Source organism: Camellia sinensis, chromosome 7 (genome assembly GCF_055761805.1).
Source record: "Camellia sinensis isolate YWXY chromosome 7, ASM5576180v1, whole genome shotgun sequence".
NCBI classification, from domain to species: Eukaryota; Viridiplantae; Streptophyta; class Magnoliopsida; order Ericales; family Theaceae; genus Camellia; species Camellia sinensis.
This window is the reverse complement of record NC_138967.1, coordinates 143,701,552-143,773,640: the sequence shown is the minus strand read 5'-3', so window position 1 is coordinate 143,773,640 and position 72,089 is coordinate 143,701,552. Positions and strand designations below refer to the sequence as shown.

General features: G+C 37.7%; 2 protein-coding genes and 1 long non-coding RNA gene across 3 annotated transcripts; 2 read left to right on the top strand and 1 right to left on the bottom strand.

Annotated features, from left to right (window-relative positions):
* Nucleotides 1-900: 900 nt before the first annotated feature.
* Nucleotides 901-2,642, top strand: LOC114298223 (exopolygalacturonase-like). The gene is made up of 4 exons (XM_028242761.2): nucleotides 901-1,029; nucleotides 1,333-1,641; nucleotides 1,769-2,287; nucleotides 2,397-2,642. The coding sequence occupies exons 1-4, from the start codon at nucleotides 901-903 to the stop codon at nucleotides 2,640-2,642; spliced, it is 1,203 nt and encodes a 400-aa protein (XP_028098562.1).
* Nucleotides 2,643-37,457: 34,815 nt separating this feature from the next.
* Nucleotides 37,458-44,261, top strand: LOC114311510 (uncharacterized). The gene is made up of 5 exons (XM_082881173.1): nucleotides 37,458-37,952; nucleotides 38,004-38,131; nucleotides 38,212-38,350; nucleotides 43,709-44,176; nucleotides 44,250-44,261. Exons 1-5 carry the CDS (start codon nucleotides 37,458-37,460, stop codon nucleotides 44,259-44,261), a joined length of 1,242 nt encoding a protein of 413 aa, XP_082737299.1.
* Nucleotides 44,262-67,705: 23,444 nt separating this feature from the next.
* Nucleotides 67,706-71,274, bottom strand: LOC145795361 (uncharacterized). Its single transcript, XR_014336149.1, has 5 exons — nucleotides 71,162-71,274; nucleotides 70,542-70,639; nucleotides 69,944-70,056; nucleotides 68,427-69,756; nucleotides 67,706-68,125 (listed from the first exon to the last, which is right to left on the bottom strand). It is a non-coding gene; the product is annotated as an uncharacterized LOC145795361 (long non-coding RNA).
* Nucleotides 71,275-72,089: the final 815 nt, after the last annotated feature.

Below are 72,089 nucleotides of genomic sequence, written 5' to 3'. Positions count from 1 at the left end.
CAAGAAATGTGTACAAAAAATCATAATTTGAAGGATTCATATACAAATAAATAAATACCAAAAAAAATTCATGTGATCTAGATTCTTGTATAGTGCGGGTTCCGTTAAACAATAGTTGAATAGGAACATATTGCTTTTCTTTGTGTTAGTTCTTGATCCCTAAAACCACTGGTGACTTGAATTCATTTTTATTGGGATATTCTAGTTTCTCCCTTGATACTTTTTATTTGACAAAATAGACATCATTACATTTTGCATTCCTTTACCACTTGCATAGGAAATTAATCTTCATAATCATAAGATTGGGTTTGAATATTAGATGTGTCAGAAGATTTATGGAGATTTGTGAAAGAAAATTACGTTCTATTTCATTCACAAATTGTTTTTCCTTTTCCCTCTCTTCATAAATTGTTACATAAATTTAAAATCCAAATACAATTTCAATTTAAATTTATTTTCAGTTTTCCTATCTAAGGAATAAATAATAACCTCTATAGCACCCTGACTACAAAAATAAGGGGTTGAGATTGAAAATTTGTTGCCCACAAAACTTCTTTTGGTAAATTGAAGGGAGATGCATCTTTAGTGAACTACATGAGTTCTGACCATTAAATTTTGCTCCCAATACTATCCGATGACACTTGGTAGTTGATTATCGCTCTAGTTGTTATTAATATATGAGGGAACATTATATTACTAGACATCATTGGTGTGAAAATGCATTCTTATAATAGAAAGTTGAATTGAAACATTACAACCTCAAAAATAATGTAAAATTGGTTTAGAAGTTTTGTGGTCTCAAGTTCTCCCTTATGTTTGTGTGTGTATATATAAAGCTTCAAACAAAGATCAAATTGCACAGTTCTTTCAAAACAAAGAAAGATCAAAGAAAAGGAAAAGATGGTTATGAAATTGAGTATGTCAGCAATTTCTGTGTTGTTGTTGTTGTTAGCTCAAGCTATAGAAACCCAAGCTGCCATTTTTGATGTGACAAAATATGGAGCCAACCCCGGCCGCGACATCTCCCAGGTATGAACATGTTTGGTTTCTTTGTGTTTTCAAAAACAATAGCAATGAAATGCTTGAAAACACTCATAATTTTCATATCCGTTTCATTTTTGGGAAAAAATAAAAATACAATTTTAAAAAATTAGAAAGCATTTTTTGGTGTTTCCTATAAAATAAATTGATTTAAAATTTTTTTTTTTCCCTAGAAAAATAGCTCATCAAACAAGTTTGCATTTTCCGAAAAATAAAAACAAAAAACAAGAAACAAAAACAGTTTGCTGAAACAGTTCTTGCTTTTTCTTTTTCTTTGAATTTTTTTTTAAGGCTCTATTGAGTGCTTGGAAAGAAGCATGTGCAGCAACAAGTGCTGGTAAAGTTCTAATTCCAAAAGGGACATTTCCATTAAATGAAGTGAAAATCGAAGGCCCTTGCAAGGCTCCTGTGGAGATTCAACTCGACGGGACATTGAATGCCCCTGCTCAACTGGGCATAATCAAGGGCGATTCTTGGCTTACCATCGAACACATTGATCATCTTACAATATCCGGTTCTGGAACTTTCGACGGCCAAGGCGCTGCCGCTTGGGCCCAAAATGATTGTGGCAAGAACCCCAATTGCAAGGCCATACCCATGGTAATAACCAAATATATCTGCTACTTCTTCGTTCCATTATGTTGTTCTTATATTGATGTCGATTGAAGAAAAATGCAATACAAACTAACAAAATAAGTTTCTTGATGTGTTTGTGAATTGAAAATAGAACCTGAGGTTCAACTTTATCACCAATTCGATTGTGCGGGACGTGACTTCCAAGGACAGCAAGAACTTCCATGTTAATGTATTGGGGTGTAAGAACTTCACCTTCCAGCACTTCACCATCTCCGCGCCTGGAACTAGCATTAACACGGATGGAATCCACATTGGAGATTCAATCGGGATCAATATATTAGATACAAGCATACAGACCGGAGATGATTGTGTCTCGATTGGAGATGGAAGCCAACAGGTAACTGTCGAGAGAGTGACTTGTGGACCTGGCCATGGCATCAGCATTGGAAGCCTTGGAAAGTACCCAAATGAAGATCCTGTTGTTGGCATCAATGTTAAGAATTGCACCTTATCCAACACGATGAATGGCGTGAGAGTGAAAACATGGCCATCATCCCCTGCTCCTGGCATTGCCTCCGATATGCATTTTGAGGACATTACAATGAATAATGTTGGTAATCCTATCATTATCGATCAAGAGTACTGCCCTTATAACCAATGCCAATTAAAGGTACAAATTACCAAATAAACAACACGGTTCACATAGTTATTTTCTACCTACAAATTAATATCAAGAAATACTATGTTTGACTGAATTGTTAATCTTTTCTTGTATTCAGGTTCCATCAAAAGTTAAGATTAGCAATGTTAGCTTCAAGAACATTAGGGGTAGTTCTTCGACTCAGCTTGCAGTGAAGCTTGTCTGCAGCAAGAGCACACCATGCGAGAATGTGGAGATTAGTAATATTGACCTGACATACACTGGAAAAGAAGGCCCTGCTACGAGCCTATGTACAAACATCCAACCAAAACTTACCGGCACACATAATCCTCCCATATGTGCCAACTCCGCTCAAGCTTCTTAATTATGCTTTTTGGACTCCAAGAAAGAGCTAAATGCTTTGCTTAGATATAAAACATATATTCTTTTCTTTCCAATCATAGAATACAAATTAGTATCATACATAGTTCTGCACCCCATCATCCATGCTTAAATGCATGCTTGATTAGTAGAGATGATTGCAGTTGTAAATTGTATAAGGAACATAGTGTAGTGCATACAAATAAATGAATCTGAATATGAATATTAATAAATAATATATGTTTGAGACAATTTGTCAGTAACAAATGTATTCCTCATGAGTTCCATATTATTGTGTATTGTATATATATTGTAAAATATATTTAACTGAAGATACATACTGATGATACATATTGATTTATCTCTAAAAAATATCAAATTTTAAGATGCGTATTGTGAATCGTAACACACAACAACATATTTGATATAACAACTCCACCATTTTTTGAATCAAAAAAACACTGGGAAAAAAATGCCACAGCATAAATCCATTTCAAAAGGTCAAATCTCATCTAAATTCCACAAGGTAAACAAATAGGCAAATTGGCTATATCATCTAAATTCAATCGATGAAGAAGGTCATCTATAGAACTCACATGGCCATTGATTATGACAAGCTGTTACCAATTCTTCTGTAACTAGGATCCTACTAACCGCTAAACATGTAGCCTAGTTGTCAATGGGTATGCTCCCCACATGCCCAACTCATATTCGACTCTTGATCAACGGGTTTACGCTCTTGGGTGGGCCTAAAAGACACTACTCGGTTATTAAAAAAAACTAGGATCCTACTACTCTTCTCAAATATACAGAGAAAAACGAGGGGAATTATGGACAGTAAATGAATTCATCAAAAGAAAGCAGCATGATATATGCAAAGAGAGGAGGTTGGGTTGACTTTTTATGAAAAAAAAATACAAAATGTAGAGAGAAAATAAAATCTTTAACTTTTTTGTATAACTTGTTGACTTCTTATTTTTTTTAATAATTTTGTAACTTTTAAACTAAAACATCAACTCCCCAAACAAGGCCCAAAGTATTTAGTAAATAGAAAAAGATGTCAAAATGAGATTTAGAACAAGTCAATGAGAGGAAGAGTATTTTGTGAAACACCTTATACTAAAAATAATTTTTTTTGTAAAAATTAAAAAATCGTTAAAAAAGCTAATTTCCAAACACTCCATTAGTATATAACTAACAAAAGCAAGTAACGGCTTGGTTCAATTTTTTCAATTCTTTTAAGTTTTAATTCATAAATTAAACCGTAATTTATGATTCTTAAATTTTTTGAATTAGAACCAAGCCGTTTCCTCAAAAAACGCATAACCAAACTATATGATTTGAACCAGTTCGGATCGGGTTTATAGTTTAACCAAAAAAAATTTTAACACCCCTAAAACAGTGTTCCTGTCAAATTGTCAATTAGCATGCATATTCCCCTTTGTTTCCTATCCATAAACATATTTTTGAACTCCAAAGTTTACTATTCTACTTTTCAGGTCCTTCCAACTATATCAGGAGGAAAAACTTCAAATCCCAAAACTTTTGTAAGCCATGTCCACAACCCAAAATCACGATCGAGGTCTCAACAATTCTTGTTCAAGATGGCCATTGCAAGAAACTTCACCATATTTTAAACAAATATCAACAGACTATGGCAACTAAAATAAGCAATTGCAGCAAGCCAAGCTTTCTTAGCTTGTTCAGAATACCTCCTGCACAGCTATAACAAAACCAATAAATCCAGGGTCAAAGTAATTTTTTTGCTTAAGGTAACATCGTACAGAACTAGAACCAAAGAACGTATTCATTGTGTTCTAATGAGCATCAGATGAAATCTACTTGCAAATCAAACAACAATAAAACAATTGTAACCTACAAAAGAAAAGTACTTGACAAAAAACCAATGCTGTAAGTTTGGTCTGCTTCACTTTTCAAGGTGCTCCAACACAACCATACCCAAAGCCAAAAAGGCGACTTCTACTTCAGAGAAACATTTAGGAGATTTGTTTATTTGTCTTCCCTCCCAAAAAAGGCCCATTCCATTTCCCACAGCTCAGTCTCAAAAAAGTCAGCCAATAAGAAAAGTTAGTTTAGATTTTAGTCGTAATTCACGATATGACAAAAATCAAATAAGTTCATTTGAGAAAAATCGAGTAAGTCAACATATTCTATGAAAGACAACGTATTACATTAACATTGACCAAGTATACAATCAAATCAGTGGGCATGAAACAGAAAAGATTATTTAGTAGTCAATAGTTAATAATTAATCTCATGAACTTGCATTTCATATTCTCAAAAAAGCACCCCCATATAATACCTTTCATAAAAGAATAAAGGTTGTCAGTGGGTGTAAATTCATATTCATGATCCTGTGAGTGGTTCCCTATGGTCTGTGAGGATGTTTTCAGCCTAACTTCAGGCTTTACGCAAAGTTCTTTTATACCATCCATCGGAGTCCGCATTTTGCAACCCTCAAAAGTTCAAACATCTCAAATACCACATGGTAGAAGTCCTATGGCATTTTTTTCCTGATCTCATTACGTATTTTTTTATCAATATAGTTACATTTCTGGTTGCATAATATTAGCTTGATAAGGAATTTTGAAGTGGATATTGCACTTAAGAAGATAAAATCGAATAAAGCTTTAGGACCTGATGACATTCCTATTGAATCTTTTGAAACACTTAGGTAAGAAGGGGGTTGCTGTAACACTCGCATCCTTTAATCCATTAGAGAGTGTATTTAATTCCCTTATTTTCATTTTGGGAGTCTTTAGAGTTGTTGTATTTTGGTTTTGGAAGAGTACAATTCAATTTAATCTTGTTAGGATTGTTCCTTCACGCTTGTTTACGTTGAAAAGTTGTTTGGGAACATGGAAATCTTGTTCTGGGATCGACACTAGTCTTGGTGATGTCGACACTAGTTTTTTTTGTTGGCCTCAAGGGTCGACACCAGTCTGGAAAGGGTCGACACCTTACCTATTACACACATTGCTTTTCTTCCTGAAGGGTCGACACCTCTGCCCGAAGGGTCAACACCTGTGTGTAATTTTCAGACTTTTAGGCTGGTTTGGGCCCTACTTTTTGGAAATTTTTGACTTATTCTTTTCATTGACCTTAGGGCTATTTTCTACTACTATAAATAGACCCAAACCACTTCTCTCTCATTATTTTTCCTCTCCTTTTTCCCCTCAAATCGTGAGTTCTCTTCTCTCTCTCTAAACTCAAACTTTTTCACCTAAGATCTTTAGATCTACTCACCTAGAGTGATCTTTTTACCTTGGTCCTTTGAGAAAGATTGTAGATCTCGTCAAGGGCTTCCTTTTGGTCCGAATAGTTCGTGGTTTCGTCACCAGTGAATTTTGGGTCGTCATCTCTTCACTTCAAGAGGTAAAGGTTTCTAGTTCTCCTTCAATACCCTCATTCATAGATGGATTTGCGGTATTTTCTTTATATAAATACAAAGTTCATATTTTTATGCATATTGTGATTAATCATGAGATTGGAGGTTAGGGTTTAAAGAGTTGGGGTTTACTTGTTGGGTTATGATTTGGATCATGAGTTTGGATGTAATAGCAATAGAAGGGTTAAAATAAAATGTGTTTTGTGAAAAGCTTTAATTTCTCTTAAAAACCTTAGTTTGGTCCATGTAGATAGATGATGGTTTTGCTTAAATTGATAGTAGAATCACAAAATTGAGGTGTTAAATTACACGTCCTAATTTAATTGAAATTTTAAAGAGTTTAAAAATTTATGTAAAAGTTATGATTGAACTCTTAATGTCAATATTTTAAATTATGTTATCATATGAAACCAAACTTGGGAGAAGAAAATTACTAATGGTATGGATGATATGAGCTTTGTGATAAAATGATGATGTGGAGGTTTAAGAGTTGTATTGAATTATGCCGAATTGCATTGGATAGTGTTGAAATGGTTGTGTTGAATTTTGTTGTGAGTTATGTTGAATTGTATTGAGTTATGTTAAATTATATTGAGTTGAGTTGGATTATGATGTGTTGTATTGAGTTGAGTTGAGTTGTATTGAGCTTGGTTGAGTTGTGTTGGGTTGAGTTGAGTTGTGTTGGGTCGTGGTTGGTTGAGTTGAGTTGTGTTGAAATGGTCTTGGTTGAGTTATCGCTAGACGAATGTGAAAAAAATATTTTTGGGTGTCCACACAATCCCGCCATATAATAGTCAACAAAAGTGGAAAAATGATTTTTGGATGTCCACACAGTCCTGCCGTATAATAGTCAGCAAAAGTGAAAAAACGGATGGTTTTGAAAATGGTTTTGGGTGCCCACTTCCTGCCGTATAATAGCCAACAAATGTGGAGATGGTTTTAAAATTGAAAATGTTTTTGGGAGTCCACGTCCTGCCGTATGACAGCCGATAAATGTAGAAAAACATAGTTTTTGGAAAAATATGGTTTTTGAAAAAAAGGGTTTTTGAGAGTTCACTTCCCACCGTATAATAGCCAGCAAAAGGTGGAATGTGCCATGAATTGAATGCTCGCTATCCCGTCGTATCAAGTTGTCAAAAGGTGGAATGTGTTGAGAAATGTGTTGAGTTGGTGATAATATGTGTGACTTGTGATGAACTGATGAAATTACAATTTGACGTGTACCTTGGTATGGAAGAGAAATGTATATAGAAATTATTTGAAAAGAATAGATAATGAAATAGTAACTAAATAAGGGATTGGTGATGATGAATTCACTGGATTGTTTGCAACTATAAGGAAAGATTAAGAGTTTTGTTTTGTAATTAAAGAAGAAGTTGAATTAAAAGGGTTTATTGTCCTTGTGATATTTTGAATTATAACTGATAATGCAAGTGTGGATGTGATGTAGTTGTTAGACAAGTAGAAGTCGAGTGTAGGACAGCAAATATGAATAGACTAGTGGGAATAGAGTGTATGAGGGTTGTTTTGGAGTATTAAGGGAATTTGAGCTCGAGATCATGATGTTATAATAAATGTAATTAGTAAAAAGGGAAAATGGAAATAAAAAGTGCAACGTTAAGATGGAAATTAAATGGGGAATATTTTGAAATGGGTTAATAAATTTAAAATGATATTGTTCCTTAAACAAATTTGCTTTCAAAAAGGATTCGGATTTATGGTCTCCTGATGATAAGGGAAAGTTTTTATGGCTGAAGGTTTTCCTTAATTATTCAAATAAATTTTGAGAAAAAGATACTTTACGTATAATATTTTAAACTTACAAAATGTCACCTTACTATATGGTATCATCTTGCGTGCATGATCATTTCTATCTATTTGATGGCTATTATTTTAAAACTACGAGATCCCTACTGGGCAATTGTGCTCATCCCTTGTTGTTTCCTTTTTTTTACAGGAAGAGAATATGGATTCATTGATTGGAGAGTTAAGAAATTCATGAGTTTCTTTGTGTAATTCCGTTGTGGATGTGAAGGAAATAAATATTGTATATTGATATATTCTAATTATTTAATTGAACCCCGCAGTGGAAGTTGGCATGTATTATTGTTATTGTTGTATTCATTGCAAGAGAGAACATGCGTTGTGATGTTTCTATTACTCAAGGGTAATAAATATTTGTAAAAAAAAAAAAAAAAGACCTAAATTAAAAGCTTTTGATAATGTTTCTGAGTAATTAAAATTTAGGACATGACAGTTGCTTGGTTAACTAGCCTATTTAGCAAGATTTTATTGATTAGGAAAATGCTAGACAAGTGGAAGAAGAGTATTTTAGTGTCAATCTATAAGAATAAAGGAAATGTCCAAAAATTGCAACTATAGAGGAATCAAACTAATGTGTCATATAATGAAAGTGTAGGAAAGAGTGATGGAATGTCAATTGCAAGATATAACAGAAGTATCAGAGAATCAATTTGATTTATGCCCCATAGAAGCGATCTATCTTTTGAGGAGAATAATAGAAACGTATAGAGAAAAGAAAAGAGATATTCATATAGATTTTATCGACTTGAGAAAGCATACGATAAAGTGCCTCGGGATATAAGTTGACAAGAAATATTCAATATGATATGCCATGGTGTATGCTTTTGGCAAATAATATCGTGTTAGTAGATGAGACTAGAGAAGGAGTTAACAATAAGTTGGAGACTTTGAGAGAGGCACTTGAATCTAAAGAATTTAAGCTAAGCTAAGTAGAATTAAGACCAAATACATGGAGCGTAATTTTAGTAACAGTAGAAATAAAAATAGAGAAGTAAAGATTGAGAACCAAGAACTACCTAAGAGTAAACATTTTCGTTATTTAGGCTCGATTATCACAACAGTTGGGGAGATTGAAGTAGACGTGGTCTATAGAATTAAAGCAGATTGGCTTAAGTGAAGGAGTGCATCTGAGGTACTGTGTGATAAACGAATACCCACTAGACTAAAAGAAAAGTTCTATAGAACAACTATTAGACTAACAATGTTGTATGAGACAAAATGTTGGGTAACTAAGAAACAACATATAGATAAGATGAGTGTTGCTGAGATAGGGACGCTAAGATGAATGCGTGACAAGACTAGAAAATATAGAGTTAAGAATGAGTATATTCGTGAATGGGTACAAGTAGTACCGATAGAAGGTAAGTTGAAAGAAAATAGATTAAGATGGTTTGGTCATATACAGTAGATGAAAATGCTAGGAGAAGGGGCAGATCTAGATTAGCATGGGATAGTATAGTAAATAGAGATATAAGCCTCCTTAATTTAACTAACAAGTAAGAGCCAACCATAGAGAAAAGATTCATATAACCGACCCCATTTGATGGACTTAAGGCCTGGTTTGATTTGGTTTGGTTTATGTCTGAATTTTGAACTTAAGTTTACAAGACCATTATTTTTAATATTAAACATACTTCATGTTTTTTCTTATCAAATTGGAAGTTATCCACAAGTATAATTAGTAAAGCAAAGAAAATTAAATAAATCCAACAGTAGGAAAATTCTCCATAGTGACTCATATATAACTAATATAAAAATTAGTATCCATATTTACAACTAACAAAAATACTAAAAATCATTTTGAATCACACTAAATGGGATTTTGAAATAAAAACATGCGTATCAGTATGTTTTCCTAAAGTTATGTAAAGAATTAAAAAATTCATGGTTCCAGTTGCCACCACCATTACGCTACGGCCGTTACACCCCACAACCATGTTGTCAATGCTACCACTACCATTACGGTAACCGCCACCGTTATTTAAAACCTTGATTCCACCGATGACTCATTTGCCCCACTATTTGCATGCCTCATCCAAATCAAGATTTCTATATTTGGCAAGAATACCTTGTTTGTTACAAGAAATGCACAGAAGAAAAGCAAGCAAGAATCATAAAAATTACAAAGATCCCTTTTTCTTTTTTTTCTTTTTCTTTTTTATCCTAATGCAATTTCTCAATTATTATATGTGAATCATCTACTAAATAGCATATCAAACTCGGGGAATGAGAGATGCAACACTAACTCCACAAAATCGAAAATAATGAAAGATGCAAGTAATTCATTTTTTTTTCTCAAACATTCAAATATAATGAAATGGGAAAGCTGCATCACACATGATAAGGTGAGAGAGCACCTCATTCACCAGTGCAACCCCTTGGCCTCAATGTTTTCATAGTTTCAAATATGCAGGTGGAGATAGTACTAAACCAGATAGATAAGATGAACCAAATCTTTCAATTGAAAACAAGAATAAACTATATATTACCACACTAAGCATATACAAAACTTAACGTAGTACATAATTTAAACTAAGAATAACACAATTGATTTGAAGACATAGGTACCTTCAAGTTTTCTCCTTTTGCAATACCTCTCAATGAAACTAAGCTTGGAACATGACCAATCCCAGGGAACGCTAATCCACTTCTAATTCCAGAAATTTGGACAACAAAAAAACAAATGCCTCATCATCAACTATCATCAAGACTTGTCCACTCTGCAAAACCATTATTGGCTAGTAATAGTTTGGGTATTTCCCATTATGGATCATATCTTTCACCGAAAAGTCTTTACTCCAAGACTCCTTAACCCCATAATCCTTCATTACCCATAATGCAACCTCATTTTTTACAGTAGAAACATCAGAGAGGCAACCTCATAGCGCTCTGACATGTACATAATGTGAGAATTCTTTATCAAGACAATCAAATTCAAAAGTTTGTGAATACCCTGAAATTGTTCACTCCCGAAGTCAAAACAACAAATAAAGTTTAAAAAAGAACAACGAAAAGGAAGCCAATGAAGAGCACCATTGAGAAACGCATCAAAGGAGTCATTGACAATACAACAAAAGGAAGCCAATGACAAGCACCATTGAGGACCGCATTAAAGGAGTCATTGACAATGATGTAAGGGGTTTTTCCAATGCTTCTCCATGACCCTTCTCCAAGTGTGTACATCTCTGCCTCGTCGTAGTCTCCCTTAACTTGCAATCCGGTCATAGGGTCCAGAACCTTTGGGTGCACCGACCGTACCACTTTGCACTGGTTAGTTATCGGACTAAAACCAAAAGCAACAAACGAAGAAGTATAGTCTATGGGAATTGAGCTATTGGGCGATTTTGGAAGGGTAATGTACTCACCCAAAATGGGATTGCATACATAAATGGGATCGTTGGAGAGAATGACAGAGAGAGAGGCAATGAAGAGCGACAAACAACACCGAAGAGAGAACGGCGGAAGAAAAGTGAAGCAGACAAAGATGAAGTCACGAGCATTGTCGTCTCATCCGATTCTCAAGCTGCACCGCCGCCATACAACCTCCTCACAGCACTCGCACCTCCAACGACTACGATTCGCGATCTCTAGTGATCTCCTCAGTGTCCGACGATTCACCATCGACGATCTACAAAGATAGAGAGTGAACTGCAACCTATCTTGTTACAGGTTTCAAATCTTTCCATTGTTATTGTTCCTCATTTTCCCCAATCTGTTTGCTGAAAATGGGTAAGAAATTAAGAAACAAGAAAAGTAGCTCATCCAAGATCTCACTTAAAGAATTCCAATCTAGCTTGGTGAAAAAAAAAAAAATTGGGCCCTAATAGTTCAAATCAAGCCAATGATAAAAACCAAAATAATAGACTATATGCAAAGGCAATTAGAACTTGAGTTTAAACATGATGACTTTGACATTGAAGAGTCTTATTGTGATTTCCCTGAAGCTTACAATGCCATGGTAGGTTCTAATACTTACCATGGCTCTTCCTTAGAACAATACCTGGGCAAAACAACCATACTTGAACCAACTGGGGATATTGAGACAACAACAAAGGGAAGTACCGCAACCACAAATGTGCAAGGTATCAATGAGACAAAAGGGGATGATCAGGTTCAGATGTCATGTGTAGAGGGATTGGTGGGTGCTATGGACTCATCCGATCAAATTGAAGCAGAAATGGTCCAAAGCCATAGTTCCAATGGGTTGGGTAAGTCTTCTTCCCATAATGTTAGTGTTATCTCTATGCCCTGGAGTGGTTTATTTAAATCTGAGATTGCTAAGAAGAAAGTAATTAAAAGCCTCAAGAGATACTCGGTGGGTTATGAGAACGATCAACTTCAAATCCCATTGGAAATCTCTAAAATTTGGTTTAAGCAATGGGAACATTCTCTTATGGGTTATTTTATTGATAGAAAATTGTCTTTCTTCAAAGTGAAGACTTGGACTTACAAGTTATGGAAGGAAAATCTTGAAGAGGTTGTAACCTTAGATAATGGCTACATTGTATTCAAGATGAAAAATGAAGAAACTTTAAAGTCCATTCTTGATGAGGGGCCTTATTATATTGGGAGCAAATTGATTGTTATTAAGAAATGGCACCCCGGTATGACTCTTACTAAAAATGTCTTCTCAAGGGTACCGATATGGGTAAAAATTTTCAATGTGCTACTTGAACTTTGGACTGAGGAGGAATGAGTTACATAGCAAGTTTTATCAATAATCCATTGTACCTTGATGAATTTACTCAAAACCATAGCCGGTTAACATTTGCTAGAATTTGTATTGAGATAAAAGCTACTAAAGAGATTCCACCCTCCTTTGTTATAAACTTAGGATATGGAGAACCATTTGAAATCAAAGTAGAAATTCCTTGGAAACCCCAAGTGTGTGGAGAATGCAAAATATTTGGTATGCTACAAGTTTGTGTCCAAGTAAACCGATAACTCAAGCTCCTAGTAAACTCAAACAAGAGTGGAAGGCCAAAGAAGTGGTGGAGACGAAGGAAGAAGGCAAGCCAGGTGAATGGGTTGAAGTGAAAAAGAAAAATGGCAAGGACGTCGTTAATGATCCTATGGATAACTTTGTTCCTACACCTCCTTCATCTTCGTCGAATGCATTTGATATTCTCAATACTTGTGTAGCCAATGAGGAGGTTTCTTTTTGTGTGGATCTTAAGAGCGTGCTTAATGCGAATTAATCCTATTTGAAAGTGAGTAACCCCTCAAAAGATATTCCGAATGAAGAGGCTTCAAAGGAAGAGAAAGAAATTGCCAGGGATGTAGGTAATATAAATGTGTTAGCCCCTAGACGATCTTCACTTTCCAAAGGAGCTCCTCAATCCCTTTCAAATTTAACATTCGTTGTTCCATGGACAAACCCATCTTCAAAAGTGGAAAACAAGAAAAAGCTCCTTGAAAGAATTGCTGATCTTAAACTTGCTCAAGAGGTTAGCCTCTCTATCAAGTCTAAGAAATCAAGTCGTAAGACCGCCCATAGTCGGGGTGGGAGAGGGTTCCTAAATATCTGAATGCACAAAAGCAAACGGGGCAGTAGAAATAGAATTACTTTTATTAAAAGGTAATGTAGGCTGTTTAGTAATTTGACAAGGTAAACAATCAACATTTTCAAAACTAACACGACCTAACCAGCCACTAGATACCAAAGTTTTTAAACGACTAAAAAAGACATGTCCTAAATGACAATGCCAAAGGTGAAAAGAAGACATAAAAATAGAAGCAGCGGAAGAGGCAACAGAAGCAGCAGTGGATGATATAGATAGAATGCGAAGATCAAGAAGCTCGAATAGACGTCCATGCCTATGGTCTATCCCAAGGTTCTGTTTCGTCTAAGGGTCTTGCACCAAACAACCATTAGCAGAAAAAGTGACAGTGAGACCAAGTTCACACAATTGACCAATAAAAATAAGGTTTAATTTAAAAGCAGGAATGTAATAAGCATTAGAAAGAGATACAGTGGAAGTAGAAATTTGACCAATGTGACTAACAGACATATGAGAACCATCAGCAGTATGTATAGAGGGAACAAAAGAGGATGATGAGATAGAAGAAAATATAGTAGAATCAAAGGTCATATGATTACAGCAGGCGGAATCAAAATACCATAAAGGATAACCTTATGTGACTGAAAGAGCAGGAGAAGGAAGAGTATCGAATTTGGCAAGCACCTGCTAGATAATGGACTCAACATCATCCATAGAAAATGATGGAGCAATAGGATCAGTAGAGCGGTGAGTGCAAGAACTCTGATGCAGTAACAGTAGCAGCAGTATAAGCAATAGGAGTAGATTTGGACTGATGCCCAGAACATGAAGACCCTTTCCTAGATAAAGAAACAGGGAGAGCTCGAGGACAATCGCTTTAGAAATGACCTAGAGTAGTCTTGTGGCAAGTCAAGCATTCACAAACTTGGCACTGAAGTAAAGAATGATTGGCAGTTAGGCCACGATTGCGACAATAAATGCATGAACTAGAAGGCTGTGAAGATAAAGAACCCCGTGATGATGGTGTAGCAAGAATAGAATCCAAGTTTTGAGTTTTGAAAATCCCAAAACAAGTTTCTTCTAACAAGAGTTCGATAATGGCTTGCTCCAAAGTTGGTAAGGGAAAACGATGGAACAAAGAAGCACGCATTGGTTCAAAGGTGCTATGAAGAGCCATAAGAAACTGCAATAGCCGCTGATGATTCCCATGAACAATAAATAACTGTGCATCCTCAAAATGTGCCCAAGTAGGTTTAGAAAGAGCCAACTGGTCCCAGATAGATGACATCTGGGATAAAAAATCATTGATGGACTAACCAGGCTCTTAGCGCATGTGATGAAGAGTTTGTAGGAGTTGATATTGGTGAGCATGTTCAGTAGTCTGATAGCGGTCCTTCAAGAAATCCCAAATTTCCTTGGCAAGAGAGACAATGGAATCATCATCCTGAAAGCGTCCAAACTGAAGGTTAATGGAAGGAACAGAAGTAGCCAAAAACCATGTGATAATCTAGTAGTTCTTCCCTTCCCATTCATCAAGACGCTCATCAAAAGCAGATACAATCTCTTTTTCTTCCTGGATGGGTTTAGAAAGAGCACCAGTGATAATACGCCAAAGCCACTTCCCTTTGATGAATCTAGAGAGAGCTTGGGCCCAAAGAACATAGTTGGACCCATCAAGTGTAACCGAGACGGAATGGATGTTGTCAGAACGATCCATGGTACTCAAACAAGGCCAAAAAAAAAAAAGTGCTTTATAGAGGCTAATTTTGCCAAAACAAAACACACTAGCAGATTCAAGAGGCCGAAAACAGTTGGGATATGGTCTGAACATGCCAAAAACACGACCAGAAAGGCAGTGAATCGGCTGGTCAAAATGGTTTGACCAATTTGGTTAACTAGGGCTGATGTCACAGCAAGATGGATGACGTCAGCAAGCGCAGCGCACATTAGCAGAGATGCGCGTGGCGCACGGTAACAAGTGGAGCAGCAGCGACGCATGAAACCAAGGCTACCATAAAAAACACGCGGCTCACATTAGCAGATGAGGCCGCGGTGCACAATAGCGCAAGACAATAGCAAAGGCACGTAGGGCGAGTAAGAAAACGGCACAACGCGTGGCCCTTTCCCTCTCTCTTTCTCCTTCGACGTTGGGGCTTCGATCTGGCTCTGATCCATCCCCCTCCGTCCTCTCACTCTACCACTTTCTTTCTCCTCATTTTTCTCTCCCTCTCTACATATATATACATGTATATATGTAAGCGAATTCATGTTTCTGAAAGTGAAAATTTTACAATACAAAAACTCTTCAAGTTTGATTTTTTATTTAATTTTTCTTGATTATTCTAATGAATGAATCACAAAACTAAAATTTTTAATTTTTGATTAATTTTTCTTGAGGATTCTGATAAGTGAATCACAAAACTGAATATATTCATGGCTATTTCAATTCAAACCTTAGGATTACAAGAGACCCAAAATCATAGTCAACGAGAGAATCTGGACAAAACTCAAAAATCTTGCTTTTGTAGAGAGAATCAGAGGAGATATGGAGTTGTTTGTGTGGTGTTGAGAGGGAGAGAAAGTTGTTGGGGTTGTGGAAACAGCTAGGGTGGGTTTGATAGTTTTTAGAGGAGGAACAGAGAGAAGAGAGAGAGAAGGAAAAAAGAGCAGATCTGCCACCTCGCTATTGCCGCCAGTGTTGCCATGCCGTCTCCGTCGCCGTCACCTAACCACGGTCGCCCTCCTCCTTTGTTCTTGCTCTTGGACTCGTCAGGTAGGTTAGAGTTCTACCATTGAGAGAGAAGAAAAGAGGGAAACAAAAACAAAAAAAGATCAAAACGATGTCATTTGGCACCATGGCAAGAAATATCGCAGGATAGAATGGCAGAGGATCCAAACTCCTTATTCGCGCCTGCGAAATAAATTGTCGCGCCCGCAATTTGCAACTTCCAAAAATCAAACTCTCAGTATCTTTCTCTGCATCCCGCCAACGTGCCAACTCACATTTCAATGCACAAAATTAGGATTAAAAATCCTAACACTATCTAATTAAAAATGCTAAAAACAATCCTTATGACTCTGAAAATATATTAAAATATTTTAAAATATATATGTATATCATAATTATAAATATTTTAACTTCATGTATTTATTATTTCATTTGGAAATTAACAAATTAACTTAGAGTTCCCTCCCCCCCTCCATATTTGCGGTTTTTTTTCTGTGCCACAGTTGAGTGATTTCCCTTTTTTGAAATGGTAATAATGAAAGTAAACAAGAAATTATCAATGACATTATCCGCTGATCATTTAAATACATTAACATGTTGGGTTATTTTTGGTAATTGGTCAAAATAGTCACACACAAAAAAAAAAAAAAATCAACAAAAATAACAAATTCCCAAAATAGGAAGCAAATGCGCATGTAAGACCAATGTCTCTGTTTTTACTCTTTAGTTTCTTCCAGTTAGGGCAAGAGGAAAAACTTCAGTTCACAAAACTTTTGCAAGCAATCTCCACAACCCAAAAAGTTGATCAAAATCTCAATAGTTCTTGCTTGTGCAAACACATCAAAAAACTAGAACAAAAAGCAAGAAACTTCACCATACTTTAAACAAACAGCAACAAACTATGGCAATTAAAATAGCCATCGTAGCAAGCTCAGCTTTCTTAGCTTGTTGAGAATAGAGATCCTGCATAGCTACAACCAAAACAAAACTTTCATTATATGAAGAAGAACCAAGGACTGTAGCCTCTGCACATCGGTGTCATTAGGATTCTAAGTCAGATCTTTCAAAAGAATTTCTTTCTTTTACTTGTAAATTTTCCAAAAGACCCAACATATCACATTTTCTAAGCGTTCAGATAAGATATCTACACTCCAAAAATAATTACTCTGGCAAACCACTCCTACCATTGTGGCACAATAGCCATCATTTGATGGACAGGTGTGTATTTAAGGATTAAGAGTCATGAAGTCCATGAGGCACGGTTGCCACATCTATTCTGTCCAGGAGAATAAAAGGGACCAAGAATTATACATGGCTCTATCATCACTTGCCAATCAACTTTAGAATGTGAATCATCACAACACAAGAAGTTGGTTCCCATTGCTTCCAAAAGTATCATATTAATCTTAAATTATTCTATTGATGACTCATTTGTTCCACAATTTGCATGCCTAATCCAAATTAAGGTGTCAATGTTTGGCAAGAATACCTTTTTGTTACATGAAATGCAACAAAACTAAAGCAACCCACCCTAAGAATCATCACAATCACAAACCTCCTTTTTTGTCTTTTTCTATTGCAAAATGTATGAATTATTATATGACATTCATCTACCAAATAGCTATGGCAAACAAGGGATTGAGAGATGCACACCACTTCTGCAACAAACTCGAATATAATCAAAGATGCAAGTGTCTTTTTTTCCCCAAACATATACAATTTCAGTAGGACGCCTCATTCATCAGTTCAACCCTTTGGTCTCAATGTTTTCATAGTTTAAAATATGTAGGTGGAGATAGTACAGAATCAGAGAGAGTAGACCAACCAAATCTTTCAATTGAAAACAAGAATAAACTATATCTTGACATGATAAGCACATACAAAACCTAATGCAGTACATAATTTAAACTCAGAATAACACATAATTATCTTGATTTGAAGATAGGTACCTTCAAGTTTTCCCCTTTTGCAACATCCCTTAGAGAAACCAAGCTTGGAACATGAGCAATCCCATGGAAGTCCGATCTTTTCCTAATTCCAGAAATTTTGACATTCTTATGATGTCGGGTCTTAGGATCATAAAGCACAAGAGCCTCCCTATTAACTAAAATCAAGAGTTGCCCACTCTGCAGAATCATTATCGGCTCGTAACAGTTCGAGTAATCCCAATCATAGATCACACCTTTAATAACAATGTCTTTACTCCCAAGACTCCTTGACCCCATAATCCTTCATCACCCATATTGAACCCTGATCTTTGACAGTAGCAAAATCACATATAGTGAGGCAACCTCGTAGCACTCCGACACGCATTTGACATGAAAATTCTTTCAAAAGCGGATCAAATTCAGAACGTTCGGGAACAACCCGAAATTGCTCACTCCCAAAGTCAAAAAAACAAATAAAGTCTGGATTATTAACGCCGAAAGGAAGCCAATGAAGAGCACTATTGAGGAACGCATCAAAGGAGTCATTGACAACGGAGCAAGGGGTTTTTCCAATGCTTCTCCATAACCCTTCTCCAAGCGTGTATATCTCCGCCTTGTTGTAGTCTCCATTAGCTTGCAGGCCTATGACAGAGTTTACAACCTTTCGGCTCAAGGACCGCAACACTTTGTACTGGTCAGTCATTGGACTAAAACCAAAAAAAGGACTACGAGTGTTGCAAATTGTGCCAGTTGGGCATTTTGGAAGGGTAATGCACTCACCCAAAATCGGATTGCATACATAAATTGGGTCATTTGTGCCGGGCTCGCACAAGCAAAGCAAGCCATTGCGTGAGTTGAGCATGTTAACTGCGATTCTGGGGTCGTTTGGAAGGTTGATTTTGGGGACCAATTTCATTGAGGCATTGCGGGGATGAGTGTAGGGGGCGATTTGGAGGTCAACTAAATGGAGTTTCTTTGGTTCCCGTATGCGATTGATGGGTTTAAACAAGAGGCTAGGGTGTGATCTTAAGAGATGGAGTTTGGCGAACTGAGGGTCTGATGAGATGAGAGAGAACCAGAGTTTACAAATGCTGCGGCAATTGAAAAGGGTTTTTATTGGGAGTCTTGAAAGTATGTCGAATACGATGTGGGTTGGGATCACTGGGATCATTTGACAATCTTCTTCTTCTTCTTCTTCCTCTTCTTCTTCTTGATGGGTTTGATCTACTTCATCGTCGTTGATTATCTGTGTCTCTGCTCTTCTTTTTTTGCTAGTAGTGATAGACAGTTTTTCTCTGCAGAACTGGATTGACTAGAAAGAGGTTAGAAAGAGAAAAGAAAGAGAAAGCTCTTCATGGGGAGGTTGTTTTTGGAGGGAGCTCGAAGTAGAAATTCGCGCCAAAACTAATTTAATCATCCAGAGTTCGGAGTAGCACCAAGGATCCTCTAGAACGGATTGCTTTGTGTTGACTTTTTAGCTTTCGAAGATTATTTTTGTAATTGTGAGCGTGTCAGTAAGGATCAATCAGTTCTTATAGAATTTTAATTGCCAACTAATTATCAGATGATTGTGTTGCAGTTCTTTCAGCCTCAATGAAGAGGACTTTTACTGGTGGCTTGATTTAGGAGAATTTAAGCACAAGAACAGTTAAATAAAGAGCAATCAAAGCATTTCATTAGTATGAAAACTTACAATGATCCAAACTCAGCCTCGTAGAGGTTTACAGCGACAATCTACTTGAAACTACTCCTATGAATGAAGTGTAGTGCAGGAATTTAAAGTACAGGAATGTAAAAAATAGGAAAGAAATATATAAAGTAAGACTGGTTTGTTGGATCTGAGTCTGGGGCTTTTTCTGGAGTCTTCCCTGCTATTTATACTCCTCAAAGATGACCATCGAACTGCACTTCAAACCGTCGAACTGCTCCTCTGTGATCGCTAATCATTCTGCCTTATAAGTAGTTCCACTACGCCATCACTTGTAGTTAGGCTTCCCTCCTATATTTGAATTTGAATATGAGTAACCGTTGAAGCCATGTCACCTTGTATCTCTTTACTGATCCAATGCTACTCGGACCACGCAATCAACTGTCACGTGTACGATCAGGATCGAAGACTTGAATAGTCTTCCTATATTACCCTTACTCTGCCATGCGTCGAACTGTAACTGGTCTTTTACAAAATATGCAGCCAAGATTACTCCCTCCACTAATATACCCAATACTTGGTGATATTAGTGGATCAAAGCCTTTCTCCCGCGTTTTTCAGAACGTGCATGGGGTCTATATTCTGGAAACACAACCGTCACTTATTGATGATCATTTGCATTAATTCTCTTTCAATCTTTTGAACACCCCAATACCTTAGCACTCGTACAGACTGATACTTTTTCTATGGCCCAATCAACTTTCTTCTCTATTGATTGGGCACATGAAGAGTCATTGAATAATGCTGCTTCCCCTCGAAAGAACCTCCACGCATTCATTAGCCACCTTTATCCACCCTTCTATATTCAAGTTATGGAAGCCTTTACAAATTACCAACCTTTGGATTACGAACACATTGCCCTTAATCCTTCGATTCAGAAAGTTGCAGATATAGACACAAGAAGTTCTTCCTCTAACTCACCCTTGTAATTCAAACAAACTGCTCTCAAACCTTTGATTCGAAAAGTTGCAAATATAGTCGTGGGAAACTCTTCTTCACAAGCCTCTGTATGGGATAAAGCTGCAACTTCTTCCTCTTTTGGGGGTTCTGACTGGACAACCTGGTCAACACCCGAGACCTGTGATTTGAGGGAGCGAATCAACCATCATTTTGTTGAGTTCACTGACCCTTTAGAGTTTCCTTCCTATGCTCGAAGTTCAGTGGTCTAGCATGGTATACATCCTCCATGCCTACAAAGATAGTGCACGTTGCCCGACGCCTAGAAGAAGCACAAGGGTACAACCCATCATTCTTAGCCTAGAAGGCGAAGATTTGTTCTTCTGACTGGCTCGATTATATTAATGCATTTGTTCCTTCTGCTCCCTTGCCATCTCCCATAATAGAAGCATCCACACCTTCTTCTCCATCTCCTGAAATTGAAGCATCCACACCTTCTCCTCTACCAACTCTTTGCTGGACAGAGAGACTGAAGCTTGCCTTTTCCATGGATAAAGTCTTTTCACTTTACAAACCTCTACCTTCGCCCACTCCAGCTGAGCGGAAACAAGCTCAACTCCTGCTTGCAGCTTTCTCTCACTTGCCCTTCAATGTTCTTGAGAACGAAGTCCCTCTCAAGAACCTTCGATGGGCTTGTGATATTCTGACTAGGGGCCATGTCCTTAATCCCCTTGCCCAAGTAGAACTTCATATGTTTCTAGACCAACTTCCATTGCTCCTCTACTGGCATCGAAATTCTATGGCCACTACACAATCTTTAGACCAACTTTCGTCTCTTCGAGTTCATGCCCAGTACGAAGCAAAGAACTTCATTGAAGAATTCGGTGATTTCAAGAATAAAGATTCTACGTATTGGGATGACTTGGACATAGACGAATTGGAACAATGATTGAGAGAGACAGCTTTCGAAATAAAGGATGAAGAGCTCTACTACGAAGTGAGAGCACATCAACTCATGCAGCCAATGTTAGAAGACATAGAAGATAGAATAAAGAAAGAACAAAAATTCATCGATCATTGTTGGACTAAATTTCATGATCTTGTTATTTATTCCATTTCTTATTTTTATGAGCTTGAGTTTATACCCAGATAGGGTCATTCGATGTAATTGCTTTGGCTTCAATATAAACAAAATTATTCTTCATTTGGCATTGTTTGACCCTGCTTCCATTTGTCTTTAAAAGTCAATTCAGAGCTTCGAACTGAACAATCTCATCCTTCGAACCTGGACTTAATTGTTTTAAATGAAACACTAGAAGAACCAATTATGAACTTTTCCAATTTATGGAATAAAGTTGACAGTTTTGGCTGATTTTCAATTGGAACCAGTGCTTCGAATCTAGTAATCTTATACTTAAAGTTTGTTTCAACCATAACCAACACCTGATCATGGTTAGTATGATCAACTAGTTTTAAATTAACCATCTTTTGCTTCGAACAACAGTTCATGCTGTTTTAGTTCAACAGACAACCCCCTTTTTTTCTTTTTTATATAAACCAACCTTTGGTTTTGATGTTTCGAACACCAAATCCCATCCTTAAAGAATCTCAAGTTTTGCCTCGAAGGACATTACCTTCGTTAAAAAACCTAAAAACAGGTCTTTAAACCCTTTGGAGTAAAACAAACACTTGAGTATTCTTACATTTTTAGGTATGGAAATGTGCTTCGAAGCTGGTTTCTCTGTTTCGAAGTCGTTGTTTTTTGGCTTTTGGCGCCAAAACTTGGCTTCGAAGCCAAATATTTTACTTCGAAGCTAGCCTCAGCATCTGGGCTGTGTTTTTCCCTCCAAAAGTGTCAATATTGAAGGAAACTCTTCGTATCCGTACTTCTAGTACTTACCGACTTACGTAATATATTTTCCAGACACAAAAGCTTTAAAAACCCTTTTGTTTCGTGCTCTGAAATCACTTGCTCTTTTAACGCACCAACCCTTCTTTCTACCGATCTTCTACTTCTCTCTACTTCCTTTCTCAGCTTCACTTTCTGGAAAAGCGTACTATCACTGGCTTCTTCTTCAGTGCCAGTCATAGAGCATGCGAGCCCATCTATAACCCTGAAGAGGATCATTGATGTAGAATGTGAGAAGTACAAAGCTAGGGAGAAAAGAGCTATCGATGGACGCATCTTCGTCCCTCGTCGCCATGTGCAGCAAGACTACGTGCTTGGGCCCATATTCAAAGAGATCCTTACTGAGCTCCCAGCCCTATATCCTCGTCTGGAAAACCAATGTCTCCTTTACGCAGGTGGTCTTGACTGGAGGAACTGGAGGATAAATCGCCCCCACCGATGCTGGCCCACGGTGACACCGGAGTGGCAAGAATGGTATGACCGGGTTGTTCCTGCTAGAACTCTAGACCTTCAAGAACTCTGCTTTCTCGATGCTCTCCGACTATCCAGGGTAACTATCTCAGAGGACCCTTTCCTTATTCTTGCTGCCTTGTGTTTTTGGAATCCTATCTTTAATTTCTTTCAATTTAGATGCGGGATGATGGCCCCTACTGTTCTTGACATTTGCCATCTACTAGGATTATCCCCCATTGGTACCTCATTTGGACCAGATTACCCTAACTCAGCAGTCCCTTTCTCTCTCCCATCTCTTAACTCATCCTATAGTGATTTCGCTAAGGCTGAGAATAAAAGAGAGGGCCCCGTGACTGATAGGGAATTCTTTTCTTTCTTATTATATTGGCTTTGTAAATTCCTTTTCTGTACCTCCTCTTAGAGAATCATGCCTGAATTTGCCCCTCTTGCCAAAGCCTTTGTTTTATAGAAAAATGTGGCCTTAGCCCCACATGTTCTAGGTCACGTATATAGAGTCTGCTCCCTTTTCTGTGAGAAACCCTTAGATGCTAATCAAGGGGGGCCATTCTGGATCCTTCAATTTTGGCTTTTTGCCTATTTCACTAAGTTACAATCCAAATGCCTTAAATTTTCTGAGCCAAACCCTCTTACTCATGGCATAAGGCTGGCCAATGCTTCACTTTATCCCTCTACCTTTGCTTTTTACTTCTCTTTCTTCCACCAACTTCCAACTTCCCTTCCTACTTACCGTTTCCGTCCCTTCGAACCCACCATTGGTCCATCTTGGTTGAAGAATTTCCTAAGTGACAGGTCTTGTGCTTCACCTATTCACAAAGAGATATGGGCCTCCATTTTGATCCCCAGAGAGTTATTTATTGAGACTTTGAATCCCAAGGCCTACAAATGCATCGCTGAGCCCTACTGTCCTGCTCAATTTGCTAGACAATTTGGCTTCACACAAGGGGTCCCAATACCTCTCTGCAGCAACACAAATCTCAGTCTTACTAGAAGGGATCTGAAAGTGCGGAAGTCCAGGCTAGAAGAAGCAACTTTCAAGTTCATAGATGACTTGGTCAATTTCGAGTATACCCCTTTCATTCCTCAAGGTACCCTACTGAAGAGATACCAAAACTGGTGGGTGACCAACATGGAAGTCTACTTGGCCATTTCACCTCAAAACCTACTAATGGTGTTAGATGTGGCCAAGCCCAAAGGAGCTGGAATTGTCACTTCTTCCACTGTTTCAGTTGCAGTACATGCTACAACCCAATCTGCTCCTGCTGCTTCAACTCCTCCTAGAGTTACTCGGGTTGCCTCGAAGAAAGGTATATACCCTTGTCTCTTCTCCTTTTGTTTTCTTCATAATGCATTTAGCCTTATCTTTAGTTCTTCTTTTATGGAGGTGGCCAACAACAAAAGAAAAGGAGACTCCTTGAGCTTGAAAAGGAAACACTCGATACTCAAGCAGAAGAAGAAGAAGAAGAAGAAGCAGATCAAGAGCAAGAGTCGCCCTTGAAAAGAAAGAAAAGAGTGATTATCTCTTCCTCTGACTTGGTTAAAAATGAGACAACTGCCAGAGAAATAGAAGAGGAGCTCATTTCTTCGGAATCCAGATCCCAGATTGAAGAAGTTGAGAAGGAAATTGAGAAGGAGCCGACCATGCTAATACAGAGAAAAAAGAAAAGAAAGGTGACTGTCTCTCCTTCTGATGTGGTCGAAGACTCCGATTCCGAGACAATTGCCATAGCAATAGAAAAGAGAAAGAAAGTGACTGCTTATGCTACTAACTTGGTTGAAGATACCATCCATGAAGCAGCTGTCAAGGCAGTAGAACAAGAACATTCTAAGGCCATGATTGTCTTCGAGAGAGCTGAGAAGAGACGGCAGCAAAAATTTTTGAGAGATGAAGCTGTTGCTGCTGATGCACTACAAAGGGAAACTGCAAGAAGGCAACAAACTGCCAGACATTACTCCCTTCGTAGTTCTCCCATCATTGCCGACATTTCTGGAGCAGGTAATTTCTTTCATACTTCTGCTGTTTTTTCCTTGTTAGGTTTTGGTATTGAAGTTTAACATTGCTTTACATTTCATCCTCTTGCAGCAACAACTACTGAGTTCATCTTTCCAATGAGGCCTCCCTCAGTTTCACTTGAGGTTGATCAGATGCAGGATGTGAGGGCTATTCAGATGATACTCCCACTTCCAAGGTCTACGCTTCCTGCACTTTTCCTGAGGCCAAGCATTCCTGCACTTCTTTCACTTGGTTTGACTCCACATCTTCCCCACTTGACCCTTGACTTTCTTCAATTTACTTCTCTTTCGAGCCTTGCTCTTCCTCCTCCTTCCAAGGAAATTCCAACTGCTACCCCATCTCTGATGGTAGTTGATTCCCCTATTGAGGGTGCTGGCAGCTCTCCAACCCGTGGTTTATCACCTTTACCTAGCTCCAGCCCTTCTTCACTTGATTCATTGGTAGCTAGGACCATGGAGACAGCTAAAGATGTTTCACCCATTTCTCCTATCCCTATGCAGTCTTTTGTGTCTTCCACCACAACTCTTTCTGCGCCCCTTATGTCTAATGATGAGATTGATGTCTTCGAAGCAAAACTAGCTAGTCTCCTCGACATACCCTCTACTTCTCCAACATTCAATGAGGAAGCTGAGCCATTAGTTTTGGCTGACTCTTTGCTGGAAATTTTTGAGAGCTTTTCTTCCTCTAGCAGCAAGCCTTCTGTACCTTTGACAGGCTTAGACACCTGCCTAAAACTGTTAATCTCCTTTTCGAGGATTCCCTTCGAGGCTTTACAAAGGCCTATAATCAGAAATGGGTTTTTTCAGTGTTGCAAAATTGTTGAGCAGTCCAGCATGAATGTCTCAAGGCACCTATCCCAGGCAGCAGCTACTATCGACTTCTACATCAGCATTTGTCATGCTGCTAAGGCTGCGGATGAGAAATTGGTTAGAGACCAGAGTTTTGTTTCCCAAGTGCATACTGAAGTGTCAAAGCTTAAGGAACAACACTCCTCTGCCTCTCACTTTCGAATTTAGCTGCTGGAGAGGAAAGCTCAACTTAAAGAGGAGCTTTCTGCAATGAACCAAGCCTTAGTCCGAACTGACATCAAACTGCAAATCACTAACCAAGGACTGGCCAATCAAAAGGGAGAAATGGCTGCAGCTATTCAGCTATTTTCATCATTTACCAATAGGAAATCTGTTGTACAAAAATAATTAAAATATTGTAATGATTTTTGGGCCAATTTGTGGCACGATGTACTTGACTCTTTATAAAAAACAAATTCTTGTCTATCATCTGAGTAATCTTGTGTTCTTGTACTTAGTGTTTATTTTATTCCTTGTGTTTCCCAAATAGTTGGAAAATAAGGCTTCAAATATCTGCCATTAATCTTTTTGGGATGCACATAACCATTCAAATTTCTCAAATGGTATGCTCCAAAAGGCAGAACTCTATGAATTTGATATGGTCCTTCCCAGTTAGGTGACCATTTGCCAAACTTATGACTTTTAATTCCTATTGGGAGTATTGTCTTCCATACCAAATCACCTTCATCAAAGCCAATGTGTTTGACTTTCTTATTATAATTTTTGGCTGCTTTCTTCTTCTGAAAGAGAATGCTATTTAATGCCAGAATTCTAGCTTCATCTATGCTTTCTAACTCGAAGCACATACTCTGATGGTACTACTCAGGATCCAATAGTCTTGGCATTTTACCCTCAGGGACTTAACATTGATCTCCATAGGTAAAAATGCATCATGCCCATTTACTAAGGTATAAGGAGTGACTCCTGTGCTTGACCTTGGGAAAGTTCTGTAAGCCCACAATACATCTGACAATAAGTTATGTCAATCCCTAGGATTGTCTTCCACAACCTTTTGTATTCCTTTCTTTAAGGACTTATTAGATGATTCAGCTTGACCATTGGCTTGTGCATAATATGGGGTGGAATTAACAAAGCTAATTCCAAACTCGGCCACAAAAGACTTCACCATTTTCCCATCAAAAACAGTCCCATTATCAATCTTTATAGTTTGTGGGATGTCAAATCTATGGATCAAATCTTTAATGAACCCAATAACCTCTATCTGGTCTACAGCTTTGTATGGCTTAGCTTCAACCCACTTAGTGAAATAATCAGTGGCCACTAGAATGAAACAATGATGCTTCGAAGAAGGTGGGTGTGTTTTTTCCATCATGTCCTTGGCCCATCCTCTGAATGGCCAAGGCTTCACTACTACATGTAGGTCAATTATGGGCACATGCCTTATTGCGCCATGCTTTTGACATGCCTGGCAACCCTTTGCATATTCTATGCAGTCTTTAAGGATAGTTGGCCAATAGTAGGAATGCCTTCGAAGCAACCATCTCATCTTTACACCAGTCTGATGAGCACCACAGATGCCTTTATGAACCTCAGCCATAGCTGTTAATGCTTCTTTTGGGCCTAAACATTCCAGCAATAAGTCATCTCCCCCTCTCTTGTAGAGGGTATTACCATATATCATATATTGCATAGACTGCAATTTAATTTTCCTGCTAGCCTCCGAAGATGGACCAGCCAAGTAATGCATTATTGGATGCCTCCAATCTTGTTCTTGTAAGTCATTATCATTGACTTCCAAGACCACATTCCTTTTATTCAAAGGTGGTATTAACTTCTGATATGTTGTTTGGCTTATGTCCCTTTGGGCATTATCCCTTCTCTTGAAATTCGAAGCTTTCTGAGCCACATCATTAGCTTTATTATTCAAGAACCTTGGGACATGAGTTACATTTGCTATTTAAAATTGAGAAAGCAGATGTAATGCAACAACATAGTATGGCAAAATGCTTATACTTTGACACTTGAAAATCCCTTTCACTTGATTAACCACCAATTGAAAGTCTCCAAATATGTCGACTGCATGAACTTATAATCCAATAAGAATTTCTAGTCCCACTATTAAGGCTTCATACTCAGCTTGGTTATTGGAACAGGTAGCTTCATCCACTCTGAACCATGTGTGGTTTCTACCCCTTGTGGTGACCTAATCATAATACCAATTCCAGTTAAACCATTGGCTTTTGATCCATTGAACCACATTTGCCATGGCTCAACACTAGCTGTTCCGAGTTCCATTATCTCTTGGCTTTCTGTTTGAGACGGATGGTCTGCCAAAAAATTGGCTAAAACTTGGCCTTTTACTGCCTTTTAGGGAACATATTCTAAATGAAACTCTGATAAGGCTAGGATCCACTTGCCAATTCTTCCCCTCAACATGGGTCTAGATAACATGTACTTAACCAAATATGTGGTTGCAATTACCAAGATAGTTGTAGGTAAAAGATAATATCTTAATTTCATTGCAGTAAAATACAAAGCAAGACACAGCTTTTCAACAGCTGAATATTTACATTCATAAGAATTTAGAAACCTACTAAGGTAATAAACAGCTTGCTCTTTGTCTTCTTCATTGTCTTGGGCCAAAAAGGCTCCCAATGAATCATTTGCGGCAGCTATGTATAACTTCAAGGGCTTATCACCCTTTAGTGGCATCAGCACTGGAGGGTTGGCCAAGTAGGCTTTGATACCTTTGAAAGCAGTTTGATGCTCTGCTATCCACACAAATTCCTCTTCATCTTTCAACCTTAACAAAGAAAAAAACACTTTAGTTTTTCCTGCAGTGTTAGAAACGAACCTTCGAAGAAAGTTAACCTGACCAAGGAATCTATTCTTTCTTACTTGATGGAGGCCTGGCTTCAATGATGGCTTTGGCTTTATTCTGATCAATCTGTATTCCTTTCTTGTGCACTACATAACCCAAGAAATTTCCAGATGATACACCAAAAGCACATTTAAGAGGATTGAGTTTCAACTTGAACTTCCTCATTCTTTCAAAAGCTGCTTCTAAATGAAACAGATGCTCCTTCATGGATTGGGATTTCACTACAATGTCATCAATATAACACTCTAAATACCCTCCAATGAGGTCATGAAAAATGGTATTCATAGCCCTCTGATATGTAGCCCCAGCATTTTTCAGGCCAAATGGCATTTTAATCCATTCGAAGGTGCTAATATTCCCAGGACATCTAAATGCTGTTTTGTGGACATCTTCCTCTGCAATGCAGATTTGGTTATAACCAGAGTGCCCATCCATCATTGATAAAATTTGATGCCCTGCTGAACTGTCTACCATCAAATCTACTATAGGCATAGGTTACTCATCCTTTGGAGTTGATAAGTTTAAGTTTTTTAAATCAATGCATACCCTCATTTTGCCATTCTTCTTAACTACAGGCATAATATTAGATAGCCATTCGACATACCTGGCTATCCTAATAAAGCCTGCCTTGAGTAGTCTAAGAATCTCCTCCTTAACTTTCTGAATCACTTCTGGACTCATTCTTCTTGATTTTTTCTTGTATGACTTGAAATTGGGCTTCATAGGGAGCCTATGTTCCACTAATGACCTATCCAATCCTGGTAGTTCATTGTAAGACCATGCAAAGCAATCTTTATATTTTTTCAGGACAACCAACAACTGGTTCCTGTCAAAAACATTCAAACAAGCATTCATATAGGTGGACTGTTGTATAGAACTTTCCCCTAAGTTTACTTCTTCTAAGGGGTCTTGTGTCTGAGGACTTATTGAAGTTTCTTCTTTGATTTCTTCTAGCTTCGAAGTAACCTCCTTGCTTTGTTCTATTCTTAGGTTCCTTATTTCAACATCTTTACCCTCCTCTTCATAAACAAAATCTGTCCATAAGGCCTCTTCTTCCTGTATTTCTTGGACTTTTGTTTCAATGTCCAATGCACAGTATTTATCAAGGGTCAAAACTCTGATCTGCTGCTGCTCCTGTTTGCAGCCAATTATCATGGCTTCTTTCTCTTGTTCCTGTACTTTCTGGACTATTGATTTTACATCCAATGTTGAGAATTTAATTAGAGCCAAAGATTTGGCTTCTTGGACTTCATTTCTTTGCCTATAACCAGGCATTATTGTCATCCTTAACGATAATCTCTTCATCAACACTCTCCTGAACTAAGTGCTTCAGGTGTGTCACTTCCTCATCAGCCGTCACTTCAGCTGAGCCATCAGATTTCCTCAGTATACTGAGTGGTGTCACTCCCTCAATATAAAATTTGGCCTCTGCGAAGTTTGCACAGGCTATGAAGGGTTGAGGATCTACCTTAATTTCCTCTGTCTCTCCATTGCCCAAAGCCATCATTATTTTCTGATGCAAAGAGGAAGGCACACATATGTTAGTGTGAGTCCAATCTCTCCCAAGTAAAGCATTATATTTAGCATTACTGTCGATTACGAAGAATGCTGTCATGTAGTCCCTGGTTCCCACACTCAGGTTGATGGGTATAATTCCCAGAGCCATCTATTTGTCTCCAGCGAAACCAGCAATGGTTATGCTGGTTGGGATCAACCTGGGATTCTTTTTCCCTAGTTTCTTCAAAGAAGATTTCGGCAGTAAGTTCACTGTTGCCCCATTATCTATCAGGACTCGGTTCAATTGTATCCCATCGAAGAAAGCCTTGATACACAAAGGCTTGACATGTTGTGTCATAGAATTCGAGGGATACTCAAAAGGAAATGAGAGGTTAATGCTCACTTCTTCTTCTCTCTCATATTCAGTTTCCATTGGGGTAGCCATTCCAGAATTATCCTGTACCATACTCACTTGTGAGTCTTCACTAGAGACTGGAATTACGTCAATTTCTTGACTATCTTGGTCCTCATCTCCAGCTTGGAATTCATGAGGTAATATATGCACCAAGTTTACTGATACTGGAGGAAACGAGCCAAACTGGATAGGTGGCTGTACCTGTTTCTCCTTTTGCCTACCTTGGTCAGTTACCTCAGAAACATCCTGCATGCTGCATTCTGGCACTTCATTGCTAACAGGTTCCTTCGAATGGTTTTCCTCGACTGGTTTTTCAACCAAAAATGTTTGCTCGGCCATGAAGGCTTCGAACATTTCTTCTTCCACCATTTCTTTCTTTTGGCTTATGCCAATTTCTTCTTCTGTCTCGCCACCACTCTCCATCAGAGCTTTCTCCAATCCTGCTAAGCTAGCCTTCTCTCTGACTTTTAGTTCAGAATGAACCTTAGCCAACTGTTCTCTGCTGCAACCCACCTTGCTTTGTAGAGTTGGCTTTGGAGTATGGTTTGACTTTGGATTCTTCTTTCCTTCGGTCTGGATCAATGAAGAACTCTCTCCACTTTCTTTCAGGTCTTGCTGGTACTGGGTGTACTTACGCTGAATTTTCCTCATTTGTGATTTGGAAATTACGAGGACCATATCTGGTTCTTTCGTTCTTGGGTGTTTCAGCAATACCCAATTGTTGGGGGCTATCAAATGAGGCTTAACCATCCTACCTTGGTTTCCAACATTCCTTTGGGTAGGCACTTCCCTAGGTTTGTTCTGCATCACAAACCAATCTAGAACTCCAGGTACGCACGAACTTACTGACCCAGATGTTGAGATGCCCTTTTCTTCCTTCGAGGCCACCTTCAAAGTTGGCTGTGAAGGCAACTGCTTGGCCCTGACCTCAAGCTTCGAGACTGATTCAGGGCTTCGATGAAGGTGATCATTTTCTATCCTCCGTGAGACTGGTCTAGGGGGCCAATCTGTGGCTTTGATCCTAAAACCTGAACTCTTCTCCAGTCTTCTTTCAGAATGACTGCTCTCCATTCTGTAATAGTTAGGTGGCCTGGACTCATATAAGGGCCTCTTGCCTTTAGCATGCATTCTATCAACTGCAAGCTCAACTACTAATGGCTACTGCCTAACATTAGCCGGATACGGCCTTTTATTATAAGCATTGGTTGGTTTGGGACGCCTCTGCACATCCCTGTAATATTGTTTCCCATCAACTGGAAATCCTTTCAACCACTTATAACTCAGCCTGCACATGGGACACATCCTCTACATTACAGCTGCCTCTAGGGATTCGTCATCCAGTGCTTCTTCATCAGAGTCTTCCTTCTGGTGTGAGAAATCTTGTCCAACAGCTGGCAGATTTTTGATGTCCTTCTTGGTAGTTGTCTGATTGGCAATATGCATCTGCACATTGACCTCTTCCAATTCCTGCAGAGATAAATTCTGGAAGTTTGGTACAACAACATTAGCTGCGCTTTCTCCAATCTCTGGAAATGGATTACTGTCGATCCCCATGGCGTTTTCTATTCTGGCTGGGAATTTCAAACTTCCTTTCCGAATTTGTTCTTGGATCCTGTCTTGAAAAACAATGCAGTTTTTAGTTGAGTGAGATCAAGAGTTATGCCATTTACAATAGAATTTTCCCTTAAGTTCATCAGGAGATGGAAGTTTTACTCCTTTTGGTAACTTAAGGAAGTTGGCCGTAAGTAAATGATCAAAAATGTCATCTGTTTTAGTTAAATCGAAAGAGTACTTCCTATGAAGGTCTTTCTTTTTAAACTGTTGGTCAATTGTTGTATCCTTATGAATTAATGCTTCACAGATTATAGGTTCTTTCCCCACAATCTCTGCTACATCAATCTCATAATTAGGATCTCTATAGTATGTCTTGTACGATGCATTATTTCGATCCTATTCCTCCTCTAGTAATGCTTCATATCTAGACACCTTATAGGTTAGTTCCACCAGGTCTCTGAATTCGGTTGAGTCAAACTTCTTTCGAAGTCTGAACTCTAAGCCATTTTGGGCCAATCTTACGAATTCTGGCTCTGGCAAGATAACTCTACATTTATTTCGAGCCCTTTTAAATCTGGCAATAAACTAAGTAGCCTTCTCTTCAGGCCTTTGACTCATTCTTGCCAAGTCTGCCATGGAAACTTCTGGCTCTGATTGGAAGAATTGGGCATGAAATGCCTCTTCCATTTGTTGCCAAGTCTGGATGGAGCCAGGTGTAAGGTTAATGTACGATACAAATGCTCCCCCAGTTAGAGAGTTTGGGAATAGTCTCAACTTCATATAGTCATTGTTGGTAAATTCACCACATTGAGCAGCAAATCTAGCAATATGCTCTACTGTTGATTGGTTTTTGTTCCCATAAAAAAGGACTAAATCTGGTATCCTGAAACCCCTTGGGTATTCATGTACCCTGTCAACCCATTCTGGGTATGGTTTTCTATACACAGGAGTTTGGACCCCCCGAGCCATTGGTCCACACATCTCCCTAACAATATCAACAATTTGGTCCCTAGGGACCATATTTTTGTGCCTGCTGAACCACTACTGGGGGAACAAACACAGGATTTGGTGGACAAACTTGTGCTTGTGGTCCTCTTGGTCCATGGGTGGTACATTTGGGACTGGTTGTCCCTATGGTGCAGGTTGCTGTTGGGGGTGTGGGTAACCTCTTTGAGCCTGTCTTACGAAGGGACCTGCGAAAGGTGCTGGAACATGTGTTGTATCCCTTCCATTTGTGGGAAAACCTTCCAACCCCCCGGGTATAAATTCGAAAAAGGGATTATTGTACCCCCTAGTGTCAGGTATGGCTTCGAACGTGGGATTTGGAACCATTCTTATGCCATTTTCTTGTACTGGGCCAGATCCACCAACTTGCATGGCTTCACTGTTAAACATTGAGGCATTTTGGCCTGTTATAGGCCTCGAAATGGGTTCGTACTAAGACTGAGGTGGTGGTCTTTCATGACTCTGATTACTAGTTTGACCATTAGAATGTCCATTAACTTGCATAGGCTGTTTATCTCTAGCCAATCTTTGCTGAGGGACATTTACTTCCTCCATGTGTCTTGCATTTGTTGGTTGGTGATTATTCATTCGATCCAAAAAGGATGTTGCCCACCTTTCCATTGTGTTTATTAATTGTTGTCCCATGGCATCTACTAGGCCATCCCATGGATTTATTGGCTGAGTAGATGGCACAGTAGATGGTCCAATTCCTTGGTTTCGTCCAATACTATGAACATGTGGTTCTTGATCCGAAGTGCTGGTCTGTTCGACCAAAGGTTCTGATAAAATAGGAGTTTCCACAAGATGTGTTATCACATTATCCCCTGGATTAGGTATTTCTACCTCGCCTTCCACGTCTTCTTCCAAGCGTTCATTTTCTCCTTGTCTCCTACGTCTAGCCATTTCAATTTGTCCCACTGGGTGTGCCAAAAATATATGTTGGCTTTTTGGCTTTCGAAGGTTATTTTTGTAATTGTGAGCGTGCCAGCAAGGATCAATCAGTCCTTACAGAATTTTAATTGCCAACCAATTATCAGACGATTGTGTTGTAGTTCTTTCAGCCTCCATGAAAAGGACTTTTATTGGTGGCTTGATTTAGGAGAATTTAAGCACAAGAACAGTTAAATAAAGAGCAATCGAAGCATTTCACTAGTATGAAAAACTTACAATGATCCAAACTCAGCCTCGTAGAGGTTTACAGCGACAATCTACTTGAAACTACTCCTATGAATGACGTGCAGTGTAGGAATTTAAAGTACAGGAGTGTAAAGAACAGGAAATATAAAAACTGGAAAGAAATATGTAAAGTAAGACTGGTTTGTTGGATCTGAGTCTGGGGCTTTTTCTGGAGTCTTCCCTGCTATTTATACTCCTCAAAGATGACCATCGAACTACACTTCAAACCGTCGAACTGCTCCTCCGTGATCGCTGATCATGCTGCCTTATAAGTAGTTCCACTACGCCATCACTTGCAGTTAGGCTTCCCTCCTATATTTGAATTTGAATGTGAGTAACCGTTGAAGCCACGTCACCTTGTATCTCTTTACTGATCCAATGCTACTCGGGCCACGCAATCAACTGTCACGTGTACGATCAGGATCGAAGACTTGAATAGTCTTCCTATATTACCCTTACTTTGTCACGCGTCGAACTGTAACTGGTCTTTTACAAAATATGCAGCCAACACTTTGGTAGTTTTTGGTTTAATTTTTAAATTAACTTTTGAATTGAAAAATAAAAAATATAGATTGCAGTTGGTAAAGTTTTGTAAATATGATTTGAGAGTATGAGTTGTATTTTGAATTTGTGAGTTGCAGAATTATGATTTGAGTGTAGAAAATTTATTTGGTTATGATTTTTTAATAGAGTGTTGAATTGAGTGTGGAATTGAGTTTTGAAAGTTTGATTTGACATGTGAAGCAAGAAAATTTGTTTGATTATGAGTTTTAGAAACAGTTTTCAAAACTTAATTCAAATTGTTATGACTCATAACAAAACATATTACTTACACAATATTGAAAATTTTGATCAACACTCATAACCAAACTCTTTTTAAAATTCAATTAAAAAATTTATTATTAACAGAAAATAATATTAATCAATTTTTTAATTGAAAATACTACAAAGGAAATAATTTTTTTTCAAAATAAATATTCAAAAAATTTAAATCATATATATTTAAATAATCTAAAATTTTAATAAGTAAAAAATTAAAATAAATATTCAAAAAATTTAAATCGTAAAAATTTAAATAATTTAAATATTCAAAAAATTTAAATAATTTAAAATATTAATATTTTAAATTTAAAAACAACTCTATACTCAAATCATAATCAAACACATAAAATAAAACTCAATTAAGAAATTATTTTTAAAACTCATAACCAAACACACAACTCGAAACTTCATACTACTTTCACAACTCTACACTCAAATCGTAGCCAAATACATAACAAAAAAAATTAAAATATTTAAAAATATTTTTATAAAATAGAGTTTGAATTTATTTTTATAAAATATTTTAAAATTTAAAAAATTAAAATCGTAGTATTTTGAAATTAAAATATTTAAAAATATTCAAAAAATTACAAAATTAAAAAAATCGTAACATATTAAAATATTAAAATATTTAAAATCTTAACAAAATTAAAATATTTTTAAAATATTAAATATTTAAAAAAATTAAAATATTTATTTGAATTAAGTTTTGAAAAGAGTTTTGAATTATGTGTTTAGTTATGAGTTTTGAAAAATAATGATTATGTTTTGAATTGAGTTTTGAGAAATGGGTATAGAATTATGATTTGAAAGCTTAAATCAAACAACACACTCAAATTAATGGGTGGAACTATAATTTGAGAGGCTTACCAAACGGAGCCATATATTTAGTTTATCATTTTTTAAAGGGTGAAATACTAATAAATCTCAAAATGTGATCTTATTAACGGTTTAGTTTTTTTTTTTTTTTTTTCTGATAAACCTATATGAAGGGTGATTCTACTTACACCACTTTTTTATCACCTTACACCCTCCATATAAGATTGTTTTTGTCTTCCAATTTTATCCATATGTGAAATTACTTAAAGGGACAAAACATTAAAATTAAATGTATTTGATTATCTCCTTACACCCCCTGACCTTTCAATTCCTGCTTATCTTTTTCCTATCTCAACTTTTCTTTTCTCTCACACATCTCTTTTGAAAAACTGATAATCATAGTGTTTTGATCATCAAAAAAAGCAATGGATGAAAAAACGGTGGTGAAAAACTATCAAAAAAGTGAAATGGTGAGTTTTTTTTTTTTAGTTTGGTAGGCTTTTGTTTCGATTTTATGGGTTTTGTTTGGTTTTCTAGGTTTTGTTCGATTTTCTGGGTTTTTGTTTCGATTTTTTGGATTGGTGTGCGACTTTTGTTTGGTGTTTTGAAATTGAACAAAATAACATAATCCGGCATCACAGTACAGAAAAAAAAATATAAGTCTAGTATCAAATTGCCGAACAAAATCTAAATTTCCGGTAATATAAAGCCGGATTTTTTAAATTTGTTCGGCTACTTATTGCTATGTATTAACTCTTTTTTTTTTTGTTTGGAAGGATTGTACTTATACTGATTGCAACAATGTAAGTACTGCATAATTAGTGGACTCCAATCAAGAATTCATTACAGACGAGGTTTGTTAAGTTTTTTTATGAATACAATTTTTTCTTATTTCTAATTTGTATTGAGTTTTATTAATAATTTGACGTACAAATGTATTTATTATGTTTAGATTTTTAGTAGTCGTCAAGCATTAATTAAATGGGCTTCTAACATTGGAAAGAAGACTGGATTTGTCATTGTTATAAAGACATCAGATGCAGGAGGTAATGGCAAAAAACCAAGACTTACCCTTGCTTGTGAAAGGAGTGGTTATTATAGAGACAACAAAAAGATCAAGGGGGAACGATTGAGGTTGATAGGTTCTAAAAAGTGTGGATGTCCATTTCTATTAAGGGGGAAAAATTACCTACAAATGATGAGTGGATGTTGCATATCTTATGTGGAGTGCACAATCATCCGTCTGCTGAACATCTTGAAGGGCACTCATTTGCTGGCATATTATGTAAAGAGGAAACATCTTTATTAGTTGACATGTCGAAGAGTATGGTGTGACCAAAAGAAATATTGGTTACATTGAAACAAAGGGATGCCTTTAATGCGACAACAATCAAGACAATCTACAACGCACGTCATCGACATCGAGTAGTACAGAGGTCGGGAAGATCACAAATGCAACAACTATTGGGGCAATTGTCGATTCAAAATTATGTTGAGTGGCATCGATGTGATGATAGAGAGATGGTGACTGACTTGTTCTGGGCACACCCAGTTAGTTTGGAGTTGCTACGTGCATTTCCACATGTGTTGATTATGGATTGCACATACAAGACTAATAGGTATCGACTCCCTCTCTTAGAGATTGTTGGGGTAACATTAACGGACTTGACTTTTTTAGTTGCTTTTGCTTATCTTGGTCATGAACGGGAGGACAACTATACATGGGCTTTACGCGTATTGCGTACTGTTATGGAGAATACTGCTTTTCCAAAAGTCATTAATACAGATAGGGAGTTGGCTTTGATGAAAGGCATAGCAAAAGTTCTACCTATGGCCACTAATCTTTTATGTAGATGGCGTATTAGCAAGAATGTTCTGATGAAATGCAAGAAGGTTTTTGAGATGAAAGATAAATGGGATAAGTTCATGCATAGTTGGAGTGCTTTGGTATTGGTTAGAACAGAAACATAATTCAATGAACAATTTTCCACTATGAAGACTGAATTTAGTACGTATCCTGAAGCTATTAAGTATGATACTACCAATTGGTTAGAGCCATATAAGGAAAAATTTGTTGCAGCTTGGACAGATAGTAATATGCATTTCGGAAATACTACTACAAACAGGTAAATTATGGTCATTGCATTTATGAATTGCTATAATTCTTTGATTTTTATATTAAATACCAAAATATACAAACTTGTAGGGCGGAGAGTTCTGATGCTAAATTAAAGAGGCAACTTGGATCAAGCCAAGGCAGTTTTGAGACATCTTGGACCAAAATACATAATTTGTTAGAGTTGCAGCATGCAGACATTAAAGCCTCGTTTCAGCAGAGTTTGATTGTAGTCCAACACAACTACACACCTGTTGAGTTCACTGAGTTACGTGATTTTATTTCAATTTGTAGTTTGGACAAAATATTAGTAGAGTCAAAGAGATCGAATAGTGTGGGAATAGATGTTGTTGCATGTGGCTGCATTTTGAGACGTACACATGGGTTGCCATGTGCACATGAAATAGCTGAGTATTTTCAACAAGGTCGACCGATTCCCTTCTCGTGCGTAAATCCTCATTGGAGGAAGTTAGATATGCTTCTAGTTTCAGAAAGTGTTTTGTGAAGTTGGATTGCAAAATAGAGACGGATTTTTTTTTTTGAGAAATTCCAAACGATTGACGAGACGCAACAAGTGATCATTCTGAAGAAGTTGAGGGAGTTAATTAGTCCAGATAGTACATTTTTTATGGAACCTAAACTCAAGACTGACACGCAAGGAAGGAGCCGAGGTCGCGGCCGTGGTCAATTCAAAATCGATATGCCTACTAAACGCGAGCCATCTGCGTTTGAGTTTGTGCTATCTGGGGAAGATAGTTATTGACAGGGTGTTACCATTTCAACTGCACTAGTTCGTAAGAAAGTGCAATGGAAGAAGGTAAAAAAAGATAATGTACATAATTACATAAAACTTGTAACTATGTACAAAATATATTTTTATAGTTTTCCAACCTCATTTTAATTATTTCATATATCTGTAAACATCCCATTTTTGACCGACCTTAAGACTCAGACGTTACTGATTGAGCACTCGGTGATGACGCATATTGTGCTCGTTCTGAGGTTGCGGAGTCTCGGCTGAGAGCCTTGCCTCCGGACTTCGGGGCTCTTTTATGCTTTGTCTCGATTTGCGAACCAGGTCCTATTTTCTCTATTTTTCTCTTCCCGAAGGGAGGGAGAGGTCTCATAGACCATCTCTCAATGGCCGTAGGCTACGTTTCGTGGTCGTAGACCACTTTTCCCACTTGGAGACCAGTTTTCAGTTTTCGGAGCCGTCGGCCGCTCGCCTCGGTTCGGGACAGCTTAACTACCTCCATTTGCTCTGGTTTTTGGCACACACCTTGTTTCCTCTCCCTAGAGGGACACTGTGGCCCGGGAGACCACCTTCGGGGTCGCACGCCACTTCCGGCGCTTAACAGTCAGTTTTCGGAGCCCCCAGCTGCGCGTTTTGGCCCCCGAACCCTCGTTTTGCATCAGTTAGGGTTCATTTTTGGCATGGACCCTAGTTTCATTGTTGGAAAGGTGGTAGTATGGTGGGAGACCGCCTTTTCTTCTTGGAGACCACTTTTCTTTTCGCAGCCCGATTTTCTTGTTAGAGAGGTGGTCTCCCTCACTTTTGGGCCATAATTTCTGGTCTCCCATACCACCATTGTGTTGCATTCATCTGGGAGGCCACCTATTTGGTATGGCCGACCACCTTTGGTGCTTGACCCTTTTGACCCCTTAGTCTCCCTCACTTTTGAGCCACATTTTCTAGTCTCCCATACCACCACTGTGTCGCATTCACCTGGGAGGCCACCTTTTTGGCATGGCCGACCACCTTTTCTTGTTGACCTTTTTGACCCCTGGTCGGCCGACCAGGGGAAGTGGTCGGCCGACCACTTGAACTGGCCGGCCAGCCATCTCTTTTTTGGCCTTCTTGAGTTACATATAGCTGTGCCAGCTGGGAGGCATTTGCCCCATCCTCCGGGATTTAACCCTTTTGTTTGTCTTCTTAAGGAAGCTTTGGCCCTTTTTGCTTAGCTTCTAAGAAAAGCTTGACCTTTTGTCAAGCTTCTTGAGGAAGCTTGACCCCTTTGGTCTAGCTTCCTCAAGAAGCTTGACCCTTTTGGTTTAGCTTCTTTTAGAAGCTTGGTCCCTTTGCTTGAGGCTTCTCCAAGAAGCCTTGGACCTCTTCTTCTATAAGAGAGGCTTTCCTCCCCATTTGCAAGGGTTGAACATTTTTGGCTAAGGCATACATATACTCTCCCTCTATATCTCTACATCCAACCTCCATAGCTCCATGGTTCTTGGCCATTTGCACTACACCTCCAAGCACAACACCTCCACTACCATCCTAAGTGCCTTGGAGCTGTTTTTCAGAGGTTGAGGGCTCACTTTCTTGGTCCAGAGCTTGCTGCATTGCTGTGCTACAAGGGTAAGTCACCATTTCCCTCTTTGTAGCTTTATTTTACTTCATTCTTTAGCCTTATTTGCAAGCATTTCTAGGTTTTGTTATAAACTAAAAAAAAGTTTTGTTTTGAGCTCATAAACATGTTTGTTTAAGACTTTTTTTCTGTTTGGGGTCATCTTCCCCTTTACATGCTTCATTTCCTCATGTTTAGGGCCATGCATTAGAGCATTTGTGTTGGCCTTGGTTTGGCCTTTTAGCCACTGAAATAACATGTGTTTTTGAGCCCTAAAATCAGAGAGGGGTGACCCTCTCACCCCTTGATTTGTTTACTAACTTTGTTGGCCTTCCAAAGGGGCTCCTACTTACATGTTTCAAAGCCATATTTTAGGCCCTATTTGGTGAGTTTTAAGGTCTTCACAGGCTCTGTCCAGAGCCCATTTTGCCATATAAAGTGTCTATTATGCATGTGTAGAACAATCCTATTCAAGGCCTTTCAAAGGGGCTTTCACTTGCATGCTTCCTAAACTAATTTCAGGAACTTTTTGGTGGGTTTTAGGCCCTCATAACCTCTTTCCAGAGGTGGTTTTTCCATTTTGTGTATCCATCATACATGTGTAGAATAACCCCTTGCATGGCCTTCCAAAGGAGCCTATCATTCTTGCATGCATTGACTGAGTTTCAGTGGGTTTTTGGGCATATTTTGGCATGGTATACTTCTTTTTTTGGCTGGTTTGGTGAGCTCTCATATGCTTCATATATTTGTAGTACAATTCATGGTTCACTAGCTTTGTTTGCATGCTTTGTTGACCCTTGATTTTTGTACTTTTTGGCCATGCCTTAAACTGATTTTGTGCATATTTTGGACTGCTTTAGCTTTGTTTTTGGGTCTCATGGTCGAATGATGCTTGTTTTGCATGCTTGTAGTTTAATGTCCATGTTTAGCTTTGAGTTTTGAGATCCACTACATGCATATACTGAGATGTTTTCTTGTTTTGGGGCCATTATACATCATGTTTCAGAGCTTATGTGAATGCCATATTCCCATGTTTTGTACTCTTTAAATGCGCTTGAGAGTCGGGCTTGTATGCCTCATTTACTAACCATTGAATGAGCTCCATTTCTTTGCATTCCGAGCCATCATTTTAGGCCATTTTCCCACTGTTTCAGACCTACCTAGGGTCTATTTGGGTTGGTTTTTCCATTGGTGCATTGCTTTGTGTACCTCTAGTGTAACTCGCTTCACTAGTTTCGGTACCCGGGCCATCTAGCATGCATTGTGTGATATATTCGCATGTTTCGGGATCATCTTTTACGCCATTTCAGAGCTGTGTCATGTGTGTTTATATGCCATACTTCATCCCTTGCCATGCTTTGGTAGAGTGGCATTTGATGCCTTAGGATCGGTCCTTTACATTCGTGCACGTCTGCATGTATTTCGGTTGTCTCATTTTCATCGTATGGCCACTGATTTGAGTGTGGCTGAGGTCCACTCATATTGGTGTAAGTCCATCAGTGCATTGTGTATGCCATTTTAGTCTATTGCATTGCGTATGCTAGGTTGCATGTTGGTCGCATTGTGTATGCCATCTCATTGTATTGTGTTTGGGATAGGAGCTAGCCTAAACACGAGAAACAAGGGACGTTTCGTACTCAAAGTGACGAAACGTGTCTCAATTTTCGGTCGCTGACACTCCGGATTACCCATGATGGAGTTTAGGTCTTGTTGTGTTTTCATGTGCATTCGTTTCACATCGAGTCGTGCAATTCGACCCCTCGGCCATCATGCATCGAGATGCGTGATTGGTGGCACAAGGATCGAGGTGTGCATACATATGTGAAAATAATTTGCCATACCCCTTTCTTGCTCTCTGTTGTAGCAAACCAGAAATCAGCAGCCTTCTAGAGCTTTGCACATCATTCCGCGATTAATTGCAAACAGAGGCAAATCGGGGCATCGCGAGGAATTTTCCGACGAGGCGATGCGAGCATGCATTCATCTTTTATCATTCGGAACAGAGCTGAGGTGATCCATGGATTTGCATACTAGTTTATTTTGCTTTCCTAGTTAATTTGTTAATTAATTAGGATTTTGTAATATTTAATTAGCTAGAGTAGTTAATTGTTTATTTGGACTGTATTATTTATTCGGACCCTCCGAGCGAGGGCACAATTGTAATAAGTGTGCGTGTGTGTGATGTATGTCTTCCAATCCCACGTCTTTCTCCCTTTTATTTACCAGCTTATGATGGTTAGATTAGGGCATGTTTCAATTAGCATACTTATGATAGCATGTTAATTGAATACTTGTTAGTTGTAGCATTTCACATGCCATCTTTAGAATAGCCGAGCCTATCTTAATTGCATTTTGCATGTGTTGCATTAGCCATCTTAACATGAACTAGGATCATGCATTGATTACTAACTAGTTTATGTTTTGGCTCAGAGTACTTGGTAAGTGCTTATGCTTTAGTTTCCTTGCATGCGTGTGAGTGACTGCCATGATAGCATGTTTACCATGAGGCTAACTACTTATGTGATATACCTGCCTGAATGCCTGTGGGTGAAGGTTGGATTATCTGAATTGGAATAATGCATTGACTGTGAGTTTTAAGCCCACTTGAGAGTGGCAAATCATCTTGTTTTCTAAGCCTACCTGAGGGTGGCAAATTCGCATTTTAGCCTACTTGCGAGTAGCAAACCGTTTCAAAAGCAAACATGAGGTGTTTTGTTCCAATTCAGGCGATCCAATCTATACTTGTATGCTGTGTGCATCACGTAGTAAATCTAGGCTAATAACCGGAATAAGAGCACATAATGTTTTCAAAACTCGATATCATGGTTAGTAGAGGCCGATCTTTAATCGGGCGAGCGAGGGTGCTCACAAAGTGACCTTCCCCAATTGTACCCAAGTTCCCAAGCCGAGGCAACTTTGGTGATAATGGACACGTGGCCTTAGGCAAACGAGTCAGGGTTTCCTAAATTCCCCAAAATAAAATATTTAGGTGGCAACTCTGTATCTGGCAAAGCAGTCCATGTTCGGCACTTCTTTCAAAAAAATTTGATTTCAAAAAACGATTTGCCGGATTTGGACTCTTTGATGATTCATCGGTCTTGCATTGCACTCTGCAAGATTAGATACAGGACCGTGACATTTGAGTCCTGAACTGTAGTGAGCCCATACGAACAAAACAGGATTTCCTTCCCGAGACGTTCGGGGACATCTACAATATCCATTGTTATATATTTGTGATGTAGGTTTGTATGACGCAATCAACAAATCGTATCTCTTACTTCGAACAATTTCCGGAGAAGTTGAGACCATATATCCGTCACATAAAAGATGTACAAGCAGATGGCAATTGTGGCTTCAGGGCAATAGCTAGATTGATTGGTTTAGGTGAAGATGATTGGCAACAAGTTAGGCGCAACTTGTTGACTGAGTTGCATTCGAATGTAGTGCACTACGTGCAACTATTTGGTTCACAAGAAAGGGTTGATGAACTTAACTCTATCTTATCTTACTTCGAACCTAGCCCTGGATTTAATCATTGGATGACTATGCCCGACATGGGTCATTTGATAGCATCATACTATCGAGTCGTTCTTTACCATTTATCCATGCAACAATGCTTGACGTTTTTACCACTTAGATCAGTACCGATTGCAACACTTGATCGAAGAGATATCTGTATAGGATTTGTAAATGGAAACCATTTCGTGCAGGTAACTACCGAACCTACTTACATCATTACCATGTCTTATTTTGTAATTATATTTATTGATTTCTTTGTTATAGGTTTATCTGTAACCTGGTCATCCAGTACCTCCGATAGCAAATAATTGGATTCATTTTCATCACCCGTGTGCTATTGGATGGGAGAAAGCATATACTATCCGTATTCAGCAATTCCGTACTCTTATTAGCCTTGACGTAATAACTACCGAAACAATCGATATAGAAGAATTGTGATAACATGTTTGATTGATGGATGCAAACAATGACAGATTTTATGGATGCTTTTATGGATATTCGTACACTTGTTTTTGTTATGAAATATTTTATGGAAACTTTTTATGCTTGATTTTATAGATGCGTGTTTGATTTATGAATGCTTTTTTATCGAACTAGATTAATTCAAATTTGTTAACATTCTATTACCGAACAGTCCCAAATTATTATTTATAACAAAGTGGATCTGTAAATGTATAGCAACAGAACGCTAAACAAATATATTTTTTCTAACAACATAACACTGGACAAATGTAATTTGTCTACTATTGTGTGACTGAGCAGACACTTCATAGTGGGCTCCACTGACTTTGTTATGAAGCAAAATGAAATTCTCCAATTGTATGGCAACATAATGCTGGGAAAAACTAGTTTGTCTGGTAACATAACACTAGATTAATTAAAACTTACTAGCATTTTATTACCGAACAGCCCCAGCACAAATTATTACCATATCATTTGGGAGGAAATGGCTCTGTAATTGTATAGCCACAAAAGGCTGGACGAAACCATTTATTCCGGTAACATAATGCTGGGAAACAAAATTTTATTTGGTAACACGGAACTAGAGTAGTTCAAATTGTTTAGTATTGTATTACCGAACGGGCTCAGCACAAATGAAAAAACCAATGTTTAGGATAAAGTGGCTCTGGAAATATATAGCAAGTAAATGCTGGAGGGCTCTATTGTTTCCGGCAACCGAACACCGGAATAATTCAAATTGTTTAGCAGTATGAAGCTGAACTGGCCCATAGCACTGAAAAAAACACTTTAATACCATTACAATGTTACTTCCAGCAAATGGTACCATATCCCTCCAAAACACTTTAATACCATTACAATGCATTACAAACAATAACAAATCCATATGTTTGCCAAAATAAATTTCCATTCACATAAATATTGAATACAAAATAGATGTGAAACTGTTTAAAATTCTTACAAAAGTATGACAATTCATTACTTGTCCAACCAAGCATCCAGTTTACAAAAAGATCCAAGGCATCCACAAAAACTATGCCATTAGGGGAAAGTATATCCCAAATTCTGTATGGCCTAGGCATTCACAAAAACTATGTCATAAAAAAAAACTAGATCCCAAATTCTGTACGGGCTACACTTTCACAAAAACTATGCCATCAAAAAAAAAAACTACATCCCAAATATCATATACGGTTAACACAAAACTATATCCCAAAATGTATACGGGCTAGACATTATGCAAAATTATGTCATCAAACAAAAAGTAGATCTCAATCCTCATGTACGGTCCATCCTACGACATTTACGATAGTAGAATTGATGCTCGGTACGTGTCGAAGTAGATCCCAAACTCTGTCCATCAAGAACTTGCAGCATGCGACCAATGGTTTCATACAGCATGTCAGGGTGCAAGGCACACTCATCACGACCGAGCCTATGGACTGCAACACCAACATTGAAAGCAGCGTCATTACACTGCAAAAAAATTGATAAAAATCGTACTTAGTGTTTGATTTATGGTGAACTACTTAAAAGTGAAAAAAGGTAATTCACAATTTGCTTACCCACTCAGGATCCATAGTAACATCATTCTCGGGACGTTGAACACGTGGATCAAACTGAGAGTGATGTGTAGGATTTTGAACAACTCGATGCGAAACACGAGCATACCACTCACGGTATCCCCATATACATTTAGAAGGCTGCTGCTGTACAGGCACACTACGAGCATTAATGGACAACACATGATTCTCCCATTGCGCCCATATCATGTCATGGTATTGATACATGATTCTGTATTGTCCTGGTTTACTGCCCCATGTAGCTCGAATAGGAGATAATGGTTCTGGGGGAATGGTTTGGACCCTACCAAACTGTCGCAAAACCCTATTGGGGTGATAGGGTTCAACAATATCAAAGCATTTCAAACATCCAGTATAATATGCTACTTCATGAAGTGGATGGTGTGTCCTACATAAACGGTATGGATCCCACTCGATCTGCAAATAAGGAATGCATAATGTTAGTTAGGAATCTTTTTTTTTTTTTCAATATCACACTATTATAAAATGTCTAACCTCATTAGCAGTAACATGTCAAGTTGCTCTCGTAATGTCTACAAGTGGTCTTTTGTAAAACTTCCATCTCTCCGCGGACTCCAACGACATACACGAGGTTGTTCATCAGAATAGGACAAATTTGGATGAGGCCTTCCTAAACAAAAATGCTCATAAATCCATGCTTCCAATAGCTTCAAGTAACCAGCAATCTGCTTAACACCAGCTCTACTAGCAAGTCCTAATTGTCTATACAGGAATGCCAAAGTTGCAGCGCCCCATCCGTATGAGCTAACAACATCAACGTCAGTCAACATGTGCAGGTAAGCAACAGGTACTCGAGTCCCACTCTTGTCAGCAAAGATGGTACAACCTAATAAGTATAGCAAGTAAGCTCTCGCTGCGTATTCAATGAAATTTGCATCATCTGTATCATTAACTTCATGAAATCTAGTTCGCAACCACTCTAGCTTCACGGATTGCCCACGAGATTGAACTAATTCTGTAAATGCATCATTCACTAGCACTCTCAAAGTAGCATTCACCAATTCAGCAGCCTCGTATCATGTTAACTTAGGACATGACAAAGCCATGCCAGTGACTGGAATGCCAAGTATGGTCTGCACATCATCCAATGTAACAGTCATCTCACCATCTGGCATGTGAAATGTATTTGTCTCTGGATGCCACCTTTCAACGAATGCAGATATTGCCACTTTATTGCCATGCCGATATGTGTGATCAATAAGGACACTAAGACCCGACTGCTCAACCAAATGTCTCCACCTAACATTTTGGATTGTTGGTGACATCCATGGCCACTCGGCAAGCTTTCGAGAATGACTCAAACATTTAAGAGGTTCCCGTTCCTGCATTGTACATAAAACATATAAATAATTTGAAGCATATAGTACATATGATTAGTTTATTGTTGAGAAATTCTCAAAATACCTTTTTCTTCCAAACAGCTGCAGCAACATGGTTACGGAAGCTAATTAGCAATGAAGGATTCTCTGGAGCACTAGGAACTGGTTCTGTGTTGTCATCATCCACACCAACATCGTCCTCCATGAGGTCAGTCTCTACACTAATATCATTATCGACATCGTCATCCTCCACACCAATATCGTCGTCAACATAATCATTATTCGCATCCACATGGTCATCCTCCTCCACAGGGACATTCACTTCACTGGTTCAGGTTCTGTTTGCCTAGCATGTCTTCTGTTGGATGCCGTCGGTCTCTTACGTGAGACACCACTAACCATTTCTGTGTAAAAAAAAAATTAAACCCAATATTAGCAAAAACTCGAATATATTATATGACTGATGTAAACAATATTAGCAAAGAAACTATAATTTCATAGATAACATTCAATTTAAAGAAAAAAATTTGAATGTGCAAATGTATAGAAAAGGGAAAAAATTCAAATTATAATGCAAGTATGCATTTGATAATTGTAATGTTCTTGGGATACCTTGACTTTGGATGTTACAGCTCATAAGAAAATTGACGTTCACAAATAGGTGTTGGTGAATATTCTGTATGATTGCGTTCTCATGTGGGTTATATATTATCATATAATTGAGTCTAGCTTTACCAAATCAAAGTGACATTTACAAAAATGAGATGACTGACAAATTGACACACTTCTATGTAATGGATTAGGAGCAAGAAATGTTCAGATCCAAAATCATGTGCCCTGTTGCAATTCAGTTTCAGTTTTGATTGAAAGCATTTAGGACACCATAGTGCCAAAAGACAGAATCTCGTGCAATTTATGTTTATGCTTCAGATTTCAAAGAAGAGAGTCTTGAAGAAGCAACAACATCCTTATACAATTTTTGGATAAGGAATACCAAGTTTAAACATATCACATCACAATAATAGGAACAACAACCAAATTATTTTCATAACAAGACAATGCCAGTTCCAAAAACATATATATTTATAGAATCACGTTCTTATGCTGAAAAGGTCTACAAAAATATGGAACGAATCACATGCTATTGGAACTGTTTGCAAATACAAATTCATCAACAAGAAAGAATAGAAAGTGCATACAAAATCAATATGCCATAATCAAAAACTATATGACATACATATGTGACATTATATCATCTCACATTGTCCATGCAAAAGCTATACCCAAACACTTCGACATATTTCTACCGTCTCCTATTGCATCTCATAAAAAACAGCTGGCACATAGAACATAGTAACTTCATCGATATCATCAGTTGGATATGCAGAACTGAGATAATCAAGACAACTTCAAAAATAAACTCAAACTTGTGTAGGTAACTTCACAGAACATATCTGAATCCACTTATATATAAAATATAAATTATGAAGGCAGAAGTAAAATTGCTCATTTTCAAACTTTAATGCCAATTGACACAATCACTGACTTCTAGTACGCACAGCATCAGATGCTCGTAAGCATTTAAGTGACTATACCTTTGGGAATGACACTTTTAAAAGACAGAAAGAGGATGATGGATAAATAAAATCAAGCTCAGTTGCAAGAATCCAGACTCCAAAACTGAACAAACAGAGTATTCTAGAGGTTCCAAATTCTGTAAATTCTAATCTCAGTCCAACTACTACCAGCACCAGCTTTCAAATACTAAAAAAGCACACAAACTTAAAAGGGTAGCAGAGAGAGTAATAAGTTACATGCTTTGGAGCATGTGGAATTGAAGCACAAACTAGACATATTCCCCCTGATGAAAGTAAGAGGCCTTCTATAATTTCAGTTTATTCATTTCTATTTCATCTTTCTGTGTTATTTTATTTTTTGATTTGTAAGTATGAAGAAGAGCTTTTGGGAGTAGTAGTGATCTATTGGGTCCATTTTCTAACAGTTTAAACTTTTGGGACTAGTAGTGATCTAACATGATGATCTCATCAAAAGGTTCCTTATATGACTATTTATCATGTATAACCAATTTGTCCATTAAACAAAGTTCACCTTCTTTACATATGCATGGACTTGATTTTCAGCTCAATTTGTAAATATTAAGGTGTCCAACCATACTTAGTGTTCATACATACATATTTCTCCTTGTTATCTCTTACTGCTTTAAAAGCCAACATGGTTTTGATTTCTGCAGTGGCAGCTCTTGGTGAAATAGCTGAACAATTGGGTAAAAAAGACTGGAATTTGAATCTAAACCATTGTGATGAAAACTTGAACTGGAACACACCAATAGTCCCCACAGGCATATATACATCTTTACTTGTTACTAAATATACATCTTTACTTGTAATTAAATATACATCTTTAATTGTCAGTGCCATGTGTGCTCCTTTTTCTGTTTTTAAATATACATCTTTACTTGTTATTCAAGTGCATTTTTCCCTTAAGATTTTAATTGTGATTGGCTATGATGTTTGAATACTAATGCTCTGCAAGTTAAAACTTTTTCATGACAGTTAAACATCCAAATTCTACTTTGTATAGAGTAGACAATAAAAAGAGGTCATATCTAGTGTGTGATCCCAATTTAGATGGCACGCTACAGCAACATGGTTGACATTTTTTGCATCACTTCTCTTTTTATTCACCAGAATAGCAAGAATACCATTCCCAATTTTACTACTATTTTCACCTACTACAGATTACTTTTGGGGCTTAATATCTGTGTCATCCTTGCTCTAAGCAGAGTTTTGAATTTATCGTAGACCCTAGTCATTGAGGAGCAAATACAAATCATTTAGCAACACATGGTCTAGACAGAAGTTTTGAATCTTCTGTTATGAATTTTTTATATACCCCATCCTAATTTAACTTAGTAATATATGAAGAATTTCTCTAATTTAATGCCCTTCTGCAACTTTAAAACTAGTGATTTGGCTAAAGTTACTCTGGTACTCATGAGAATGCTTTTATCTTGTCATAGACCTTGTCCCATTTTCAATATATTGATTCTAGTGGGAGGGACCACAACTATCAGTATGCAAATATAATTACCAATATAAACAAGAGTTTGGTTTAGATTATAATTTACCATTCACACTAGAACCAAAAAGTGTAATCGAAAATATATTTGGCATTTTTTTGCTAGCTATGTATCAAACATTGACAGAACCAATGTTTGATTATGCTTTCTAATTCAAACATTGACAGAATATTCCAGGAGGGGGGGAAATTAAGAAATCAACTACAGCCTCTATTATGTCTTTCTCGCTCTGAAAGTGTTGTGGCGGCACTATAACGGCTATACATTGCAGAAATTAAGCAACATAACCTTTTCTTCTTAAGCAAGTATGAACATTAAGGGACAAAAATGACCACGATAGATACATATATTCAAAAAAAATTATGATATAGATGATAGAGATACATATATAGATACATATATATATATATATATATATGTCTGTTAATATAGAGAGAGAAAGAAAATTTTTCACTTACCTTGAGCAAATGAGAAGAATGAGATAACACAGAGCACAACGTCATTCGAATCCCTTCCGCCGTTCGAAACACTCGCCTTCTCTACGTCCGACCCGTCGTCTTCCTTGTTGCTGCTTCTGTCTAGCTTCTCTCTTTTCCCTCCAAAAGGTAAGTGGTGTAAAGAGATGAAAGGTTAATTTAGGGTTACTATTGGTAATATAATGGGGGGTGTAATGAGAGTTGTATTTTTTTTAGTGGTGTAATGAGATAGAGGGTGTAAGGAGGTAAAAGGGTGGTGTAAGTAGAATCACCCCTATATAAAAAGGTAGTCACTTACATGTTTGATTTTAATTTTTTTAAGACAAAAATGGGTTTCTCAAAATGTAAAACTACACATTTGGGCAGTTTGCACTATAGAAGTTTTGGATTTTTCCTTATTCTAGAACAAATCTCACATTACGAACAAAAACCTAACACTCTAATGTAACTGTAAGAATCCGAATATACAAATCAAATAAATAATTAAGTAATAATTATTATTTTACAATCTTAAATATTTTGCTTGTAAATCTTTAAGTGCAAACTAAATATTATTGGAAGATCTTTTAATTATAATACCTAAAATAAATTTATCGTGAAAGTCTTTAATTTAGAGGTAAGATTTATTATTTAAAAATAAAATAAAATAAAATGAATAGAGAAGAGAAGAGAGTGTGACTTGAACTCTATACCACAATTTGATAAATAATGGTATTACCATTTGAGTTGCGTAACATATTTAAACATTTTGTATATTATTTAAACATTTTGACCTACACATGCTTTAGGTGTACCCAACCACTAGTATTAAATAAAATATACACAAAACCCTACCTTCTTATTTATTCTCCACACCAGCCATGAGAGAGAGAGAGAGGAGAGATTTGAGAGAAACTTTTGGCAACATTGGTGGTCAAGAACTCTAAGATATTGTCCTATTTTATTATATCTATATATTGTGATGGTTCATATGTGTAATCTACTTGTTGTTGGAAAGGAATAGGAGAAACGGGTGTGTTGTTTTGGTGCCAAGTTAGTGATTGGTGATGAGAAATAATGGGTGTAATTCTTAATCCAAAAAAATTATGTACATAACCACAAACTTTAAAAATCAAGAAATCATATCAAATAAATGAATTTTGAACTGAAATTTTTATAGTAGATTAATTACATATTGAATTGCATATCAGAATTTTCTCATAATTTTTGGGAGTCAAAATCTATATTAACTGCTGCGTTCAAATCTGTCCAGAAAACTGGTTTAAAACAGTAACTTCGGAAGTGTTGTTCTCTTTGGGTATAAAGCCAAAAATTATAAAATTAACGTCATTAGAACCGGTTACGAGTCTAGTTTCTTACATTTTTGGCCTTGCATTGATTTCTCATGTATACTAAGAGAACCATTAATTTCTTTAATGTGCTGCAGAAAATAACCAGTTTGGGTGTAATTAATTGTAAATAATTATTTTGATAAGCAAATCAAGTAAAACCAATTGAGTTTGAAACTTAGGATATATTAGTTAATATCTGAAGGGTTTTGGAATTTTTCAAACAGCATGAAGTGGGTTTTTAATTTTCAAAGTTAGCAAATAGATTGGGAAAACCTGTTTAAAACTCTGTTTTATCTTAAAGTTACTCTTAGTTAAGTTTCGATCAAAACCCATGTCTTAGGTAATTTTAGACCTTGAAGAACATGAACTTAGGTATTATTTAAGAGTAACGATGAGTGGGGTTGAGCTGTGTTAGTGTGCTTTAGTGTGGGGTACTTAGCTTATTATTCTTTTTAGTATTTTTAAATTAGTAGTGACGTGTAATCTTCATACTTGGTTCAAGGCACTAGGTTGCCTTTCATACTCTATTCGAGGATTATATTATTTCATTTTCAAGGGAGTAGTTTCATGTTACATATTTTTATAAATGCTCCCCTATCTTGAACTGTTGGAAAATTAAATTATTGTTTCAGGACTAAACTGTTTTGATAATCTATTATATTATCAATGGAATTAAATTATTTCTGAAACATGTGTAAACTTTGCATACTGTAAACTATTTGTTTTTTGTCTCATGTTTATAATGGTGAACTACCATGTTTTGCAAAACTGATGTGTATTGATTATTGGGACCATCTGTATATTTTAATCCAGGGAAATTATTCCATTGTGTGTGGTGACTTTGGGCACTAGGAAACAGATCCAGGTTGGGCAGTGATGACTCTAGTGCTCAACGATTGTAAAGAAAAGACCTAGGTTAGGCTAGGTAACCTTCATTCGAATTGTCTTAGAGAAAAGGCCCGGGTTGCCACCTTGGGGATGACACTTAGATTGATATTAGATCCAACGGGCTTATAGCCTTGAGAACTATGTAGCATGTTACTTGTTATTCTTAGTATCCAGAAAATTATTGGTATTCACGTTGTAATCTTTTTTAAGTGAAAAATATCATTTATCATGTTTTTGAGAGACATGAGTATTTTAACTGTTGAACTGAGGAACCTTCTTTTTGAAACAAATTGTCTTTACCAAACTGTATGTCAATCTAGTTTCTGTGATATATATCTTATTTTGGAATTGAACCATGTTTTCAAAACTATATTTATTATCCATGTTGCTACTCACTAAGCTATCAGCTGACTTAGTTGTTTATCATTTCCAGGTGTTAGAAGGACTTAGAGTGGACTCATGGCGTAGTGGAGACTCAATTGCTTGGACCTCTAGGACATTCATTTATTTTGTTTTAGATTGTTATGTTAATTTTGTGCATATTTCTTTTTATTTTTATTGAGGTTCATTTAGGATTATTTTGATATGTGGACTGTTTATATCCCATAAGTTTGGATGGTATTGATTACGGTTGGTTTTGCCATTTATACTTGTGCCATGTCACTGGATTGAGTTTGGTTATTTATTACTGGACTCTTGTATAGTTGTTCAACAAGATTATGGTTTAGTGGTCAGGCTTACGTGTGCCTTGGGCTAAGACCCTGTGGGCCACGGCTGGTCATACCTGGTTTGGGGTGTGACAGTAACACTCTAATAACGTAATATTTCAATGCAACACACTAAAAAACTCATTGGTGTACTTTTTCTAAACATAACAACGTAACACTCAAAAAAACTCTTTAGTTTACTTTTCTCAAACGTAATGCCCCAATGTAACACACAAAAAAAAACTTTAGTGTACTTTTTCTAAACGTAACACTCCAATCAGTGTAAATTCCAAACGTAACACTCCAATGTAATATACTCTAATGCAACACACAAAAACACTAAAAATAATCTTTAGTGTATTTTTTTTTAAACGCAACACTCACAATTTGAAATTATATATTTGTCCAAAACTTACTAATGAATATTTGTACTCCTCTTGAAATGTTTTGAAAAATCTCATATATATATATATATATATATTTAGTGTTATATTGGAGTCTTACGTTTAGAAAAAGTACACTAAAAAAAATTTTGGATTACATTGGAACGCTATGTTTGGAAAAAGTATACCACAGAGTTTTTCTGTGTGTTACATTAAAGTGTTACACTAAGAAATTTTTTTGGAGTATTATATTGAAGTGTTACGTTTGGAAAAAAGTACATTAAATTTTTTTTTTTATGTGGTACATTAGAATGTTACACTAAGGAGTTTTTGTGTGATACATTAAAGTGTTATACTAAGGAGTTTTTTTAGAGTATTATATTAAAGTGTTACATTTGAGAAAAGTACTCTAATAATTTTTTTTGTGTGTTATATTAATTTGTACACTAAGGAGTTTTTGTGTGTGTGTTACATTAGAGTGTTACAATAAAGAGCTTTTTTTTAGTGTTATATTAGAGTATTATATTTGGAAAAAATACACTAAAGAGTTTTTTTGTGTGTTACATTATAATGTTACACTAAGGAGTTTTTTTATAATGTTATATTAGAGTGTTACGTTTAGGAAAAAGTACAGTAAGAAGTTTTTTTGGGTTCGTATTGGGATGCCCAACTTTCTTATTCTTTCACATTCTACACATCAATCAATCAATTTTTCTCTCATATCTAGGGCTGCAAATGAACCAAACTATTCATGAATAAGCTTCGGCCGAATTCATTTAGTAAATGAGCCGAGCTTGAGCTCGAGCTCAAATATTAGACTCGTTTTGTAAACAAGCTGAGCTCGAGCTCACATAAGTTCGGCTCGTTTATCTTTATTTAAATTATAAAATAAATATATTATTTATATATTAAATAATATATAAATAATATTTTTATTTAAATAATATAAATAATATTTAAAAAATTATCAAACCGAACTGAACCGAGCCTAGTTCTTTATCGAGCCGAGCTCGAGCTCAAGCTCAATAAATGAGTTTGATAAGTAAACGAGCTGAGCTCGAACTCAGCAAAGCTCAGCTCAATTCGGTTCATTTGCAATCCTACTCACATCTATCTATTCAACTAAAAAAAACTACAAATCATTCCAAATTATTTTCAAAACTCATAACCAAACAAATTTTCAATTTTCAAAACTCTTTTGAAACACTTATCTTTCAAAATACAAATCAAAACTCAAAGCTTTTTTAAAAAATTAAACCAAATGGAGTCTCGATTTCTCAATATATGATTACGTTTTGATTTTTAAAATATGTGAAGAAGAGGAAATATCATTTTGCTCTTCAAATTTTTATGCGTTTTTTAACTTGACTCACAGATTTCATATAATATCAATTTGCCTTTCAAACTTTTGAAATTTTGATCAATTTGACCGATGCCATCACATTTCATCTACAATCAAACGGAACTTACTGACGTGACACCAAAGTTTATTTGGAATTTCATTTTAGTCCCCAAATTATACCTTAAAAATCAATTAGCCCCCAAATATGAAAAAAATACATTTAATATTTAATTAATAATTTTTATCTCAAAATGAAAATTTTAAATTTTAAATAAAAAAAATTAAGTATTAGTCATGTTGAATATTATTTAGACAGTAATTGAATTTAAAATTTTTTCCCACTAAATTTTGAAATTATTATTAGTCCATCAATTCTATTTAAATTAATTTGGAGAATAAACTAGTTATAATGCCATGCGTACACACATAGAGTAGCCAAAAAAATTTTGGCTCAATAAGTTTCTCCAAGACCGGCTCGAGATAATTTGAGACCTATGAAGCTCAGGTACAAGTATGAGTATTGGTACTGGTACGATATGAGTACGTTGATATGATAAAATTCAAAAAAAAAAATAGGGTACGTATATGGCTTGATACATTTGTAAAAAAATATTTATTTTTAATTTGAAATAATACAAAAATTGATTAAATGACTTAATTTGTTAAAATCCAACATACAATTAACATTTAATGCCAAAATTATGGGTCTAAGATAAGCCAAAATTAAATATTATTATATTAAATAACTTACAAACCCTAACTTAATTTTCAAATCATACTAAGCATAAAACTAAAAATGAAAAAAGAAGTGTAGTAAAAAGTATTTTATCTTTGTAGTGTTTCGACTAATATACAGCACAACTTAAATATATACTAGGAATATTTAGGTACGCCAAAAATTAAGAAAAAAAAATTGAGCACATATTTTGCGTGCCCGATACATGTGCAAAAATACATTACGTCGGTAAGTACCCAATATGAGTATTGTTGAAATACCCATGTCTCATAATCTCAAGATAATTCTAAACGAAGAATTTTATATTTTTTTGCAAAGTATATATTATTTAAAATTTAATTTTTCATTATTGAGATAAAAAATTATTTATTAAATATTTTATTATTTTATTTTTTAATATTTGGGGGGCTAATTGATTTTTAAGGTATAATTTGGAAGGTAAAATAAAATTCCAAGTAAAATTTAGTACCACGTTAGCAAGTTTCGTTTAATTGTAGACAGAATGTGAAGGTAAGGGTCAAATTAATCAAAATTTAAAAAATTTGGAAGAAAAATTGATATTATACTAAGTATGTGGGCCAAATTAAAAAATGCATAAAAGTTTAAGAGGTAGAATGCTATTAATGTGTTGTGCTGAACAATTCAAAAGGATTATCTAAATACATTGGTAGAGTTTTTTTTTTTTAATTTTATTTTATCAAATCTATGTGATTTCATATTATATTATTCATTATCTAAATTCAAAAGGAACATCTAATATATTATGGTAGAGGTTTTATCAAATCCATGTGATTTTAAATTTTATAATTAACTGTGCAAACATTAGCTGTAACGCCCTCAAAATAATAACATTAAACCCATCAGATAAGACATGCATTTACATATAAACTAACCGCATTCCTTTCATTCATTAGAATTCCAAGACATAAGTATTACATGTTAACCTCATAACAAAATGCCCTACGGGCTTACAGCTTTCCAAGTTAACACTTGGTTACAACAAAGAGTTCTAACTCGTTTACACATTAAGCCCTTGGCTTGAAATTACATGTAATACATCAAAAGTAAAACGACAAAACTATGCCCGCCACTAGCCTCCCAGCTATGTCCTTGGAGGTGGCATGCTTCCTGTACCTGAAAATGATATTCCCATATAGGGTGAGCCACAGCCCAGTAGAAATACACTAAACCAACCATGGACAATGACTAAAACATTAGCAATTGATAGTTGGTCAACACTGATACCACCACATAAATTACATATTTATGTCAACGACTTACAAGTCCCAATTACTTTTCATTTTCCCTTTTTCAACAGATAAGCATGCTAGCTCTATCATCATTTCCACAGATATGTATAAAAACTATATCTCACATTCAGATAAGCATAAAAGCTATATCCACATTCTCTCAGATATGTATATCAACAATATCCACAGATAAGCATACAAGCTGTATCCACACTCTACAACAGATATGTATAACCACAATATCCACACTTCACAACAGATATGTATATCAACAATATCCACAGATAAGCATACAAGCTGTATCCACACTTCACAAAGATAAGCATATGAGCTCTATCTTCACTTCTCTAGACAAGCATATGAGCTCTGTCTACGGAGTTCATCCCCTATCTCCTCCCAATACCTATCCGGTTTAGAGGTACATCCCCTATCTTCCCCTAAACCGCGGAGTACATCCCCTATCTCCTCCTCTACACATAACGTATATAAACACATTGGTTCTATATACAATCACACAATACACACAATTAATGTATTCTATCAACCGTCAAGTTCCATGAAACATTCCATTGATTAGTTTCCGTTTACCTAATCAACATGCATTGTCTACAACAATCTCGACTATCCTCCACCGATAGCCCCAAGCAGTTATTTCTAAAACAGAAAATAAATGCACAAATGGATATTCAATCAACATTTCATTTCCTCATTTCTCACCAATTAATTATCCCAATTAATTAAATAATGTAATTAGGCCATTTTCCATAATTACCATTTCAACCCTTAGGTCCCATTTTCATCAATGATTCAACAATCATTCCATTTTTCTATGCCAAACATGCATCTAGGTTTATTATGAATGAAACCCCAACTTTTGTAAAATTACACAAAAGCCCCAAACCATTACAAGATTACCAAACCAAGCCCAACATCTCAAAATACCAAAATTTAAAGACAAAACCCATAGAGAGGAGTAGGTTATCCCTACCTCAATTTCGGAGTCCCAAAGGAGAAGACGACAAAACCCAACGTGCTCCAAAACCCGAGATTTTCAGATTAAAATGAAGCCCTCGACGATCAACAACTTTTTTGTAAAGGCCAAAGGTGAGTAAATCACTCCTACTAGATCAAAACCTAGAGAGAAGGTAGAGTCTAGAGTGAGAGGCTCAACAATGGTGATTTTGGAAAAGTAAGAGAGAGAAGAGAAAGTGAAAAAGTGATTTGAAAAGTCACAATTTCGGGATTTAAACCCAGTCTTCCGCTCGAGCGTAAAACACCCCGCTCGAGCGGCCACTCACAGACTTCCGCTCGAGCGGCCAACCTCCCGCTCGAGCGCAGAATGCACTCGCCCAGCACTTTTGCAGAACCAGGCCTCCGCTCGAGCTCCCAACCCTACGCTCGAGCTCACAACACTGCACAACAAGATACTGGATGGATGTAATCTACGCTCGAGCGCCAACACCTCCGCTCGAGCGTACAGGCCAAAAATCTGGGCAACTAGATTTGGTTTCTAAACTCAACTAACCTGTAACAAACCCGCTCAACACATCCTATAATTCAAATACAAAGTAAGAAAGGATGTAAACAAGATAATAAACAACTACCAACATCCACGGACACATGTCCGGATCACTATACAACAAGGGTAAACCTGGGATCGCTATAACCTCCCCCCCTTAAAGAATTTCGTCCCCGAAATTAAACACAAGTTTTCAAAAACAAGTTTTCCTCCATTTTAAACAATGTTACATTTTAACATTCAACAATTCGACCCATTACCGGTCATCCCATCCCTTTAACAAGAGACATATCACAATATGTAAACAACATATGTATTTTCAACATGCATCAACATTATGCACTATCCTTCCAATTTCAACAATATATTTAACGCATATAATGTCACTTTCAACTTCCATAAGAGGCAAGTTCCAAAACATACTTCCAATAACCAAAACATTTTCAATGTTTCACAACTTAAGACATATATCCAAGCTCTTAAGTTCAACAAAATGTAAAATTTAAACATAAGATTACATAACAACAAACAAGTCCGGATATTTCTCTCAGACTTCCAATTCACGTTCCCAAGTGGCTTCCTCCACTCCGTGATGTTTCCACAAGACTCTCACCAAAGGAATGGTCTTGCCACGCAGGACCTGATCCCGCCTATCCAAGACCCGAACCGGTCTCTCCTCATACGAGGCATCCTCATCTACCTCTAAATCAGTCCAATCCAACACATGTGATGGATCTGGCTCATACTTCCGAAGCATACTCACATGAAACACATCATGCACTCCGGACAACTGCGGCGGTAAGGCTAACCGATAAGCAACCTCACCTATCCTCTCAAGGATCTCAAAAGGACCTATAAACCGAGGGGATAACTTCCCACTCTTCCCAAACCTCATCAGGCCTCGCCTAGGTGATATCTTCAGAAAGACATGATCACCTACCTCAAACGCCAAAGGCCTCCTCCTACGGTCGGCATAACTCTTTTGTCGACTCTGGGCTGTAACAAGCCTCCTACGGATAAGCTCAACTTTCTCCGTCGTCTCCCTAACCAACTCCGGACCCAACAAAGGTGCATCACCCACCTCGGCCCAACAAACTGGAGACCTACACGGTCGGCCATACAAAGCCTCAAACGGTGCCATACCGATGCTAGACTGAAAACTGTTGTTGTAGGCAAACTCTACCAATGGCAAGTGCCTCTCCCACGTCCCACTGAAATCCAGGACACAACCCCGAAGCATATCCTCGAGGATCTGAATAGTACGTTCGGACTGTCCGTCAGTCTGAGGATGATAAGCCGTACTAAAGGTCAACTTAGTGCCCAAGGCACTCTGCAAACTCTGCCACAACCTAGCAGTAAAACGAGGATCTCTATCTGAGACGATCGTCACTGGGACCCCGTGCAATCTCACTACGTCCCGAATATACAAATCGGCAAGATGATCTACCGAATCTCTCACGCGCTTAGGAATAAAGTGCGCCGACTTAGTCAACCGGTCTACAACCACCCAAATAGCATCACTACCCCGCTGAGTCTTCGGAAGACCTACAACGAAGTCCATAGTGACATGCTCCCACTTCCACTCGGCAATAGGCAAGGGTTGCAACAAACCCGCTGGCCTCTGATGCTCGGCCTTCACTTGCTGGCAAGTAAGGCACTTCGATACGAAAACAGCCACATCTCTCTTCATACCCCGCCACCAAAACTGGCGACCCAAATCCTGATACATCTTAGTACCTCCCGGATGCACCGCAAGGCGCGAATGGTGAAACTCTCGGAGTACTTCCTCACGGCAAGCCTCCGGTACAAACAAACGGTCTCGGTATCTCACACTCAGGTCGGGATACACAGTCAAACCCTTCTCAACTTTCCCACTGGAGATCTTCTCTCGGAGGGATTCTACCTCAAGGTCACCTCTCTGTGCCTCTAACACTCTAGTCACAAGTGTAGGCTGCACCACGACAGAAAACAAGGCCGCAGCCTCAACAGATTCGCCCAGTAGCAAATCAAACTCGCCAAGTGCTCCCAACATCACCCATTCCCGGATGGCTATACAAGCTACATCACTAATGGTTTTCCTACTAAGGGCATCGGCCACAACATTGGCCTTTCCCGGATGATAATGCAACTCAAAATCATAATCCTCGATGAACTCCATCCATCTCCTCTGCCTCAGATTCAAGTCTCTTTGTGTAAACAGATACTTCAAACTTTTGTGATCTGAGAATACCTCGAACCTCTCACCATAAAGGTAGTGCCTCCAGATTTTCAAGGCAAAGATCACAGCGGCTAACTCTAGGTCGTGTGTGGGGTAATTCTTCTCGTGTATTTTCAACTGACATGAGCCATAAGCTACCACTTTCCCCTCTTGCATCAACACACAACCCAAACCCTCTCGTGAAGCATCACAATAAACCGCATAACCCAACCCTCTCTCCGGAATAATCAACACCGGAGCGGTGGTCAATCTAATTTTCAACTCTTGGAACGACTTTTCACAAGTCTCACTCCACACAAACTTGACTCCCTTCCGAGTCAGTCTAGTCAACGGTGACGCTAACCTGGAGAAATCTTTCACAAACCGACGGTAATACCCAGCTAATCCCAGAAAACTGCGGATCTCAAACACACTCTTAGGCTGTGCCCAATCTTGCACTGCCTCAACCTTGGATGTATCAACAGACACCCCTTCCCCGGATACCACGTGGCCTAAGAATTTGACTTCCCCCAGCCAGAACTCACACTTCCCAGACTTGGCATACAGCCTATGGGCTCTAAGTAACTCAAGCACCACTCTCAAGTGTGCCTCGTGCTCCTCCTCAGAAGACGAATAGATAAGGATGTCGTCCACGAAGACAACCACAAATCGGTCTAAGAACTCCCGGAAAATCCGGTTCATCAAGTCCATAAAGACTGCTGGTGCATTGGTAAGCCCGAATGGCATCACCAGAAACTCGTAATGGCCATACCGCGTACGGAATGCCGTCTTAGGAATATCTTCCTCCCTGACCCTCAACTGATGGTAACCCGATCTCAAGTCTATCTTAGAGAAACAACGGGAACCCTTCAACTGGTCAAACAAATCATCTATACGGGGCATAGGATACTTATTCTTAACCGTAGCCCGATTCAACTTCCGGTAGTCTATACACAATCTCAAGGCACCATCTTTCTTTTTAACAAAGAGGGCCGGCGCTCCCCACGGTGAAACACTAGGGCGAACAAAGCCCTTATCGAGCAACTCCTGGAGCTGAACTTTCAACTCAACCAATTCTGCTGGAGCAAAACGGTAAGGTGCCATAGAAATCGGCGCCGTACCAGGCACTAAATCAATAGAGAACTCTATCTCTCGGTGAGGTGGCAAACTAACAAGATCTTCGGGAAAGACATCCGAATACTCACAAACCACCCTCGGTAACACAACCTGGGTCTCACCACTCTCACCACTCTCAGAGCTAGCAAGTAGACTACTAAGCTCACTTCGCCCTCGCGAATCATACCCCGGTGGCAAAACACTACCAACCCGGTCTCCCAAGAAATGGAACCACTCCCCGCTCAAGGTACATAATGTAACCCTCTGGCGGTAGCAATCAATAATAGCCCGGTATGACGATAACCAGTCCATACCCAAAATAACATCAAAACCCTTCATGGGCATGACAACAAACGGAAAAGGAAGCCTATAGTCGGCGACCTCTATATCACATCCTCTAACACCCTGTTTCAGAATCAACTCACCACCCAAAGGCGATACCACACAAATAGGAGATGCTAACTGTGCTAACTCCAATTCCAAAACAGATGCAAATGCAGCAGATACAAAAGAATGAGATGCACCCGTGTCTATCAACACATTAGCAACTGAGTTGCAAAACAGAAAAGTACCTCTCACTACTGATGGAGCCGGTACTAAATCCTGCGCGGTAACAGCATACACGCGCCCCGTAGGCCCCTGGTCTACCTGCTCACCTCTCGGAGCAAAAGACTGCTGCACAGACTGGGATGACGAAACTCCCGGATTGGCCCTCGAGGCCTGCACAGACTGAGCTGGCTGAAAACCCTGCGTCTGCCTAGAACCAGACGCTCCCGAAGTGGCACTCAACTGTGGGCAAAACCTCTTCATGTGCCCAGGTTGTCCACACTGATAGCAAGTCAAGAGCTGCCCCCTGCCCAAACTCTGACTCTGCGGTCTAGCTGAAGAAGAAGCCGCTTTCTGACCCCCACCCTTCTGCGGGCAAACAGAAACCTTGTGACCCAGCTGGCCACACTTGTAACAAGTGAATTCCCCCTGACTGCCTCTCCCTGAGCCAACACTCGGCACTGGAAAGGTCGATCTAGCAACACCACCCTGCGACTGCTGAGGGTTAGAACCCCTCTGCCTCCTGCCATCACCCTGACTATCCTGGCTCCTCTTGGAGCCTCTCTGACCCTCATCCTCCTCCTGCATCATAAGCTCCATATGAGCTGCAGCATCCACTAGGTGTCTATACTCTCGAATATAAGACCCACCAATTCTCAACTTGAGGCCCCGCCTCAACTTCCGCTCAAACTCATAGCAACGGCGTTCCTCAGACGCCACCAGTTCAGGTGCAAACCTAGACAGACTGGTAAAAGTAGCCTCAAACTCGGCCACTGACAAGCCCTGCTGATTAAGCCGGCTAAACTGATCCCTCAGCTTCTCCCTAGCTGCTGCTGATAAGAACCTCTCCTGAAAAGCATTCACAAACGCCTCCCAAGTACCACCAACACGAGCTTTCTCGTACTTCCACCATTGACCCGCATCTCCCTTCAGTTGGAAGGATGCCAAGGTCACTTTCAGTGCTCCGTCCTCAATGCCAAGCATCTCAAACGTCTTCGTTGTCTGTTCGAGCCATTCATCTGCCTTAAGCGGCTCTTTAGGATCCCCGATAAACTCGTCCGGATTACACCGGAAGAACTCCCTCTTCAAGAAGGAAGGTCCTGTCTCAGTTGCCTGATTCCCAGCTCTAAGAATACCCAAAGCTCCTGCTATCTCTCTGGCCAAGGCACCCATAGCCTGTTGACCTACTGGCTCGGCCACATTGGCCTGACCAACTCCCTCCTGCACTGCCGGAATCTCACCCGGTAATGGTACTTCCTGCCTCGCAGGTCTACCACGCCTAGCACCTCTTCCTCGTCCTGACATCCTAATAAAGGTAACACAGAACGTTAGCACATTCATAAATGTGCCGAAACTAAACACTCTCGTCCTAGTGCATGGACAACTGTAATTCACTCCACATAAGCACATAAACACATAAGCACTTACGAACTTCATTTCCGGATAATGATAGTCTCGAGACGTTACTAGAGTTCCGGTTAGAAATAGCATTGATCAAGTGCCTTTCCAACAAGACTCCCAGAAACTCAAGGGTCCAATCAACATCCTAGAAATTAAATCCCATACCCACATAGTCACATAAGCATGTTATCAAATAACCACATAGCATATGGTACTACATCTACGTCTCTATCAAGCGAGACAAACCCATTGTGATCCTAATCACTTCCCACGTACCCAAAGTATTCGAACCCGGTACGCTCTGATACCAAGTTGTAACGCCCTCAAAATAATAACATTAAACCCATCAGATAAGACATGCATTTACATATAAACTAACCGCATTCCTTTCATTCATTAGAATTCCAAGACATAAGTATTACATGTTAACCTCATAACAAAATGCCCTACGGGCTTACAGCTTTCCAAGTTAACACTTGGTTACAACAAAGAGTTCTAACTCGTTTACACATTAAGCCCTTGGCTTGAAATTACATGTAATACATCAAAAGTAAAACGACAAAACTATGCCCGCCACTAGCCTCCCAGCTATGTCCTTGGAGGTGGCATGCTTCCTGTACCTGAAAATGATATTCCCATATAGGGTGAGCCACAGCCCAGTAGAAATACACTAAACCAACCATGGACAATGACTAAAACATTAGCAATTGATAGTTGGTCAACACTGATACCACCACATAAATTACATATTTATGTCAACGACTTACAAGTCCCAATTACTTTTCATTTTCCCTTTTTCAACAGATAAGCATGCTAGCTCTATCATCATTTCCACAGATATGTATAAAAACTATATCTCACATTCAGATAAGCATAAAAGCTATATCCACATTCTCTCAGATATGTATATCAACAATATCCACAGATAAGCATACAAGCTGTATCCACACTCTACAACAGATATGTATAACCACAATATCCACACTTCACAACAGATATGTATATCAACAATATCCACAGATAAGCATACAAGCTGTATCCACACTTCACAAAGATAAGCATATGAGCTCTATCTTCACTTCTCTAGACAAGCATATGAGCTCTGTCTACGGAGTTCATCCCCTATCTCCTCCCAATACCTATCCAGTTTAGAGGTACATCCCCTATCTTCCCCTAAACCGCGGAGTACATCCCCTATCTCCTCCTCTACACATAACGTATATAAACACATTGGTTCTATATACAATCACACAATACACACAATTAATGTATTCTATCAACCGTCAAGTTCCATGACACATTCCATTGATTAGTTTCCGTTTACCTAATCAACATGCATTGTCTACAACAATCTCGACTATCCTCCACCGATAGCCCCAAGCAGTTATTTCTAAAACAGAAAATAAATGCACAAATGGATATTCAATAAACATTTCATTTCCTCATTTCTCACCAATTAATTATCCCAATTAATTAAATAATGTAATTAGGCCATTTTTCATAATTACCATTTCAACCCTTAGGTCCCATTTTCATCAATGATTCAACAATCATTCCATTTTTCTATGCCAAACATGCATCTAGGTTTATTATGAATGAAACCCCAACTTTTGTAAAATTACACAAAAGCCCCAAACCATTACAAGATTACCAAACCAAGCCCAACATCTCAAAATACCAAAATTTAAAGACAAAACCCATAGAGAGGAGTAGGTTATCCCTACCTCAATTTCGGAGTCCCAAAGGAGAAGACGACAAAACCCAACGTGCTCCAAAACCCGAGATTTTCAGATTAAAATGAAGCCCTCGACGATCAACAACTTTTTTGTAAAGGCCAAAGGTGAGTAAATCACTCCTACTAGATCAAAACCTAGAGAGAAGGTAGAGTCTAGAGTGAGAGGCTCAACAATGGTGATTTTGGAAAAGTAAGAGAGAGAAGAGAAAGTGAAAAAGTGATTTGAAAAGTCACAATTTCGGGATTTAAACCCAGTCTTCCGCTCGAGCGTAAAACACCCCGCTCGAGCGGCCACTCACAGACTTCCGCTCGAGCGGCCAACCTCCCGCTCGAGCGCAGAATGCACTCGCCCAGCACTTTTGCAGAACCAGGCCTCCGCTCGAGCTCCCAACCCTACGCTCGAGCTCACAACACTGCACAACAAGATACTGGATGGATGTAATCTACGCTCGAGCGCCAACACCTCCGCTCGAGCGTACAGGCCAAAAATCTGGGCAACTAGATTTGGTTTCTAAACTCAACTAACCTGTAACAAACCCGCTCAACACATCCTATAATTCAAATACAAAGTAAGAAAGGATGTAAACAAGATAATAAACAACTACCAACATCCACGGACACATGTCCGGATCACTATACAACAAGGGTAAACCTGGGATCGCTATATTAGCTCCACTCCAACAATAAAATTTCACAACATCACTGTTAATTCAAACAATAAAATAATAACTATTTGCAGATCAATGAAAGTGCAAATGAAAACTGTGACCCAGAACACAACATTCACTGCATACATCTCACTTGCATGCTATTGATTTACAATTAAATTCTCATTATTTTATACTTTACTATAATTCTCCCCATGTTCTACTTACATCATCTACAATAACATGTCATTGAATCCAAAGAAGTAAAACTTCAATTCACAAAACTTCTGCAAACCAATACCCAAAAACCAAAAGTTCAAGGTCTTAAAAAATTCTCGCTTGTGCTGACACAATAAAGAACTAGAACCAAAAAAGAAACTTCACCTATTTTTCAAAAATAGCAACAAGGTATGGTAAGCCAACAAAATAGCGCCTGCATATCTACACCCAAAAGCCAACTTTCACTAGATGAAGCACCACTACGATCCATTAGTCACTACTAAAAAAAGTACTTTTTGCGACCGCTATAAGCCGTCGCAAATAATAAAAAAGCAGTCGCAAAAGACTTTTTGCGACTGCCCATGCGACGGCAAATGAGGGTCGCGAATGTGGGGGTGGCAAATACTTTTTGCGACCGCAAAATAACAGTCGCAAATTATTTGCGACCGTCTAACCTACTTATAGCGACTGATATTTTGCCGTCGCAAAAGAGTTTAAAAAAAGCCTACAATGTATTAGCAACCATCTTCTTACCGTCGCAAAAAAAACAAAAAAAAAAAAAACAAAACCTACAATCATATATATATTCAAATATTATATACCATAAACGTAAAGACATATTTGCAAAAATCTCAACATTCATGCATTATTTGTCATTTCTTCCCTCAATAAAATTCCCTTTAAAAAAAAAAAAAACCTATCCACAAATCATATAGATATGTCCAAAAAGAAAAACAAATATCCCTAAAAGAAGAGGTACAAACACATTATTTTCCATTTCTTCCCTCAATAAGACCTTATGTAATCATGGATTTGGGGCAACTCACTAAACCAGAACCTGTTTAGGGGCCTTATAATTGGATTATGCGGACCATGAACACAGTCAACGGCAGCGATAGAGCCGTAGCAAAAATATATGTATTCCCTTGCACAACCTGCAAGGGTAGGCTCAAAAAAACTAGCTCTGTAGTGGACACCATAACAAACAAAATATTTATAGATTGCTATCAAGGCATTCAGCACCTGAGACCAGCTGCAATCCGCCCAGAAAAATAGTCCCTGCAGCCATTCTTCATATCAATGATCTGCCAACAGTGCTTCAGGTTACTACCAACATTCTTTACAATTGTACCACCCATCTTCAATCTTGGAGAATTAGTAGAACCTGTCCAAAATTGTAAATGGAGTGAGTACAACCAAGCAGAACACTACTGGAAGAAGTGAACAAACAAGCAAAAAATTATAAAAAGAATTCATGACACTTGATACATCAAAAATTTTAAACAAAAGATGCAAGTGATTTGATCTCAAAAGAAATGAAGATCTTAACAATGCAAATGCCAAAACATTATGAACAGCTACAAAACAAGGGGGGATGGGTGGAAAGACATATGAACACTTAAAAAACTAATATAAAGCTTTCAATTTTAAAATAATCTGGCAGTTTCACCACAGAAAATTCTTACCAATTACAAGGGAGAAAACCCCCTATTAAGACTACTTGCCTTAAAATAATCATGCATATTCTTTTTCATGCAAAGGATACTACAATTACGACCCATGCATATTATATATATGAATCAAACATGAGAGGCAGCACACACTATTAAGACTACTTGACTTTTTTATTCTACATCACATTCACAGTCACTTCCAAACACAAAATATACTCCACATGATGTTGCAGTTTATATACCAAATGGAGCCATTCTTAACCTTCATAAAAGTATCACAACTACAAAAGGTTGCAGAGTATTGAAGAAGACCAGAGTATTTCACTCCTCTGAACAATACGACAATTGTCTTCTCTCTTTTTTTAATTATAGAGCAAGACTGTAATTGCAAATAAAGGGATAAATATTTTTTTCCCATATCCATGGTCCAAGAGAAAATGCTAGTGATTTTAAGGAGTCCAGTAATTCGTTTTCTGTGGGGAGTTTTAGTTGGGAAATATTTATCTTCGTGGGCTAAAATCAAAACACAACTCAGAGAAAACTTGCCTGATTAATCAATAGGTCGAGTATGAACTTAGGAAAATTGTACTCAAATTTTTTATGTAGGAAGAATGCTGGAAAGCCAATCAAATACAATTTGCTGCCTATTTTGGTATTTTGTTCTGTTATTTAATCTAATGTGGTAAAATCCTTTTACCTCTAACTCAAAGGAAATTTCAGCTGTGTGAAGTACATATTATAATGTAACTTCATTAATCAAGTTAACCACAAGCCTATCTGGCATTAGATAAAAATTGCCTTTTTGTTGAATATATAATCACATGTATTTATCTCAATGTTGCTAGAAAAAATCAACTTAAGAAATACTTACAAATTGGCAAGACAAATCTGTTTCATCATTCAAACAAGTTTTCAGCGCTCATTGAAATGATGCAATGTGACCAAAGGTCTTTAGAATTGCCATCAACCACTCAAAATAAAGAAGAGAAAAATCCTTCTATAATATTAAATTTTATGGGCTAGCTCAATGTCAAGCAAATCAATGTTGAAGGTAGTCAGGTAGACAGCTTTATGGCTAACCCAACTGGCCACCATAGCCCAAAGGTTCTGGTAAAATGAAAATCATCAACCTCCCGAAACCAAAAAATAAAAGTAAATAAACATAGATACACACATGTATATGCAACTGAAATTTTATTAAACAATTAAATCTCTAAGATTTTGAAAGGTGTTGGAATACCTCCTCCATCTCAGGTTCGTAACAGTACTCCATCACCTTCTTCATAACTGGTTTCTTCCCTCTGACAGAACCTGCAGACTTTGAAACATCATTTTCCTCAACCTGCAGAGAAGAAAACAATACTTCTCTCAGATATCTAATACTTTTTCAAACGTCATTTGGATTAGAAGTAACAGGAATTGATAAAAGGACAGCAGAATGATGAGCCGGAGAATAAATCTAGCATAGCAAGCCAAGCGTTTGAAGAGTTAGAGCTCAAGTTCAACAAGATATGAAACTGGTGACAAACCTTTTCAACTTCAGTCATGAAGTAATCATCCATAGAATGAATTCTCGGGGCATCACCACCATTTTCAACCTCAAGATCACGCAACAGCTTTGCCAAGTAACTCTTCCCACTACCTGAAAATGCAATGCCAGTGTTAACTCTACAGGTGGTTATAACCCAGTCATAGAATCACTTGTGTGTGTGTGTGTGTAGGAGGAATGGGGTAGAGAGGATTAGGACCTGTACTTCCTACCTGCCATCTAAGAGTTTTTAAACTTAAGATTGGATTTAAGAGGTTCGATGCCTACAATCAATACTCATATCCTAGCCATGTAACATAGGACTAAACCATATATATCTATTTGCCAAAAGCATATCCTTCTCAACAGCTTCACTACTAGCAGTCACTAAGACTGAGATGAACTCTATAATCTGAATGGTAGCATGTTAAATGATAATCATAATTAAGTAGCATTAATTCATATTGACTATCCATCTTCATTTATGAAAACTCCAACATTTTCCCTTGGGATAAGGAGAGAAAAACAAGGCAAAGTGGTGGATTTAGCCTTGCACAAATAACATTTTTTTACTCTAAAATGCCAAAAGAAAAGAATACCTTCAGACGATGTTTTCCAAGAGGTGGCTGCAACTTGCCATATGTCGTAATCAAGGCATTGTCATTCGATGAAACATCCAAAAGCTTGAGTAAATCACCTTCAAAAGAAAACAGAGACGAAAATTATTGGTTCCTCATGATATCCTAATGGTACAACTCTTTGACCACATTTCCTTATATGAAACAAATTTATAACCATAACGATTGGACAGCAATGTGTGATTCGTAACTTTGTTTCTTTTCTTGGAAGATTTCTTGCTCTCATGTGCAATCTCTTGTTATTTTTTGATTACTATAAATTCATGCTATGGCTGAGAAAAAAAAGTAAGTATTTTCCCCACATATTTGTATCAACAGCACCATTATCAATATGGAGCAGGCCTACAACAATGTAAACTATCATGCAGCATATCATCCAGCTTACAAATCTTCTGAACTGCCAATTATTTTTCTCAAAAAATTTAAATACAAACTCAATATTGGATATATCTGAGTTGGGAGAACTAGTTTTAAACAATCAGAATCTCCTTAATCGTAGCATAAATAAGCAAAACACAGTTATACATTACATGGATATATATATATATATAGAGAGAGAGAGAGAGAGAAAGAGAGAGTACCGAAGAGCAGAGAAGAGAGCTGGATTACAGAGACATCAGATGGATTATAGATATCAGTGAGTCTAAAAGTTTGATAACATCAAATGGATTTAATAGTGAGATTGAATTTGCAATCACCTGCAAGAAAAACTATAGATAACTTCATTTGACTAACGCTAGATAAAATTACAAAGAACTGCAATCGTAAGATTGTCATATCAATTTGATGAGCAAATACTGAATCTAAAGATAACTAAATTAATCACAATAAACCAAAGAACTCTGATCTACAAAACCAGATCAAACACAATTTCAAACGAGAACGAGAACAAACCAACAAAAAAATGTATTATTATGGGTACGTGAGCGAGAGCAAGAGCGAGAGCAAGAGCGAGATAGAAAGCAAGAACGAGAGAGAGAGTCGAGTGAGCCTACTAGGGCAAAACCAAAGGGCGCAAATAAATGAAAGAAAATAGGGACCTTTTACTACCTACTTGCGTTTCATCATGCTGTTGCGTTTTTTTTTTTTTTTTTTGCCACGGCTAATCAAACAGTCGCAAAAAACTAGACGCAAAAAGTCAATTTTCTAGTAGTGAATGTTACGTCCAAATAACACAAATGGGCAAAATAGTCCAGTCAAGCCTATTAGATGAACAAATGATTCAAAAATAAACGAGGATCTCAGTAATGCAAAACACAAAATACATTCAGACATCCTTATCCAAAGAAGAAGCAATTATTCTGTGTAAATTTAGATGTATAAATAATGCATTTTATTTTTCATATTAACTGAGTTTTAAACATCAAATTCTAGAAAAAATTGTTCCGTTAAATTCGTATGCCAGTCCATGAAACTATTGCTATTATACCATATGTAGATCATTTTTATTTGCGTCTATCTTGTATAATTATGCTAAACATGCACAATCCCAGTTAGACATGAGCTTTA

Bases quoted from the DNA above. Each gene is read 5' to 3' on its own strand.
- LOC114298223 (XM_028242761.2), top strand. From the start codon at position 901: ATGGTTATGAAATTGAGTATGTCAGCAATTTCTGTGTTGTTGTTGTTG. The intron at 1,030-1,332 runs GTATGAACATGT...TTTTTTTTTAAG, and splicing joins CCGGCCGCGACATCTCCCAG to GCTCTATTGAGTGCTTGGAA. The intron at 2,288-2,396 runs GTACAAATTACC...TCTTGTATTCAG, and splicing joins ATAACCAATGCCAATTAAAG to GTTCCATCAAAAGTTAAGAT.
- LOC114311510 (XM_082881173.1), top strand. From the start codon at position 37,458: ATGCAACAACTATTGGGGCAATTGTCGATTCAAAATTATGTTGAGTGG. The intron at 38,132-38,211 runs GTAAATTATGGT...ACAAACTTGTAG, and splicing joins GGAAATACTACTACAAACAG to GGCGGAGAGTTCTGATGCTA. The intron at 38,351-43,708 runs GTAGTCCAACAC...TTTGTGATGTAG, and splicing joins CGTTTCAGCAGAGTTTGATT to GTTTGTATGACGCAATCAAC.